The sequence below is a fragment of the Oncorhynchus clarkii genome, chromosome 17, assembly GCF_045791955.1.
Source record: "Oncorhynchus clarkii lewisi isolate Uvic-CL-2024 chromosome 17, UVic_Ocla_1.0, whole genome shotgun sequence".
NCBI lineage: Eukaryota > Metazoa > Chordata > Actinopteri > Salmoniformes > Salmonidae > Oncorhynchus > Oncorhynchus clarkii.
In genome coordinates this window covers 71,652,700-71,724,788 of record NC_092163.1, presented here as the reverse complement: position 1 = coordinate 71,724,788, position 72,089 = coordinate 71,652,700, and the positions used below count along the sequence as shown (strand labels likewise).

Sequence of the window (72,089 nt, the reverse complement as noted above, 5' to 3'; positions counted from 1 at the left end):
AGGTGTAGAGTGGAGAACTGCAGGTGTAGAGTGGAGAACTGGAGGCGTAGAGTGAAGAACTGCAGGTGTAGAGTGGAGAACTGCAGGTGTAAAGTGGAGAACTGCAGATGTGGAGTGGAGAACTGCAGGTGTAGATTGGAGAACTGCAGGTGTAGAGTGGAGAACTGAAGGCGTAGAGTGGAGAACTGCAGGCGTAGAGGAGTGGAGTCCTGCAGGTGTAGAGTGGAGAACTGCAGGTGTAGAGGAGTGGAGCCCTGCAGGCGTAGAGGAGTGGAGCCCTGCAGGTGTAGAGTGGAGAATTGCAGGTGTAGAGGAGTGGAGCCCTGCAGGTGTAGAGTGGAGAACTGCAGGCGTAGAGGAGTGGAGCCCTGCAGGTGTAGAGTGGAGAACTGCAGGCGTAGAGGAGTGGAGCCTTGCAAGTGTAGAGTGGAGAACTGCAGGCGTAGAGGAGTGGAGCCCTGCAGGTGTAGAGTGGAGAACTGCAGGTGTAGAGGAGTGGAGCCCTGCAGGTGTAGAGTGGAGAACTGCAGGTGTAGAGTGGAGAACTGCAGGTGTAGAGTGGTGAACTGCAGGTGTAGAGGAGTGGAGAGCTGTAGGTGTAGAGGAGTGGAGAACTGCAGGCGTAGAGGAGTTGAGCCTTGCAGGTGTAGAGGAGTGGAGAACTGCAGGCGTAGAGGAGTGGAGAGCTGCAGGTGTAGAGGAGTGGAGAGCTGCAGGTGTTGAGGAGTGGAGAACTGCAGGCGTAGAGGAGTGGAGAGCTGCAGGTGTAGAGGAGTGGAGAGCTGCAGGTGTTGAGGAGTGGAGAACAGCAGGCGTAGAGGAGTGGAGAGCTGCAGGTGTAGAGGAGTGGAGAACTGCAGGCGTAGAGGAGTGGAGAGCTGCAGGTGTAGAGGAGTGGAGAGCTGCAGGTGTAGAGTGGAGAGCTGCAGGCGTAGAGGAGTGGAGCCCTGCAGGTGTAGAGTGGAGAACTGCAGGTGTAGAGTGGAGAACTGCAGGTGTAGAGTGGTGAACTGCAGGTGTAGAGGAGTGGAGAGCTGCAGGTGTAGAGGAGTGGAGAACTGCAGGCGTAGAGGAGTGGAGCCTTGCAGGTGTAGAGGAGTGGAGAACTGCAGGCGTAGAGGAGTGGAGAGCTGCAGGTGTAGAGGAGTGGAGAGCTGCAGGTGTTGAGGAGTGGAGCCCTGCAGGTGTAGAGTGGAGAACTGCAGGCGTAGAGGATAGGAGCCCTGCAGGTGTAGAGTGGAGAACTGCAGGCGTAGAGGAGTGGAGCCCTGCAGGTGTAGAGTGGAGAACTGCAGGTGTAGAGTGGAGAACTGCAGGTGTAGAGTGGAGAACTGCAGATGTAGAGTGGAGAACTGCAGGTGTAGAGTGGAGAACTGCAGGTGTAGAGTGGAGAACTGAAGGCGTAGAGTGGAGAACTGCAGGCGTAGAGGAGTGGAGTCCTGCAGGTCTAGAGTGGAGAACTGCAGGTGTAGAGGAGTGGAGCCCTGCAGTCGTAGAGGAGTGAAGCCCTGCAGGTGTAGAGTGGAGAATTGCAGGCGTAGAGGAGTGGAGCCCTGCAGGTGTAGAGTGGAGAACTGCAGGCGTAGAGGAGTGAAGCCTTGCAAGTGTAGAGTGGAGAACTGCAGGCGTAGAGGAGTGGAGCCCTGCAGGTGTAGAGTGGAGAACTGCAGGCGTAGAGGAGTGAAGCCTTGCAAGTGTAGAGTGGAGAACTGCAGGCGCAGAAGAGTGGAGCCCTGCAGGTGTAGAGTGGAGAACTGCAGGCGTAGAGGAGTGGAGCATTGCGAGTGTAGAGTGGAGAACTGCAGGCGTAGAGGAGTGGAGCCCTGCAGGTGTAGAGTGGAGAACTGCAGGTGTAGAGTGGAGAACTGCAGGTGTAGAGTGGTGAACTGCAGGTGTAGAGGAGTGGAGAGCTGCAGGTGTAGAGGAGTGGAGAACTGCAGGCGTAGAGGAGTGGAGCCTTGCAAGTGTAGAGTGGAGAACTGCAGGCGTAGAGGAGTGGAGCCTGCAGGTGTAGAGTGGAGAACTGCAGGCGTAGAGGAGTGGAGCCCTTTAGGTGTAGATTGGAGAACTGCAGGTGTAGAGTGGAGAACTGCAGGTGTAGAGGAGTGGAGAACTGCAGGCGTAGAGAAGTGGAGCCCTGCTGGTGTAGAGTGGAGAACTGCAGGTGTAGAGTGGAGAACTGCAGGTGTAGAGTGGAGAACTGCAGGTGTAGAGTGGAGAACTGCAGGTGTAGAGTGAAGAACTGCAGGCGTAGAGGAGTGGAGCCCTGCAGGTGTAGAGTGGAGAACTGCAGGTGTAGAGTGGAGAACTGCAGGCGTAGAGGATAGGAGCCCTGCAGGTGTAGAGTGGAGAACTGCAGGCGTAGAGGAGTGGAGCCCTGCAGGTGTAGAGTGGAGAACTGCAGGTGTAGAGTGGAGAACTGCAGGTGTAGAGTGGAGAACTGCAGATGTAGAGTGGAGAACTGCAGGTGTAGAGTGGAGAACTGCAGGTGTAGAGTGGAGAACTGAAGGCGTAGAGTGGAGAACTGCAGGCGTAGAGGAGTGGAGTCCTGCAGGTCTAGAGTGGAGAACTGCAGGTGTAGAGGAGTGGAGCCCTGCAGTCGTAGAGGAGTGAAGCCCTGCAGGTGTAGAGTGGAGAATTGCAGGCGTAGAGGAGTGGAGCCCTGCAGGTGTAGAGTGGAGAACTGCAGGCGTAGAGGAGTGAAGCCTTGCAAGTGTAGAGTGGAGAACTGCAGGCGTAGAGGAGTGGAGCCCTGCAGGTGTAGAGTGGAGAACTGCAGGCGTAGAGGAGTGAAGCCTTGCAAGTGTAGAGTGGAGAACTGCAGGCGCAGAAGAGTGGAGCCCTGCAGGTGTAGAGTGGAGAACTGCAGGCGTAGAGGAGTGGAGCCTTGCGAGTGTAGAGTGGAGAACTGCAGGCGTAGAGGAGTGGAGCCCTGCAGGTGTAGAGTGGAGAACTGCAGGTGTAGAGTGGAGAACTGCAGGTGTAGAGTGGTGAACTGCAGGTGTAGAGGAGTGGAGAGCTGCAGGTGTAGAGGAGTGGAGAACTGCAGGCGTAGAGGAGTGGAGCCTTGCAAGTGTAGAGTGGAGAACTGCAGGCGTAGAGGAGTGGAGCCTGCAGGTGTAGAGTGGAGAACTGCAGGCGTAGAGGAGTGGAGCCCTTTAGGTGTAGATTGGAGAACTGCAGGTGTAGAGTGGAGAACTGCAGGTGTAGAGGAGTGGAGAACTGCAGGCGTAGAGAAGTGGAGCCCTGCTGGTGTAGAGTGGAGAACTGCAGGTGTAGAGTGGAGAACTGCAGGTGTAGAGTGGAGAACTGCAGGTGTACAGTGGAGAACTGCAGGTGTAGAGTGAAGAACTGCAGGCGTAGAGGAGTGGAGCCCTGCAGGTGTAGAGTGGAGAACTGCAGGTGTAGAGTGGAGAACTGCAGGTGTAGAGTGGAGAACTGCAGGTGTAGAGTGGAGAACTGTAGGCGTAGAGTGGAGAAATGCAGGTGTAGAGTGGAGAACTGCAGGTGTAGAGTGGAGAACTGCAGGTGTAGAGTGGAGAACTGCAGGTGTAGAGTGGAGAACTGCAGGTGTAGAGTGGAGAACTGCAGGCGTAGAGTGGAGAGCTGCAGGTGTAGAGGAGTGGAGAGCTGCAGGTGTAGAGTGGAGAACTGCAGGTGTAGAGGAGTGGAGCCCTGCAGGCGTAGAGTGGAGAATTGCAGGTGTAGAGGAGTGGAGCCCTGCAGGCGTAGAGGAGTGGAGAGCTGCAGGTGTAGAGGAGTGGAGCCCTGCAGGTGTAGAGTGGAGAACTGCAGGCGTAGAGGAGTGAAGCCTTGCAAGTGTAGAGTGGAGAACTGCAGGCGTAGAGGAGTGGAGCCCTGCAGGTGTAGAGTGGAGAACTGCAGGCGTAGAGGAGTGAAGCCTTGCAAGTGTAGAGTGGAGAACTGCAGGCGCAGAAGAGTGGAGCCCTGCAGGTGTAGAGTGGAGAACTGCAGGCGTAGAGGAGTGGAGCCTTGCGAGTGTAGAGTGGAGAACTGCAGGCGTAGAGGAGTGGAGCCCTGCAGGTGTAGAGTGGAGAACTGCAGGTGTAGAGTGGAGAACTGCAGGTGTAGAGTGGTGAACTGCAGGTGTAGAGGAGTGGAGAGCTGCAGGTGTAGAGGAGTGGAGAACTGCAGGCGTAGAGGAGTGGAGCCTTGCAAGTGTAGAGTGGAGAACTGCAGGCGTAGAGGAGTGGAGCCTGCAGGTGTAGAGTGGAGAACTGCAGGCGTAGAGGAGTGGAGCCCTTTAGGTGTAGATTGGAGAACTGCAGGTGTAAAGTGGAGAACTGCAGGTGTAGAGGAGTGGAGAACTGCAGGCGTAGAGAAGTGGAGCCCTGCTGGTGTAGAGTGGAGAACTGCAGGTGTAGAGTGGAGAACTGCAGGTGTAGAGTGGAGAACTGCAGGTGTACAGTGGAGAACTGCAGGTGTAGAGTGAAGAACTGCAGGCGTAGAGGAGTGGAGCCCTGCAGGTGTAGAGTGGAGAACTGCAGGTGTAGAGTGGAGAACTGCAGGTGTAGAGTGGAGAACTGCAGGTGTAGAGTGGAGAACTGTAGGCGTAGAGTGGAGAAATGCAGATGTAGAGTGGAGAACTGCAGGTGTAGAGTGGAGAACTGCAGGTGTAGAGTGGAGAACTGCAGGTGTAGAGTGGAGAACTGCAGGTGTAGAGTGGAGAACTGCAGGCGTAGAGTGGAGAGCTGCAGGTGTAGAGGAGTGGAGTCCTGCAGGTGTAGAGTGGAGAACTGCAGGTGTAGAGGAGTGGAGCCCTGCAGGCGTAGAGTGGAGAATTGCAGGTGTAGAGGAGTGGAGCCCTGCAGGCGTAGAGGAGTGGAGAGCTGCAGGTGTAGAGGAGTGGAGAACTGCAGATGTAGAGTGGAGAACTGCAGGTGTAGAGTGGAGAACTGCAGGTGTAGAGGAGTGGAGCCCTGCAGGCGTAGAGGAGTGGAGAGCTGCAGGTGTAGAGGAGTGGAGAACTGCAGGCGTAGAGGAGTGGAGAACTGCAGGCGTAGAGGAGTGGAGCCCTGCAGGTGTAGAGTGGAGAACTGCAGGTGTAGAGGAGTCGAGCCCTGCAGGGGTAGAGTGGAGAACTGCAGGTGTAGAGTGGAGAACTGCAGGTGTAGAGTGGAGAACTGCAGAAATGCAGTTGCAAGGCTCCACACCTCTATGCCTGCGGGCTCCACTCCTCTACGCCTGAGGGCTCCACTCCTCTACACCTGCAGGGCTCCACTCCTCTACGCCTGCAGTTCTCCACTCCTCTACACCTGCAGGGCTCCACTCCTCTACACCTGCAGGGCTCCACTCCTCTACATCTGCGGACTCCACTCCTCTATGCCTGCTGGCTCCACTCCTCTACGCCTGCAGGTCTCCACTCTACAACTGCGGGCTCCACTCCTCTACACTTGCAAGGCTCCACTCCTCCACGCCTGCAGGGCTCCACTCCTCTACACGTGCATGCTCCACTCCACTACACCTGTAGGACTCCACTCCTCTAAACCTGCGTGCTCCACTCCACTACACCTGCGGGCTCCACTCCTCTACACTTGCAGGGCTCCAATCCTCTACACCTGCAGGGCTCCACTCCTCTACACCTGCGGACTCCACTCCTCTATGCCTGCTGGCTCCACTCCTCTACGCCTGCAGGTCTCCACTCTACACCTGCGGGCTCCACTCCTCTACACTTGCAAGGCTCCACTCCTCCACGCCTGCAGGGCTCCACTCCTCTACACGTGCATGCTCCACTCCACTACACCTGTAGGACTCCACTCCTCTAAACCTGCGTGCTCCACTCCACTACACCTGCGGGCTCCACTCCTCTACACTTGCAGGGCTCCACTCCTCTACACCTGCAGGGCTCCACTCCTCTACACCTGCGGACTCCACTCCTCTATGCCTGCGGGCTCCACTCCTCTACCCCTGCAGGGCTCCACTCTACACCTGCGGGCTCCACTCCTCTACACTTGCAAGGCTCCACTCCTCTACACCTGCAGGGCTCCACTCCTCTACACGTGCGTGCTCCACTCCTCTACACTTGCAGGGCTCCACTCCTCTACACCTGCAGGGCTCCACTCCTCTACACCTGCGGGCTCCACTCCTATACACCTGCAGGGCTCCACTCCTCTACTCCTGCAGGGCTCCACTTTACACCAGCGGGCTCCACTCCTCTACACTTGCAAGGCTCCACACCTCTACGCCTGCGGGCTCCACTCCTCTACACCTGCAGGGCTCCACTCCTCTACACCTGCAGGGCTCCACTCCTCTACACCTGCAGGGCTCCACTCCTCTACACCTGCGGACTCCACTCCTCTATGCCTGCGGGCTCCACTCCTCTACGCCTGCAGGTCTCCACTCTACAACTGCGGGCTCCACTCCTCTACACTTGCAAGGCTCCACTCCTCCACGCCTGCAGGGCTCCACTCCTCTACACGTGCATGCTCCACTCCACTACACCTGTAGGACTCCACTCCTCTAAACCTGCGTGCTCCACTCCATTACACCTGCGGGCTCCACTCCTCTACACTTGCAGGGCTCCACTCCTCCACGCCTGCAGGGCTCCACTCCTCTACACGTGTGTGCTCCACTCCACTACAGCTGTAGGACTCCACTCCTCTAAACCTGCGTGCTCCACTCCACTACGCCTGCGGGCTCCACTTCTCTACGCCTGCAGTTCTCCACTCGCACGCACGCACGCACGCACACACACACACACACACACACACACACACACACACACACACACACACACACACACACACACACACACACAGTGCTGAGGCATCACGCTTTTCCACAGGGATGTGTTTTTGCATGACCATGCGATATCCTGACTTTGTCATTGAGGCAGGCAGGCTGTTGAAGAAGTGGCTGCCAGTTAAACACTGCATAAATAAACAAAAGAGATGGAGTGAGTGAGAATAATCAATGCATTTCCAGCATAGTGATTTGGTACTGAGAGAGAGAAAAAGAGTGAAAGGATGAGAGAGAAGGAAAGAGTGAGTGAGCGAGAGAGAGAGCTTTAGGGAGAGAGCTAGAAAAAGAGAATGAGAGAGAGAGCTAGAGAGAGAGAGCTAGAGAGAGAGAGATAAAAAGTGCAAGCTAGAGAGAGTGTGAGAGAGACAGAGAGAGAGAGAGAGCTAGAGAGAGAGAGAGAGAGAGAAGGAAAGGAAAGGAAAAAAGATGGGATGAGAGTAAACTAGAAATAGAGGGCAGAGTGAAAGTGAGAGTGTACAAGTAGAGGGAAAAAGAAGGAGAGAGAAAAGAGAGAAGGTAATAAAGGAAGGGGACAGTGTGGAGATGAGGCAGCATACAGCAGCTAGCTACTGCAATGTCACAGTGTCACTCTTCCTGGTCTCTAGATACTGCATTATCTCTCTCTCCCTGGACTGTGGATACTGCAGTCTCTCTCCCTCTCCCTGGTCTGTAGATACTGCAGTCTCTCTCTCTCTCTCTCTCTCTCTCTCTCTCTCTCTCTCTCTCTCTCTCTCTCTCTCTCTCCCTGGTCTGTAGATACTGCAGTCTCTCTCTCTCTCTCCCTGGTCTGTAGATACTGCAGTCTCTCTCTCTACCTGGACTCAAGCTACTGCAGTCTCTCTCTCTCCCTGGACTCAAGCTACTGCAGTCTCTCTCTCTCCCTGGACTCTAGCTACTGCAGTCTCTCTTTCTCCCTGGACTCTAGCTACTGCAGTCTCTCTCTCTCCCTGGACTCTAGCTACTGCAGTCTCTCTTTCTCCCTGGACTCTAGCTACTGCAGTCTCTCTTTCTCCCTGGACTCTAGCTACTGCAGTCTCTCTCTCTCCCTGGACTCTAGCTACTGCAGTCTCTCTCTCTCCCTGGACTCTAGCTACTGCAGTCTCTCTCTCTCCCTGGACTCTAGCTACTGCAGTCTCTCTTTCTCCCTGGACTCCTCTATCATTGTCCCACTGTTGCTGATCTGATCGCACTCAGAGTGACACTGTCTGTCATCTTAACTGTGAACATGTTGACTTGGCACTTTGTAACTCAAACAATGAGTTTAGTGGATATACTGACACTGTGTGTGTCTGCCTGCACACCGCATGCCTATATGCAGATCATGCTTGTAGCATATACCACGGAAGACTGTTAAAGAAATATAGCTGAATTGTGAAGGTGAAATCAATCAGCTTTCATCCATCAAATCAAATCAAATGTATTTATATAGCCCTTCGTACATCAGCTGATATCTCAAAGTGCTGTACAGAAACCCAGCCTAAAACCCCAAACAGCAAGCAATGCAGGTGTTGAAGCACGTTGGCTAGGAAAAACTCCCTAGAAAGGCCAAAACCTAGGAAGAAACCTAGAGAGGAACCGGGCTATGAGGGGTGGCCAGTCCTCTTCTGGCTGTGCTGGGTGGAGATTATAACAGAACATGGCCAAGATGTTCGAATGTTCATAAATGACCAGCATGGTCAAATAATAATAATCACAGTAGTTGTCGAGGGTGCAGCAAGTCAGCACCTCAGGAGTAAATGTCAGGTGGATTTTCATAGCCGATCATTACAAGTATCTCTACCACTCCTGCTGTCTCTAGAGAGTTGAAAACAGCAGGTCTGGGACAGGTAGCACGTCCGGTGAACAGGTCAGGATTCCATAGCCGCAGGCAGAACAGTTGAAACTGGAGCAGCTGCACGGCCAGGTGGACTGGGGACAGCAAGGAGTCATCATGCCAGTTAGTCCTGAGGCATGGTCCTAGGGCTCAGGTCCTCCGAGAGAGAGAAAGAAAGAGAGAATTAGGGAGAGCATATTTAAATTCACACAGGACACCGGATAAGACAGGAGAAGTACTCCAGATATAACAAACTGACCCTAGCCCCCCGACACATAAACTACTGCAGCATAAATACTGGAAGCTGAGACAGGAGGGGTCAGGAAACACTGTGGCCCCATCCGATGATACCCCCGGACAGGGTCAAACAGGAAGGATATAACCCCACCCACTTTGCCAAAGCACAGCCCCCACACCACTAGAGGGATATCTTCAACCACCAATTTACCATCCTGAGACAAGGCCGAGTATAGCCCACAAAGATCTCCGCCACGGCACAACCCAAGGGGGGGCGCCAACCCAGACAGGAAGATCACATCAGTGACTCAACCCACTCAAGTGACGCAACATTCATGAATGTTGATAAGGTTAGACACATGTCCAGAGTTGCAGAAAACTCCACTCAGGTTATACAGTATCTTTCCAAATCCACACTGTTTTTTTGGGGTTCAGCATACAGCCAGGTATACATGTCATTGATGAGCGTGTGTCTCATCATCCAGAACACACTATCTATAAATTATACTTAAACCTTAATATGCTCATCCATTAGGGCTGGCAGGATTTCAAAGTGCACATCAGGTAGCATGTTTCTCTGGTTATTCCAATCTACGTGGGTAATCCTGTGCCCCTATTTATTCCAATCAAGAAATCCTATAGCTCAGAACACACCTATCTCAGGAGAGACCTTACACACGAGAGAAATGCTGGGACAGAGCCAGGAGGATATGACGGCTGTGGTACGTCCTGCCCCTTTCAGAGATGAATATCTTTAGGTCAATGTGGAAGGGCATCCATTTTCTATCTCATCCTAGTTGAATGAAGCCTATGACTGAGGTGAACTCTCAGCTTCCAAGGTCAGATTGAGGTCAAACTGAAGCCTCTGAGAGAATTCGAAAGTCTTTCCACCCATGCTAAAAATTGCCCAGGATTATTATGAGATGATAATAAGCTGCCTGTTATCCATACAGATTCGTAACAATGGAGCATTTGTTTGGTGTTTGAACACTGTGGTCGTATGGTCACGCAGTGGGATGAAAGTGCAGTTTGAGTGAAAAGACAACGTGATGCGGAATGAGATATGTTGGGTTGGGAGTGGGAGTAAATATGCTGGTATCACATTCTCACAGTCTAGAGTGGCAGCGGTACAAATCCAGCTGTGTCATTGATTTTGGTAGTTTTTTGTTTTTCTAATCTAGACCTACTTTTGTTAACAGAACCCTGCTTCTAATCCTGAACCTAACCTCATCTTCAGTGGCTAGAATACCTCACCTCAACCCAGTAACTATCCCATAACACCTCACCTCAACCCAGCAACTAACCCCTAACACCTCACCTCAACCTAGTAATTAACCCCTAACAGCTCACTTCAACCCAGTAACTAACCCCTAACACCTCACCTCATCCCAGTAACTAACCCCTAACACCTCACCTCAACCCAGTAATTAACCCCTAACATCTCACCTCAACCCAGTAACTAACCCCTAACACCTCACCTCAACCCAGTAACTAACCCCTAACACCTCACCTCATCCCAGTAACTAACCCCTAACACCTCACCTCAACCCAGAAATTAACCCCTAACATCTCACCTCAACCCAGGAACTAACCCCTAACATCTCACCTCAACCCAGTAACTAACCCCTAACAGCTCACCTCAACCCAGTAATTAACCCCTAACAGCTCACTTCAACCCAGTAACTAACCCCTAACACCTCACCTCAACCCAGTAACTAACCCCTAACACCTCACCTCATCCCAGTAACTAACCCCTAACACCTCACCTCAACCCAGTAACTACCTCTTAACACCTCACCTCATCCCAGTAACTAACCCCTAACACCTCACCTCAACCCAGTAACTACCTCTTAACACCTCACCTCATCCCAGTAACTAACCCCTATCACCTCACCTCAACCCAGTAACTAACCCCTAACACCTCACCTCATCCAGTAACTAACCCCTAACACCTCACCTCAACCCAGTAACTACCTCTTAACACCTTACCTCATCCCAGTAACTAACTCCTAACACCTCACCTCAACCCAGTAATTATTTTTTATTTTTTTTATTTCACCTTTATTTAACCAGGTAGGCTAGTTGAGAACAAGTTCTCATTTGCAACTGCGACCTGGCCAAGATAAGGCATAGCAGTGTGAACAGACAACACAGAGTTACACATGGAGTAAACAATTAACAAGTCAATAACACAGTAGAAAAAAGGGGAGTCTATATATACATTGTGTGCAAAAGGCATGAGAAGGTAGGCGAATAATTACAATTATGCAGATTAACACTGGAGTGATAAATTATCAGATGGTTATGTACAGGTAGAGATATTGGTGTGCAAAAGAGCAGAAAAATAAATAAAGAAAAACAGTATGGGGATGAGGTAGGTGAAAATGGGTGGGCTATTTACCAATAGACTATGTACAGCTGCAGCGATCGGTTAGCTGCTCAGATAGCAGATGTTTGAAGTTGGTGAGGGAGATAAAAGTCTCCAACTTCAGCGATTTTTGCAATTCGTTCCAGTCACAGGCAGCAGAGAACTGGAACGAAAGGCGGCCAAATGAGGTGTTGGCTTTAGGGATGATCAGTGAGATACACCTGCTGGAGCGCGTGCTACGGATGGGTGTTGCCATCGTAACCAGTGAACTGAGATAAGGCGGAGCTTTACCTAGCATGGACTTGTAGATGACCTGGAGCCAGTGGGTCTGGCGACGAATATGTAGCGAGGGCCAGCCGACTAGAGCATACAAGTCGCAGTGGTGGATGGTATACGGTGCTTTAGTGACAAAACGGATGGCACTGTGATAAACTGCATCCAGTTTGCTGAGTAGAGTGTTGGAAGCAATTTTGTAGATGACATCGCCGAAGTCGAGGATCGGTAGGATAGTCAGTTTTACTAGGGTAAGTTTGGCGGCGTGAGTGAAGGAGGCTTTGTTGCGGAATAGAAAGCCGACTCTTGATTTGATTTTCGATTGGAGATGTTTGATATGGGTCTGGAAGGAGAGTTTAGAGTCTAGCCAGACACCTAGGTACTTATAGATGTCCACATATTCAAGGTCGGAACCATCCAGGGTGGTGATGCTGGTCAGGCGTGCGGGTGCAGGCAGCGAACGGTTGAAAAGCATGCATTTGGTTTTACTAGCGTTTAAGAGCAGTTGGAGGCCACGGAAGGAGTGCTGTATGGCATTGAAGCTCGTTTGGAGGTTTGATAGCACAGTGTCCAAGGACGGGCCGGAAGTATATAGAATGGTGTCGTCTGCGTAGAGGTGGATCAGGGAATCGCCCGCAGCATGAGAAACATCATTGATATATACAGAGAAAAGAGTCGGCCCGAGAATTGAACCCTGTGGCACCCCCATAGAGACTGCCAGAGGACCGGACAGCATGCCCTCCGATTTGACACACTGAACTCTGTCTGCAAAGTAATTGGTGAACCAGGCAAGGCAGTCATCCGAAAAACCGAGGCTACTGAGTCTGCCGATAAGAATACGGTGATTGACAGAGTCGAAAGCCTTGGCAAGGTCTATGAAGACGGCTGCACAGTACTGTCTTTTATCGATGGTGGTTATGATATCGTTTAGTACCTTGAGCGTGGCTGAGGTACACCCGTGACCGGCTCGGAAACCAGATTGCACAGCGGAGAAGGTACGGTGGGATTCGAGATGGTCAGTGACCTGTTTGTTGACTTGGCTTTCGAAGACCTTAGATAGGCAGGGCAGGATGGATATAGGTCTGTAACAGTTTGGGTCCAGGGTGTCGCCCCCTTTGAAGAGGGGGATGACTGCGGCAGCTTTCCAATCCTTGGGGATCTCAGACGATATGAAAGAGAGGTTGAACAGGCTGGTAATAGGGGTTGCGACAATGGCGGCGGATAGTTTCAGGAATAGAGGGTCCAGATTGTCAAGCCCAGCTGATTTGTACGGGTCCAGGTTTTGCAGCTCTTTCAGAACATCTGCTATCTGGATTTGGGTAAATGAGAACCTGGAGAGGCTTGGGCGAGTAGCTGCGGGGGGGGGGAGCTGTTGGCCGAGGTTGCAGTAGCCAGGCGGAAGGCATGGCCAGCCGTTGAGAAATGCTTGTTGAAGTTTTCGATAATCATGGATTTATCGGTGGTGACCGTGTTACCTAGCCTCAGTGCAGTGGGCAGCTGGGAGGAGGTGCTCTTGTTCTCCATGGACTTCACAGTGTCCCAGAACTTTTTGGAGTTGGATCTACAGGATGCAAACTTCTGCCTGAAGAAGTTGGGTTTAGCTTTCCTGACTGACTGTGTGTATTGGTTCCTGACTTCCCTGAACAGTTGCATATCGTGGGGACTATTCAATGTTAGTGCAGTCCGCCACAGGATGTTTTTGTGCTGGTCGAGGGCAGTCAGGTCTGGAGTGAACCAGGGGCTATATCTGTTCTTAGTTCTGCATTTTTTGAACGGAGCATGCTTATCTAAAATGGTGAGGAAGTTACTTTTAAAGAAAGACCAGGCATCCTCAACTGACGGGATGAGGTCAATGTCCTTCCAGGATACCCGGGCCAGGTCGATTAGAAAGGCCTGCTCACAGAAGTGTTTTAGGGAGCGTTTGACAGTGATGAGGGGTGGTCGTTTGACTGCGGCTCCGTAGCGGATGCAGGCAATGAGGCAGTGATCGCTGAGATCCTGGTTGAAGACAGCGGAGGTGTATTTGGAGGGCCAGTTGGTCAGGATGACGTCTATAAGAGTGCCCTTGTTTACAGAGTTAGGGTTGTACCTGGTGGGTTCCTTGATGATTTGAGTGAGATTGAGGGCATCTAGCTTAGATTGTAGGACTGCCGGGGTGTTAAGCATATCCCAGTTTAGGTCACCTAACAGAACAAACTCTGAAGCTAGATGGGGGGCGATCAATTCACAAATGGTGTCCAGGGCACAGCTGGGAGCTGAGGGGGGTCGGTAGCAGGCGGCAACAGTGAGAGACTTATTTCTGGAGAGAGTCATTTTCAAAATTAGTAGTTCGAACTGTTTGGGTATGGACCTGGAAAGTATGACATTACTTTGCAGGCTATCTCTGCAGTAGACTGCAACTCCTCCCCCTTTGGCAGTTCTATCTTGACGGAAGATGTTATAGTTGGGTATGGAAATCTCAGAATTTTTGGTGGCCTTCCTGAGCCAGGATTCAGACACGGCAAGGACATCAGGGTTAGCAGAGTGTGCTAGAGCAGTGAGTAAGACAAACTTAGGGAGGAGGCTTCTGATGTTGACATGCATGAAACCAAGGCTTTTTCGATCACAGAAGTCAACAAATGAGGGTGCCTGGGGACATGCAGGGCCTGGGTTTACCTCCACATCACCCGCGGAACAGAGAAGGAGTAGTATGAGGGTGCGGCTGAAGGCTATCAAAACTGGTCGCCTAGGGCGTTGGGGACAGAGAATAAGAGGAGCAGGTTTCTGGGCATGGTAGAATATATTCAGGGCATAATGCGCAAACAGGGGTATGGTGGGGTGCGGGTACAGCGGAGGTAAGCCCAGGCACTGGGTGATGATGAGAGAGGTTGTATCTCTGGACATGCTGGTTGTAATGGGTGAGGTCACCGCATGTGTGGGGGGTGGGACAAAGGAGGTATCAGGGGTATAAAGAGTGGAACTAGGGGCTCCATTGTAAACTAAAACAATGATAACTAACCTGCACAACAGTATACAAGGCATATTGACATTTGAGAGAGACATACAGCGAGGCATACAGTAATCACAGGTGTTGAATTGGGAGAGCTAGCTAAAACAGTAGGTGAGACAACAACAGCTAATCAGCTAGCACAACAACAGCAGGTAGAATGGCGATTGACTAGGCAGAGAGGGTCGGATTAACTACACACAGAGCCTGAGTGCGGCTGGGGCCGACAGATTTAACATAAACAAGCAGAATGGATTACCGTGATTAATGGACAGTCCAGCATGCATCAGCTATGTAGCCAAGTGATCAGTGTCCAGGGGGCAGCGGTGGATGGGGCAGGGAAGCTGGACTGGCGAGTGTTATCCAGGTTAGAAAACTAACAATGACTAAATAGCTTGTAGCCAGTTAGCTGGTTAGCTTCTGGAGGTTCTTGAGTGTGTTCTAAAAATGTAAAAATAATAGCGGTTCCGTATCACATTGGGTGAGGCAGGTTACCGGAAGGTATAAACAAATAAAAAATCGAAAAGGGATAGAAAGTAAATATGGGTTCAGTGAGTGTTTGGGACGCGGCGATTCAGACGGTTAGCAGGCCTGTGCTAACAAGCTAACAGTTAGTAGGCCGGTGCTAAACACGGTAGCAGTTAGCGGACCGGGCTAAACAAGCTAGCAGTTAGCAGGCCGAATTTGCAAGCAAGGAGATAGCAAGGGCTAGAGAGTTAGCCTTTGGGGACGTCGCGATGGGGGGAGTCTGTTTATTCCTCTTCATGCGGTGACATCGATGGACCGTCGTGGGTCCGGATATTGTAGCCCAGGAGCTCAAAATGTTCCGTTTGCGGTGGGAATCCGGGGATGAAAAATAAAAATAAAAAAATAAATAGGTCCGTTATGCTCTGGTTAGAGTCGCGTTGTTCGAACTGGCGAGAGCTTTCCGAGCTAAAGGTTAGCTGATGACCGGTTAGCTGAAGACCGCTAGCAATGTTTTGCTGAAGCTGAAGCTGAGGGGTTCCAGATCCGAAGTAAATATAAATACTTTAGGAAAAATAGCTACGTTGGGTGAGGCGGGTTGCAGGAGAGTATTTAGAAGAAGTTGAGGTTCAGCAAAATGTTTTAAAAGATATGCGAAGAAAAAAACGAAAACAAACGATATATACAAGGGACACAACACGACAACACGACAACACGTCCTACTGCTACGCCATCTTGGAATCTCTTAACCCCTAACATCTCACCTCAACCCAGTAACTACCTCTTAACACCTTACCTCATCCCAGTAACTAACCCCTAACACCTCACCTCAACCCAGTAACTACCTCTTAACACCTTACCTCATCCCAGTAACTAACCCCTAACACCTCACCTCATCCCAGTAACTAACCCCTAACACCTCACCTCATCCCAGTAACTAACCCCTAACACCTCACCTCATCCCAGTAACTAACTCCTAATCACTACCTGCCTACTTTAAGTATGATGTGACCATTTTGTTTTTGTTTTGGAGGGAGATGCTCCTTGTTTTGTTTCAACCACAATATGTACAGTATGTAACAGTAACTACTTGACTTATTCTCTTCAGTCATTATGCCATCATTGACTTGAATGGGGACCCCCATTCAATTCATTCTATTTCTATGGACTTGACTTATTCCCTTCAGCTCCTAGTGGAGCAAAGGGCCTCAATGGTGCATCTCCAGTGAACTGGGCCGTTTTCTAGATCTCCTTCCAGGTGGTTCCTGACTTCTTCACCTCATCATTTGTCCTTCTCCATGTCTTATTTGGGTCGTTAACGTTCCTTGTGCCCTGTGAGTTCCCCTCAAGTGCCTGGTTCCGGTGTTTTGAGGCTTCCTTAGCGTGATCCCGGTCTATTTCCACTTTCTCCGGCCCAGTTGTGTAGCTATTGGTGCCTTGAGTTGTACGTTTCCAAAGGTTGTTATTGTGGATCGTGTCTGTCTATCTGATCTGTTGTATGTTTCAGAGGCATCTATTGATGAAGGTCTGTATGCTGTTTATTGTGGTGGTGGAAACTCTGAACCTGAACTACTATGATGTTTTTTTATTTTCTCCGCCAATCTACATTCACCCAAAGGACATACTATGTTGGTCAATGTGTATCATGTCAGTATGTATCAGTGCTGATTTGGAATGTGACATTCTGCCTTGCTGTCACATGTCCTTTAGTTTGGGTAGTGTGTGCGTTTAAAGGTGGTGGTTAGAAATACTGAACCGTAACGATTTCAGTTGAAGGGAAAATGACCACTGCTACTTCCTGACAATGTTTGAGGTTACTGTGTATATGTGAGGAAATGTGTCTCAAGCATAATTTAAAATGTAGAGACTAGATTAAGGGGAGGGGTGTGTGGTGAAGACATGCTATAGGAACGTCTCTCTCTACTATTACCACTGACTCCAGCCAATTCGTGCAAACGATTTGTTTCATTGTGTCAGTTGTTTGTCAATGTTTATCAACGCCACGTGAAATATAGATTAATTGGGGAATTTACTTTTAATCCCAACACAAATATACACTCATCAATACACATTCAGCAAAACTTGATGCACCTCCCCATTCGTTTTGAATGTTTGGTTACGGAAATGTTATACATTAAATATTATATACATTCATACCATTCGTTATTCTCCAATTGGAAACATTGTTTGGAGAGCTTTCTTCTTTGTCTTTGTTTGGAGAGCATGTGTCCAGTTTCTCTGTCATGTTTAATCGTGTGTGAACACCCACTCTTTAGCGTGCATAGCAGTGGAGGCTCCTCAGAGGAGGAAGAGGAGGACCATCCTCAGTGAATTTCATAGAAATGTATATTTAAAAAAAATTTAAGTTATCCTTTTTAGATAAAACTATAGTGAATATTATCACAAGAACACCAAATAATTGCACTATTTTGCAAAGAAGGTCTGCAGTAGCCTCAACAGCCTCAACAGCTTTCTGTAAGGTAGCACCATGGTATAGCTGGAGGACTTCCGTCCTCCTCTGGGTACATTGACTTCAATACAAAACCTAAGAGGCTCATGATACTCACCCCCTTCCATAGACTTACACATTAATTATGACAACTTCTAGAGTACGTCCTCCAACCTATCAGAGAAACTTTTCCAAGTCAAGGTAAGCTTTTGATTTGACAAATGTATTGCCACCGGGGCCCGCCGGTGTAACTGCTTACTGATTGTACACGTTATTACATGATTGTAGTGGGTTTACTAACGAGTTAGTTCTATTAGCTATGCTGACTATGATGTTACTTTAGCTAATATGATGACAACGATGTAGGCTGTGTGTAGCGGTATGGCTTGGAAAAGTTTTTTCGTCTGGGCACATACAGCTGATGTGTTGTACATTGAAGTCCACAAGGGAAGGGAAGAGGTGAATGTAGGAGAGCTCATAACGTAGATGCCAGGAGGAACACAACGTGGCTGCTATGAAACTTTGAACTGTGTTTACGCGTGATCAGGGGTGTATTCATTCCGCCTATCCTGTTGAAAAACGTTTCTTAAACAGAAGCAAACGGAACAAAATGTGGATAAACATACCTCAATTTTTCCAATAGAAACTCTCGTTTCCAACTGTTGGACTAATGATTACACACTAGATCAGCTAGATGCAGGCAAGAGTGTGCAAGGCGGTACTGAATGTCACTATCTGTCCATGTGTCACTGTCTGCCTCATCAAATTTGTTTCTCGACCTGTGTGCACCTACGTTGTAAACTTTTATTCCTAGGCTAGTTTGTAGTAACCTCATGAGGGGTATAGGGAAAATGTTAGTATCGTGTAGTAGCCTAAACCCATCGCTGTTACAATTAACTGGGTGAATGGAATATGAATGACAGTCATCCAATATGCTGTTATAAAAATAAGACCATGCTCATGGATGGAAAGAAACTTGTCCTCCCTCATCTGAAACAGCCACTGGTGCATAGATAGGTTACAGCCTTCTTCTAAAATTGATTAAATTGTTTTTTCCCTCATCAATCTAGACACAATACCCCATAATGACGAAGCAACAATAGGTTTGTAGAACTTCTTGCAAATGTAATATACAAAAAAACGGAAATATCACAAATACGTAAGTATTCAGACCCTTTACTCAGTACTTTGTTGAAGCATATTTGGCAGCGATTACAGCCTTGAGTCTTCTTGGATATGACGGTACAAGCTTGGCACACCTGTATATTGGGAGTTTCTCCCATGACTTTCTGCAGATTCTCGCAAGCTCTGTCAGGAGATTATTATATTTTTTGGCAGTAAACCACTTCCATATATACTTCCATAAATTTTTAAAACTGGTACCAGGCCACCTTTAGACGAGGCTTGTGAGGCTTGTGGACGATCTAGAGCACTGTTCGAACACTACAGACAGAAGTTGGCAGATCGGCAGTACCGACTTCAGACGAGTCCCATGATACTTCTGGGGGTCATAGGCAAAACCGTTTGGACGCTACAGATGTTTTTGTGAGAAGACCGATTGTCGGATGTCTCATGGTCTGACAAACACCACTGTAGTTCGGCCACCTTCCACTGCAGATGCGGAAGGCCACCATTGGTGGATGTGATATTACTGAGAACTAGCTTAAACAGACAGATTTTGATTGGGACACAAAAAAAATGTTGATTCAATTTTCGTGGGAGTGTGGACATTCGTTTTTTTAAGACACTCCAGAACCGGACTTGTCCAGACAAGATTGTTGATGAATACGTTTTTAATCTTTATATCGGTAAAATACTAAAGATGTACTAAAAATGCCTTTTTGGCACACTTTTCATAGAATAAAAACATGTCAACAATTCTAACTGGGCAAGTCTGGAGAATATACTGTATTTAAGGATAACCACACAAAATGTGGAGAATGTAGATGCTTCTAATGTAGAGAAAAATTATTTGGCTCATGGGAAGAGTCTGACTTTCAGGAAATGGCAAAGACAAGTATTCTGAATTTAGACTACCAAGCGCCAATCATCTGTTAAGACACAATCACCATCTCTTCAAAGTAAACTACTACATATATTCCAGTTTGCAACTCTCAATGAAATTGGCTTTTAAATTATGTGTAATTTAATTAAGTGAGCTTTAAAACAATTGATGTATGTCAATTTTTAAGTGGTTAAAATTGATAAAAATGTTAATGAAGTAAAGTTACAAAAACGACCTGGTACCTTGTTCTATAGTGGAATAAAATGCATATCCATGTGAAGCTGTTGCCACATCCTGTTAGGGGGGGTTTAGATCCCATCCTTTTAGGAGGGGTTTAGATTCCATCCTGTTAGGAGGGGTTTAGATCCCATCCTGTTAGGAGGGGTTTAGATCCCATCCTGTTAGGAGGGGTTTAGATCCCATCCTGTTAGGAGGGGTTTAGATCCCATCCTGTAAGGAGGGGTTTAGATCCCATCCGTGGCCAGGCTGTCCTAATTCAGAATGAACCGTGATAAATCTATCTCCCTAGCACATAGCGTAGTGTGGACAGACGGTAGGGTAGTTACAGTTTGGGAGGTCAATAGGCAGGACATATGTGTTCTGTGATATAATAACAACAACACGATTACAATTCATTTGGCCAATTCCCTGAAATGGAAAAAAATCCTCATGTGGTTCATCAGGCGTTGCTTTCACATTCTAGACAGACAGCACTGCATCTGGCGTTAGTACAGTAATACTACTAATAGTAAAGTAGCATTGCTAAGACTAATATTTTTGCACTTCTTATACTAAGTACTTAGGATACTACAGCTAATACCAGGAATACTTCTTAAGGTACTGTCTATCTCTATCTGTCTTCCTGTCTTCCTGCTAGTCTGTGTGTCCGTCAGTCCCCCCGCCTACCTGCCTGCTTGCCTGCCCGCTCGCCCGTCCGTCTGTCTGTCTCTCCATCTGTCCGTCTGATGATCTTTTGCCATATGTGTGTTGGTGCAGGGGGGTCTCCTTTTTCCCACTGCTAGTAAAGTCCTGTAAGTGACCTACCTGTTTTTCTGTCTGTCTGCCCGCCAGGTGCCATTGGGTCTCTATCATATTTCACACACACACACTCACTCACTCACACACACACACACATACACACACACACACACACACACACACACACACACACACACACACACACACACACACACACACACACACACACACACACACACACACACACACACACACACACACACACACTTAGGGGCCATTTTTCAGCTCTACCCTCACCTTCATGGCCTCATTCCCCTTATTGACACTATCTCTACACTGGATAGATAAGTAGGGGTAAAGATAGGGACATGGTTGAAGCGATTATCCTGCACACAGTGTATTTGCAAATACTAACATGTACTGTATTAAAGTGCAATGATGCAGTCACATCCCTGTCTGATGGAAACCTTGTAACTGCATTTTTGCCAATTTTCATTTTGTCACGTATTGAAAGCAGTAACTATCCCCAATGTGCTCTGAACATTTCATGACTCTAGAACCAAGACAATGTATTCAAAATAGCTTCTGAAGTTTTAAAATTCTATGTTAGTTTATGCTCAAATATGGTGCTGGATGGCATCACAAGGTGCTGAAAAGCTGCATGTTCTGGACAACAGAGGAACAGACAAACACTCCTGTCCTGTTCTTATTGTTGTGATAGGCATTCTATCACCCCTCTGACTGACCACATCAGGCAGGTATGGTGTAATTTCAATGGTATGCCTCACATGTGCAGTGTTTGCAGTGTTTTGCAGTGTTTGCAGTGATACACTGTCACACAGTTTGTGTTGCTAACTCCCTGTGTTCAAAGAAATTATCAAATCCAATGTTATTTCTCACATGCACAGAATAAACTGGTGTAGACTTTACTGTGAAATTCTTGCTTAAATATAGTTACACAAGAGGAGTAAAATACAATACTCAAGAATGGAGCTATATACATGGAGAATCAGATCAATGTGCAGGTGTTTGAGGTATTTGAGGTAGATATGTACATGAAGGCAGGGTAAAGTGACTAGGCACCAGGATAGATAATAATAAAGTATTTGAGGTAGATATGTACATGAAGGCAGGGTAAAGTGCATAGGCATCAGGATAGATAATAATAAGGTATTTGAGGAGATATTTTATCTTTATTTAACCAGGCAAGTCAGTTAAAAACAAATTCTTATTTTCAATGACAGCCTTGGAACACTGGGTTAACTGCCTGTTCAGGGGCAGAAGGACAGATTTTTACCGTATCAGCTCGGGGAGTCGATCTTGCAACCTTTTAGTTACTAGTACAAATGCAAGTGCATTTGAAGAAACTTTCAAAGTTCTTGACATTTTTCGGATTGACTGACATTCGTGTCTTAAAGTAATGATGGACTGTCATTTGCTTATTTGAGCTGTTATTGCCATAATATGGACTTGGTATTTTACCAAATAAGGCTATCTTCTGCATACCCCTCTTACCTTGTCACAACACAACTGATTGGCTCATTTTTTTGTTGCTTATTGTGTACATAATGTTGCTGCTACCGTCTCTTATGACCGAAAATAAGACCGCACTGAATGAGCTGAATTCCGCCATAAGCAAACTGGAAAACGTTCAGCCAGAGGCGGCGCTCCTAGTAGCCGGGGACTTCAATGCAGGGAAACTTAAATCCAACTTACCAAATTTCTATCAGCATGTTAAATGTGCAACCAGAGGGAAAAAACTCTGGACCACCTTTACTCCAAACACAAAGATGCATACAAAGCTCTCCCTCACCCTCCATTTGGCAAATCTGACCAAAGTTCTATCCTCCTGATTCCTGCTTACAAGCAAAAATTAAAGCAGGAAGCACCAGTTACTCGATCAATGAATAAATGGCCAAATGAAGCAGATGCTAAGCTACAGGACTGTTTTGCTAGCACAGACTGGAATATGTTCCAGGATTCCTCCAATGGCATTGATAAGTGCATCGATGTTGTCGTCCCTACAGTGACCATGCATACCCCAACCAGAAGCCATGGATTACAGGCAACATCTGCACTGAGCTAAAGCTGCCACTTTCAAGGAGCTGGACTATTTTTATTTTACCTTTATTTAACCAGGCAAGTCAGTTAATTAAGAACAAATTCATATTTTCAATGACAGCCTAGGAACAGTGGGTTAACTGCCTTGTTCAGCTCGGGGATTCGATCTTGCAACCTTCCGGTTACTAGTCCATCTCTCTAACAACTAGGCTACCTGCCGCCCCAGAAGCTTATAAGAAATCCCGCTATGCCCTCCGACTAACCATCAAACACTCAAAGCATCAATACAGGACTAAGATCAAATCGTACTACAATGGCTCTGACACTCTTCGGATGTGGCAGGGCTTGCAAATCTTTACAGGGAAGCACAGCTGTAAGATGCCCAGTGACACGAGCCTACCAGACGAGCTAAACTGCTTCTATGCTAGCTTCGAAACAAATAACACTGAAACATGCATGAGAGCACCAGCTGTTCCGGAAGTCTGTGTGATCACGCTGTTCCGGAAGTCTGTGTGATCACGCTCTCCACAGACGATGTGAGTAAGAGCTTTAAACAGGTCAGCATTCACAAGACCGCAGGTCCAGACAGATTACCAGGACGTGTACTCCGAGCACGCGCTGACCAACTGGCAAGTGTCTTCACTGACATTTTCAACCTCTCCTTGTCGGAGTCTGTAACACCGACATGTTTCAAGCAGACCACCACAGTCCCTGTGACCAAGAACACATAAGTAACCTGCCTAAATGACTACCGAAACGTACCACTCAAGTTTGTAGCCATGAAGTGCTTTTAAAGGCTGGTCATGGCTCACATCAACACCATTATCCCAGAAACACTAGACCCACTCCAATCTGCATACCGCCCCAACAGATCCACAGATGATGCAATCTCTATTGCACTTCACACTGCCCTTTCCCACCTGAACAAAAGGAACACCTGTGTGAGAATGCTATTCATTGACTACAGCTCAGTGTTCAACACCATAGTGCCCTCAAAGCTCATCAATAAGCTAAGGACCCTGGGACTAAACACCTCCCTCATGCACGACTCCTGGACTTCCTGACAGGCTGCCCCCAGGTGGTAAGGGTAGGTAACAACACATCTGCCACGCTGCACGACTCCAACACCATCATTAAGTTTGCCGATGACACTACAGTGGTACTGTAGGCCTGATCACAGACAACGACGAGACAGCCTATAGGGAGTAGGTCAGAGACCTGGCCGTGTGCTGCCAGGACAACAACCTCTCCCTCATTGTGATCAAGACAAAGAAGATGATTGTGGACTAACCTGCCTAAATGACTACAGGAAAAAGAGGACCGAGCACACCCCATTCTTATCGACGGGGCTGTAGGTTGAGAGCTTCAAGTTCCTTGGTGTCCACATCACCAACAAACTAACATGGTCCAAGCACACCAAGACAGTCGTGAAGCGGGCAAGAAAAATCCTACTCCCCCCTAGGAGACCGAAAAGATTTGGCATGGGTCCTCAGATCCTCAAAAGGTTCTACAGCTGCACCAACGAAAGCATCCTGACCGATTGCATCACTGCCTAGTATGGCAAATACTTGGCCTCCGACCGCAAGGTGCTACAAAGGGTAGTGCGTACGGCCCAGTACATCACTGGGGCCAAGCTTCCTGCCCAGTACATCACTGGGGCCAAGCTTCCTGCCATCCAGGACCTCTTCTCCAGGCGGTGTCAGAGGAAGGCCCTAAAAATTGTCAAAGACTCCAGCCACCCTAGTCATAGACTGTTCTCTCTGCTACCACACGGCAAGTGATACCGGAGCGCCAAGTCCAGGTCCAAGAGGCTACTTAACAGCTTCTATCCCCAGCCATAAGACTCCTGAACATCTAATCAAATGGCTACCCAGACTACTTGCATTGCCCCCGTTACAGTATCAATCAATAATGACAAACCTCTTGGCATTGACAACTTAGATGGAAATCTACTGAGGATGGTAGCTGACTCTATAGCCACTCCTATCTGTCATATATTTAATCTGAGTCGAGAGGAAATTCTTTGTCTTCAGGCCTGGATGGAAGCCAAAGTCATTCCGCTACCCAAGAGTGGTAAAGTGTCCTTTAATGGTTCTAACACCAGACATATCAGCTTTCTGCCAGCTCTTAGAAAAATGTTGGAAAAAATTGTCTTTGACTAAATTCAGTGCTACCTCTCTGTAAACAAATTCTCAACAGACTTTCAGCATACTTATAGAGAAGGGCACTCAACACTGACTCAAATGATAGATGATTGGTGGATTTTTTTTTTGCAAATTAGATGATTGTGGGAGCTGTACGTTTAGATTTCAGTGCAGCCTGTGATATTATTGACCATAACATGTTGTTAAGAAAATGTTTATGAACATTTGAACATCTTGACCATGTTCTGTTATAATCTCCACCCGGCACAGCCAGAAGAGGACTGGCCACCCTCATAGCCTGGTTCCTCTCTAGGTTTCTTCCTATGTTTTGGCCTTTCTAGGGAGTTTTTCCTAGCCAAAGTGCTTCAACACCTGCATTGCTTGCTGTTTGGGGTTTTAGGCTGGGTTTCTGTACAGCACATTGAGATATCAGCTGATGTATGAAGGGCTATATAAATACATTTGATTTGATTTGATATTTGTTATGAGTTTTCAATCCATATCGTGGATTCAGAGCTATCTGTCTGATTTAATTCAGAGTGTTTTCTTTAATGGAAGTTTCTTTAATGTCAAACATGTTAAGTGTGGTGTACCACAGGACAGCTCTCTAGGCCCTCTACTCTTTTCTATTTTTACCAATGACCTGCCACTTGCATTCAACAAAGCATGTGTGTCCACGTATGCTGATGATTCAACCATATTCGCATCAGCAACCACAGCTAATGATGTCTTTGAACGTTATTAATGTTTTCTTGGGGTTTTAATGAAACTTTTTTTTATGTTCTGAGAACATGACTTTACATAGAGCCAAACATAAGAAAACCGTTAGAAAACATCATGCTGAAGTACTGAAATTCCCACAGAAGAACATTGTTTCTAAAAGTTCTCTGAAATATTTAAGAACATTCCTCATATCAAAGCAGTTGGAGAACATTCCTAGAACATTACCAAAAATGTAATTAAATGTAACCGTGTTAGAACTTGTAGGAAACATTCCTTTAAAGTAATGAAATACCAAGATTTTTTTTAAATGTGTTGAGAATTTTCCAAAGCCAAGCAACTCTCCTGCACCATTCTCAGAAAGTTGTGGTAAGGTTGTATGCAAAATTACCATAGGACAACCACACTCTCACCAAGATCTAAGAAACATATGGTTCTCAGAACGTTCTGTGCTAGCTGGGCCCCCTCTGTTAATTCTCCTCCTCCATAGGCCACTTTAATGGTGGAATAGAATGAAACGTTATTGGAGATGACTCATTTAAAGCACGATTTTTCCTCATGTTATTTAAGACAGACCTGCATACATAATGAATGGATCGTTCCAGAAGTTAGTCACACATTCTGTAAGTACCCCTCCTTCACAGACTCAGCACAAGTTGGCTGCTGTGTGGTGGCTGAGGGCTATTCTGGGCTCTACATTGATTCAATGCCTGGTTGGGACATTCTAAATAGCCATTAGAGTTGTGTAATTTCAACCTTCCCTGATCATACATTTTACATTTTACATTTGTACAGTCGTATATTTTAAAATTATATTTGAAAATAATATCATTAATTTGTCAAATCACGCACCCAAGTTCCATTCATCAATATGGAGAGAAAAAAATATAGTATCAAGAAAGCTTACATTCTTAAATAAATTATACAACACCTCCACTCAATCACACCTTTTTTCTCCATGGATGTAGGGATTTATTGAGATAGGACAGTGAAGAGGAGACAGGAAAGGTAAGAGAGATTGTGAGTCATAAGGGCATCGGTCAGAATCAAACCCACGCTGTGTAACGGTTCTCCTCTTGTGAAGTAAAGGCGGACCAAAGCGCAGCGTGGTGGTTGTTCATTGTATTTATTGACGAAACTATATATGAACAAACTAACGAAAACAAAACAAGAAACGTGAGAACTCAAAACAGCCCTGTCTGGTGCAAAACACAAAAACAGGAACAATCACCCACAAACAAACAGTGAAACCCAGGCTAATATGATTCTCAATCAGAGACAACTAATGACACCTGCCTCTGATTGAGAACCATACTAGGCCGAAAACATAGAACTGACCCAAAACATAGAAAAACAAACATAGACTGCCCACCCAACTCACGCCCTGACCATACTAAATAAATACAAAAACAAAGGAAATAGAGGTCAGAACGTGACAGTAAAAGGTGCGGACTCCGGCCGCAAAACCTTGACCTATAGGGGAGGGTCTGGGTGGGCGTCTGTCCGCGGTGGCGGCTCTGGCGCGGGACGCGGACCCCACTTCGCCATTGTCTTAGTCCGCCGTATTGTCCGCCTCCGTGGCTTACTCCCCATGCCCACCCCTCTCAATGACCCCACTGGACAGAGGGGCTGCTTGGGACAGAGGGGCAGCTCGGGACAGAGGTGAAGCAGCAGCTCGGGACAGAGGGGCAGCTGCTCGGGACAGAGGGGCAGCTGCTGGAGAGGAGGAAGGCTCTGGACGGATGGGCCGGAGAGACAGCCTGGTACGGGGAGCTGCCACCGGAGGGCTGGGGTGTGGAGGTGGTGACGGATAGACCGGGCCGTGCAGGCACTGGAGCTCTTGAGCACCGAGCCTGCCCAACCTTACCCGGTTGAATGGTCCCGGTCGCCCTGCCAGTGCGGCGAGGTGGAATAGCCCGCACTAAGGCGAACCGGGGACACCGTGCGCAAGGCTTGCCATGTACATGCGTAGAGCCGGCTTCATGGCACTTGGCTCGAGCCCACTCTAGCCCGGCCGATACGCGGAGCTGGAATGTACCGCACCGGGCTGTGCACCCGCACTGGGGACACCGTGCGCTCCACAGCATAACACGGTGCCTGCCCGGTCTCTCTAGCCCCCCGGTAACCACAGGAAGTCTGTGGCAATAACCACTGAACCACACAGGCCACCTCCAGTCAATACCTAAATTTAAGCCTCTAATGAACCTTTTGCGCTGAACAAACTAACGAGTGATTCTGGTGCAAAACACCAGGAACAATCCCCCCAAACAGTGAAACCCAGGCTACCTAAGTATGATTCTGTTGGACCTGACAGGTTGACTTTCCCTAAATAAATACAAAAACAAAGGGGAGGGAACCACCACATGGCTGACTGAGATTCATCCTCCCCATTTGTTGGACCTGACAGGTTGACTTTCCCAGGGGAGGGAACCACCACATGGCTGACTGAGATTCATCCTCCCCATTTGTCACCTCCTCACAGGGCAGATTGTGTGTGTGTGTGTAATGTGCTACACAACATAGCCTCAGCCACCCAATGTGTTGTGATCTGCAGTCCACATGCATGCAAGATTAATTGTCTGAGCCAATGAGAAGAAGTTACAATGTAAGGTAATCCTCTAAAGTTTACCTGGACATGGGAGGACGTTTTGGACGGCAAGGGTTGCTACACATGGGAGGAGATCCTGGCTGGAAGGGATTGCCTCCCATGGGAACAGGTGGAGGCAGCTAGGAGAGCAGAGGCAGCCGGAGAGAGGAGCCAGCGATACGAGGGAACACTGCTGGCAAGGAAGCGCGAGAGGCAGCCCCAAAAATGTATTGGGGGGGCACCCGGGGAGTGTGGCTAAGGCAGGTAGGAGACCTGCGCCAACTCCCCGTGCTTACCGTGGAGAGAGAGGGCGTCGTACTGGTCAGGCGTCATACTGTCATGTTCTGATCTTAGTTCCTTTGTTTTTGTACCCCAAGGGTATTACGTGAGACACACTCAACATGTTAACGCTAATTATCTAGCTAGCTACTTTTGTCAACACACATTGAGTATGTTTCAATGTAGCTAAACACTAGCTAACTTATTAGCGTTAGTAAGCAGTCTTATTGCAAGCTGGATAACACCACAACTAGCTAAGTAGCAGGCCTTAACTTTAGAAATCATGATGATGATATCTTGTATAGGGTAATTTAAATTGGCATAGCTACATTCTTCATCTCTACTACAGATTCCTACACGGTCTCAGACTCCAGGATGGGCAAACATTATTACAAGAAAGAAAGAGATGAAGATAGAGAGTTGTCGATTTCCATTGTTAGGGAAGAAAAAGACAATCCTCCTTTTTTCCCCGAAATTAGCTATCTAGGCTACTACTCACCACCATTGGAAGAGCTATTTTTGTGTTATTGACTAGGCCTATATCTTTGTTAAATCTAAATGATTAATCTAACAATTATTCATCTAACAATAAAAATCTTTGTAATTTTTTAAGAAATGTAAGGTATTTTTACATGTTGCAATAAAGTTCACTGAAGAAGCTCATCTTTTGTTTATAGGTATTTTCACTTGGTAATGAGTAGTAAGTAATTATACAGAAATTACTCATAGGTAACTATGAAGTTACAGTTAACGTTCAATAGCTAGCTACCTTCTGTGTTTCAACTAGCGACAACCTTGTACTTATGCAGATATTACAAATATGTACTATGTGGTGCATTAGTGTATTTTCTCACATGTATGGCACTTTCAGAAGCTGACAATTAGATTGTCAAGATAAGTAACACACATTGTAGTTACACAATAATTACAAGTAAGTACCCCTCAAGATACACTTCATTTTAACTAGCTACATCCTGTGTAACACCTAGTATTTACATTGTAGTTGCAGATCTGACATGTACTCTGTGGTGTACTAGTGTGTTTATCCTCCCACTCAAGGATGACACCCGTATGGTAGACCCCAGTCAGTGAGGTTGACCTACATCTTATATGATTTTGTAAACTCAACCATGTTAACCCAGATGGTACACTTTTGGGAGGAAAGTGCTAGCAACAAGTGGAAATTTTGAAGAGTGTCTCGGGAAACACCCAGCACATCTGTCCACAAGAGATTACATCCTCTTGATAGCTATTACTGAATCGAATGCAGCTGAGAAGAAACTAAACACTAAATTGTTGAATTTAGTGTAAACTTGCCCATTTGTAACAAACATGTTAACAAGCATTTGCTGTTACACCTCTGTAATTTCAGACTGTAATTACCACCAATTACATGTTGTAAATACAGTGTAACTATGAGTTATTACAATTAACTAAAATGCTTGTTTCAGTGTAATTACACATGCAATTATACTATAATAAGGACCCCTTAAACTGAAGCATTACCAAAGTTTGAATACAGTGTACTAGCTACAGAGATGGGTCCGCACGGTTCGTCCAGGGGTAAAATGTTTGTAATTTAGTACATTTATCTTAAGATAGCTAGGTGTGACAACCACATATCACAGTCACAGTAAGTACATTTCCCCCCAACAAGCTATCAGCAAAGTCAGATCTAGTAAGGGAAAAAAAGTCAAGTGTAGGTATTAATTCCCAAACATTCTGGGGGGGGAGGGGGGTCAGATGTAGAGGTGGGGTGTCAGATGTATTCAGAAGATGGGCAGGGACTCTGCAGTACTCTATGGGGTGGGAGGGCCAAGAGACAAGAGATGGCAGAATGGAGTGCTCGGGTTGGGGAGTAGGGTTTGAGCATAGAAGGAAGGTAGGGAGAGGCAGATCCTCTTGCTGCAACCTTGGGCAAGTACCATGGTCTTGTATTTGATGCAAGCTTCGACTGGAAGCCAATGGAGCAGGATGACATGGGAGAGCTTTGAAGTTTGAACACCAGGCAGGCTGCAGCGTTCTGGATAAGTTGCATGGGTTTGATGGCAAAATCAGGGAGCCCAGCCAACAGTGAGTTGCAGTAGTAGCGAGCCTGGATTAGGACCTGCGCTGCTTCCTGTGTGAGGTACGGTCTTACTCTACAGATGTTGTTGAGCGTGAACCTACAGGAGCGAGTCACAGCTTTGATGTTTGCAGAGAATGGCAGAGTGTTGTTCAGGGAGGGTCACGCCAAGGTTCTTTGCACTCTGAGAGGGGGACACTGTGGAGTTGTCAACCGTGATGGAGAGGACTTGGAGGAAGAGCAGCTTAGTGAGTTGTGTATAGAGAGAAGAGGAGAGGGCCTAGAACCAAGCCCTGGGGGACACCAGTAGTGAGAGTACGTGGTGCAGACACAGATCCACTCCACTGGTAGGAACGGCCTGCCAAGTAGGATGCAATCTGACAGTGTGCAGAGCCTGAGACACCCAGCCCTGAAAGGTTGGAGTAAACTTGGAGTCATGCGATGATATGGTGTGTGGTCCTCCTACTACAACTCAGGAAACCATGCAGTTTGTTAGGCTACTGATTAAATAAGTTACAGGGTGGGGAAAGTGCTCTTGATGCTCCTTTCCAATAAATATTGAGGGTCTTATTCTGGTGACATGATGTCCGTTTTACAAATAAAAATATTCTAATCTCGTCAAGTAGACTAGCCTAGCTGCACAGCCTACCCTGACTGTATCTGCCAGCTGTTGGCTAGAGCGCAGGTGCCAAGACCAGAGTAGGAAACAGTTTTTGACAAAACTATCGGTAGAGTTGAAAATGCGATTGGAACACTTTGAGCGTTAGATTTTTATTTGGTACATGAACATTTTTGCGAAAAATAAAAAAAAATGTGTGCACTGCTCCATCAAGCACTGATTTCTATCCAGAACATGTCCGTTTGGTGGAAAACACACCACTTGCATATTTTCTTCATGCAGATTCTAGAATATTCACATGAAAATCTGTCACCAATTGGATGGAAACCTAGATACTGGCATACACAGACACTGCACACACATACAGTACATGCACACACTGGTAGACACACACTGCATAAGCATACACACACGGTTATCCCTGACACTAGGGCAAAGCATGAGTGTGACCACCAGCCCCAGTCGTGTGATCTCCTATCATGGGGAGAGATGCCAGTGAGCACAGGCTGTTTCACCACACCTCAATCTGCTCCCCTCCCACCTGTCTCTCCTTGCTCTCCTTTCTCTGTCTCTCCCTGCTCCCCTCCCACCTGTCTCTCCCTGCCCTACTCTCCTTTCTCGGTCTCTCCCTGCCCTACTCTCATTGTCTCTCAATCTCTCCTGGTTCTGTTCTCCTATCTCTGTCTCTCCCTGCCTTTCCCCGTCTCTCTCTGCCCTCTACTTTTAGCCATGGTGCAGAGCTGCACTGCACTGTAACTAATGACTCCAGCAGAGAGATGTATGTCTGCAGTTCCAATGCACAGTGTTTCGAGTAGTGCAGCACTAAAACGTTTTGTTTCATATAAAATGTGAATTTGGATATTTTGTCACAGGTAGCCTTCATAAATGTCATGGCATATTAGAATACTTTGGTGACAGTAATCATTCTATAGAGGACATAGAAACCCACCATATACGGAATACAAATTGGAAATTGAGATAGAATATGAATAGACTATGACGGCACCCCAGATGTAGAGCTGTGATTAATTGCCAGCTGGTTGCAGCAAACACCAGTTTCTCTCTAAATTGACGTGGCAGAATTCACAAGCCTGACAAATGCTCTCTATCTTGCTCCTCTTTTTCCCATGAAAGAGAAAGAGTCCTCCTGGAAACGGATGAATGCAAATATCAACTAGAGTCTGTCTTAGCCTCCTCCCTAATTACCATGAGATGGTGGACTGGGACACGAGTGTCAGAGAAAGTCCACGGTGAAGGATTCCTTAAAGAATATACACCTCCTCCTTCTCCTCCCTCTCTCACACTCTGCTCCTGCTTGTGTCTCTCTCTCCAACACACCCCTATCTCTCTCTCCCCCATATATCTTGCTCTTTCCTACCCCCTCCCTGACTTTCCCCATCTCTCTCCAACAAAAAGGCTATTAATAGTACATTCCCTGCTCTCTCTCTCTCTCTTTCTCTCTCTCTCTCTCTCTCTCTCTCTCTCTCTCTCTCTCTCTCTCTCTCTCTCTCTCTCTCTCTCTCTCTCCTTAAAGATGCAGTCCGAGATCTTATGCACTTACAAATTTGTAACATATTGTACGACGTAACATATCATACAAAATGGATGACGTACCACACAATTGTGCATAATTTTTGGGGACCGATTTTGGTTCGTGAGCAGTACTTTGAAAACCACTGGCTGAAATTATACAAAGCTTTGGATCATCACTTTAAAGGATGAAGCAACCAAAGATGCCAGGAGGCATTGTAAATGTCCTCCACACAGCTGAGGGCTACAAAGACTCTGCGCTGAATGTACTAAGAATAACAACAAAACGCTCTTTGATCATTTCACAGCACTTTGTATAGACACAGACAGCTAGCAATGGTTCTGCTAAAATTATCCTTCAAATTGATGAGCAAACTAATTCCTTGTTAGATGTTGAATACAATATTCAATTATTCCCTCTCTCAACCATGAAATATATTGATGGCATAAATATAATAAAATACTTATTGAGTTATCGTCTTCATTTTTAATTCATTTCATGTCTATGCATAACTTTCTATCATTTATGTCCAGGTTTTGGGGTGTATTCATTTGATTTCATTTAGATTTTGTCATTGTTTTATCAAAGACTGCAGATAAAATTGTGCTAATTCTGGTGCAATGCATCAAATACCAGAATTCATGTTCAAATTTCAGATGGCCACTGACAAATAAACAAAATATATCAATAACAACATACAGTGCCTTCAGAAAATATTTCACACCTCTTGACTTTTTCCACATTTTGTCGTGTTGCAGCCTGAATTTAAAATGGATTAAATTTAGATTTTGTGTCACTGGCATACACACAATATCCCACAATGGCCTAAATAAAGAGCTTAATAAGTCACATAATAAGTTGTATGGACTCACTCTGTGTGCAATAATAGTTTACCATGATTTTTGAATGACTACCTCATCTCTGTACCCCTCACATACAATTATATTTAAGGTCCCTCAGTTAAGCATTGAATTTCAAACACAGATTCAATCACAAAGACTAGATAGGTTTTCCAATGCCTCGCAAAGAAGGGCACCTATTGGCAGATGTATAAAGTAAAATAGACATTTTATATCCCTTTGAGCACAGTGAAGTTATTAATTACACTTCAAACATCCAGGCCCTACAAAGATCCAGGAGTCCTTCCTAACTCAGTTGCCGGAGAGGAAGGAAACCGCTCAGGGATTTTACCATGAGGCCAATGGTGACTTGTTTAATGGCTGTGATAGGAGAAAACTAAGGATGGATCAACAACATTGTAATTATGCCACAAAGCTAACCTAAATGACAAACTGAAAAGAAGTTAGCCTGTACAGAACATGCATCCTGTTTACAACAAGGCACTAAAGTAAAACTGCTAAAAATGTGGCAAAGAAATTAACTTTATGTCCTAAATACAAAGTGTTGTGTTTGGGGAGAAACAACACATCACTGAGTACCACTCTTCATATTTTCAAGCATGGTGGTGGCTGCATCATGTTATGGGTATGCTTGTTATCGGCAAGGACTATGGAGGTTTTTTTGGGATAAAAATAAATGGAATAGAGCTAAGCACAGGCAAAATCCTAGAGGAAAACTTGGTTCAGTCTTCTTTCCAACAGACACTGTGAGACAAGTTCACCTTTCAGCAGGACAACAACCTAAAACATAAGGCCAAATATACACTGGAGTTACTTACCAAGACGACATTGAATGTTCCCGAGTGGCCTAGATATAGTTTTGACTTAGATCGGTTTGAAAATCTATGGCAAGACTTACTTAAAAATGACTATCTTGCAATGATCAACAACCAACTTGAAAGAGCTGAACATTAAAAAAAATGACAATGTGCAAATATTGTACAATCCAGGTGTGCAAAGCTCTTAGAGACTTACCCAGAAATATTCACAGCTGTATTTGGTGCCAAAGTTGATTCTAACATGTATTGACTCAGGGGTGTATATTATATATTTCTGTATTACATTTTTTTTTCACTTTGTCATTATGGGGTATTATATGTAGATGAGGGATGACATGTATATATTTTTTGTATATTTACAATTAAGGCTGTAAAACAACACAATGTGGAATAAGTCAAGGGGTATGATTACTTTCTGAATGTATCTAATTTACCACCATGTATGTATAAGGGGGAAAAGGCCTTTCACACAGTAAAAACACACAAAACACAGTTTGGTTGAATTATTATTTTCTTCGTTATTTATATGACTTTGTTATCATGGTTATGGTCATTTTGAAGGATTATATGCATTTTAGTTTGACACGTTTTTCTTGTCCACAGATTGTCTTTTTGCTCCTGTAGTGTGCAGATCACACTCATTTAAATCCAGACTTCACTTAGCATTATAGTACATTGTCCGATTTTTGGGGGCTCCATAATCCATTGTTGTTATGTACAGTATTTTCCTCACATTTCTTTTCATAGAAAAAAAATCTGGTCCATTGTACTAAAGTTGATAGTTGCAGTCAGGGTAGGCCAGTGTTGAAGGTGAAGGCGCTATACTGTACCAGACATACTGTAGCTGTGTTTCTACGGTGTCATTCACTTTCAGACCACAGAAACACACTCTCTTGTTCTGACATACACATGCATAAACAGTCGATTGAATAGCTACTACTTGTGTAGCTACTTGAACGTTTACTTTGTTGGTGATGTAAACCATACAGTGCAGTACAAAGCTTTCACTGTGACCCAAATGAAATCAATTACAGATAAAAAGGAAAATCAAACTGCTTTTTCACTCAGAGTGTTTATACTGTATTTTCAGGACAGGTCAGGTGTGGTTTTACACTCATATTCAATGACAATGTTGGCGAGACGAACAGCTTGCGGGATGGATTCACTTTCAGCCCAGTTACTTATGACCTCCAATTCAGCATTTTTTTTATAACACACAGTGCAGTTTTCCTTTATTTTTATTGATTGAATTAATTGGGGCCTGTGCTTCGCTGTAAAAGTGGAGGGGCACTCACCATCGCTTACAATACTCAAATTCAAACCAACCCAGAATCTGCAGAGAAACAAAAACACAATTCTGAAACTGCTCTACTTTTCTGTATTTCTGTGTTTTCCCATATTCATGGTTTGTTTGAACCTTGTGTTTATATTTCCAATCAACAGTTCATCTCTGCATAGACTTTTGAGAGCATTTTCTGTTGGGAATCCTTCTGACTGTGCTTTAGCTGGTGAAACCCTCTGTACACTTTGAGTTGTGACGGTCTCATAATGATTACTATAAAGCAAAAGATACATTTGCGATTTTTGCGACACTCCATTTTGGGAATATATAAACATTTCACATAGTAATTCTGCACATTGATAAAAATGGGTATACTCCATATATGGTTGTGCTCAGAGCATCTAGTAAATAAACTGTTGATACTCAACTACAATGTTTCTATTTTGATATGTTGCTAAATTTGAGTGTGTGTTGAATCAGAGTGTGCCCAATTCAAACAAAATAGGTAAGCATGCTATCTCATGATGTGTTTTGGGAAGATCTGTCCATTGAAAAAAGCAAATAGAAAAATGATTTAAAAAAATACAAAGCATTTGCATGCATAGACTATGACTTGTTTTGGTCATACTGTGAGCAGTTTTGTCTTACTATGCACACATGCATGAATGGCTGTCACTTTAATGCAGCTGTACAACCAAGCTAAGATTCTGACATTCAGAGGTGGGCTCTACATGCACACACTTACACACACACAGACGCACGCACGCACGCACACACACACACACACACACACACACACACACACACACACACACACACACACACACACACACACACACACACACACACACACACACCACATAATGGTGTACCTATCCACATCATGCACTGTTGATGTATATGATGTGTGTTTTGGACAGCGTGGTGCATTGGTATTAGATGAGAAGTGTTACTGCTAGAATAAGGGTGAACATAATAACATCATGTTAGAGTAATGGAAGCATCAATAAGCAGAGTTCCAGACCCAGATTATTTTTCAATTCAAGTTCCTTTCCAACACATTTCATCTCTCCAAAATAAGTAGCGATTGCAGTTGCACAAGTTACTGCCAATTGAAGACACAAGAGAGGAAAGGAACATGGTGAGGACAGAGGGAGGGACCGGGAGCTAAGAACCTCACCTCTGTCCATCTAGCGTGAATAAACATTGCGGCAATGGTGGCAGACATTGAGGCCTAAAACGTAAATGAGAAGACAGACCAGACACATTAGAGTCAAAGCTAACATCCTTGTGGCTATGCTAACCAATATTGACCAAAAGGTAAATTAGACGCAATCCATTTCACCATTTTGTTAGCACTGGCTAAACATCCTCAGCTTTGCTAGTACTCTCCTGTGTCCTGAAGTTCACTATGAAAAGATGTAGAAAGACGGGAGACTCAGCAATGTCGTGAGAGACCTAGAACTCTGTAGTTCAGAGTTGCTACACGGCTACATACTTCAGCCGTTGGCAATATAAACCATCTCTCCTTCGAGTATGATAATATTTAGATAATGCTCATATTTTCTTATTGAGGGATGCAACTACCATAGATATATTACTGTACCTCCACTTCTCCTGTGAACTCGCTAGTGTATTAGGCATGCATGTCTTTGGCACTCTGTCCAACAGACAGTCCCTGAAATTGGGCTACACCATCAGTGCTGAAAATAAACAAGTGTCATTGTTCATATCATAAAACAAACATAGCAACGATCTGCATATCATCAAGGATTATCGGATTAACGCTATCATCTCCATCATGGTCATCCTCATCTCTAAATCGTCAGCTGAATGTAAATTCCCCTTCTTATACGTCCCAGATTGCTTTGTTATCACAGATTAAATTATGTAAGTAGATAATGAGATTAATATAGGTATCGTATTAAATAGTTTTCATAGGCATCTTTGATCTTCAATTCATGCTTCTAGGAATGTACTGAGGTCATGCAACACTAGGAAAGCAGCATTCAGTAAGCCTACTTGTTTTAAAGGCAGTTTAGGGAGGAAACATTGTTTTATACATGTCCCTTTAGTCGTCCCAATGGTTCATCATGAAGACACAATGGACCCAGTTGAACAAGGCAGCCGTGAGTCGAGTCTGTCTGTAACTGAGATTAACGCTGCAACTACACTGTATGGGTGCTGTAATTAATTAACTAATGCATTTTACCTCAAATTACAGCACAGCTGCAATGTCGGTGGTATGTAAACACCTCTATGTTTTCAGCTCAGCGGTGTGGCAACAAGACTATGACAATGAACTCTACATGGAATGTTACATTTAGGTCAAATGTCAGGAATACAATATCCTCCAAGCTATAGGGCTGGTTTGGGGCATGGTATCCTTTCAGACACCATTGTAACCTACGTATGTTAGATAATAATAACCTCTCGACATCCCTTCATATGTATGATAGAAGGTTATAGAGGGCAAGACAATAAACAGTGTCTTTGGAGCAATGCTAGTTGTGTGAGTGAGAATACTCATTCAGATAAGAACTCCATGCAACAATCAACTGGCTACAGTTACTACCTACAGTACCTATCTAGCTACAGTAACAGGTTACAGTCACAACTATTTACCTATCTATATGAGTTAAGTGGTAAATAAGTAGAAATGAAAGAGGAAGAGACATTCACTTTGTCCTCAGAGCTGCAGTAAGACAGGTTCAGGTGAGTGGAGGAGGGAGGCTTGCATTGCCATGAACAGTAAACACATAAACGATGTAAGACTAGAGCAGTGAAAAGTCAAGGCCTTTTGTCAGTCATTCATCAGATACTGATGTTCCTGAAGAAAAGATGTGAAACCATTATAAAGCTTATGGAGCTGATGGATGTCCTACATCCCGTATACATTGTGAATGACTACTACAGTACCACACTCCTCGTGTGTCTCAGGCTCAGGCCATGACAGGCCTCAGCCACCAGGCAAAAACGGGTTGAATCAACGTTGTTTCCACATCACTTCAACCCAAATATTCAATGTAATGACGTCTTCAATGTAATGTAATTTCGTATTTTTTTCACCCAAATTTGAACCTAAATCCAATGACATGGTGACATGTTTTGTTGATTTCATTTTGAATACACGTTAGCTGACAACTCAACCAAATGTAAATCAAAAATAGACTGTGAACTGATGTCTATGCCCAGTGGGCAGCAACGGAGCATGTCCGCCTTATGTTCACACGTTCTGTAATCTCCAAGTAGTTCACCACAGGACGGGTTTGTTTAGTTTGCTCCAGGAAGCAGCATTTTGTAGCACGCAAACAGGAAGCAAAGTGTACCTTTGACGATGGAGGGAGACCAGGGTAGCGGCAGGTGCAGGGGGGCTGAAGCATGATTGGTGGTGGGGTTATTCTGGAAGCGATAAATCACCTTTTTTAGCTACATTTCTCCTCTTTTTTGTACTACCGTTGTGAGCAGGTCATTTTACTATTGGAATAGTCACACTGACAAAGCCAACTCCATGCAGACATCAACACGCAGAATTGTGATTATACGATTTAAAGTCTGACAGAAGGTCAGTATGAGGGCAAGGTGTGAGGCGCTAACAGTGGGAGTTAGCAGTGGGAGTTAGGGGAGGAGTGAGCACATAGTTTCTGGTGTTTTTCATCATAAAGAAATGATGAGTACAGTTATACGTCCTGAATCTATTGCCTTGAGATTCCAGCAGCACATGTGAAATGGGAGGCTACACACCTGCCCCATCCTTTGACCTCTCAACCTCACTGAGAGGACAATGCCAGATGGCTACACATCTGTGAGCATTTTGGTGATGTTGACATAGTTTGTGTTGGCCAGCGTAGTGCAGTTGGCCTGAGTCTTGAGGTTCTCTTCTGGGAGGTCCTCAATACTGTTGTTCACCCCTTCCTGGATCTCCATGTAGTCTGATTTACTGATGGTGGAGCCGCTCCGGCTCTTCTTCAGCTCTTCATTCGAGTCCTCTTTGGCGACTGGGCCTAGGCACTGAGCCTGCTCCTCGCCCTCCGTCTCACGGTGATAGAAGTAGTTGAAGTTGGAAACGATGACAGGCACGGGCAAGGCAATTGTCAGCACACCTGCAATGGCGCAGAGGGAGCCCACAATCTTGCCACCAATGGTGGTCGGGACCATGTCGCCATAACCTACTGTCGTCATGGAGACAACAGCCCACCAGAAGGCGTCAGGGATGCTTTCAAACTGTGACTCGGGCTCATCAGCTTCCGCAAAGTAGACGGCACTGGAGAACAGTATGACTCCAATAAAGAGGAAGAAGATCAGCAGACCCAGCTCCCTCATACTAGCCTTCAGGGTCTGGCCCAGGATCTGAAGTCCCTTGGAGTGTCGTGACAGCTTGAAGATTCGGAAGACTCGCACTAGACGGATGACCCTGAGAATAGCCAGGGACATGGCTTGCTGACCGGCCTGGCCATCCTCTGGTTTCTCAGCCAGCTCTGTGGCCAGTGTGATGAAGTAGGGGATAATGGCAACAACGTCAATGATGTTCATGACGTTACCAAAGAAGCCTGATTTGCTGGGGCAGGCAAAGAGGCGCACCAGGAACTCAAATGAGAACCAGATGATGCAGAGCGTCTCCAGGATGAAGAATGGATCAGTGAAGTAGGTGGACGTGAAGTAGATTGTGGTGTTGGTGTTGGTGTCAAAGACACTGTGCGGTTCGTCGTCGTCGTTGCGGAAGATGGGCAGGGTTTCCAGACAGAAGCTTACGATAGAGATGAGGATGACCATGACGGAGATGATAGCGATAATCCTAGCGGGTCCTGAGCTCTCTGGGTACTCAAACAGCAGCCACACTTGTCTCTGAAACTCATTGTCAGGAAGGGGCCTCTCTTCCTCCTTGACGAAACCCTCATCCTCTCTGAACAGCTCAATGGCTTCATCCCCCAACTCATAGAAACGTATCTCCTCTGAGAAAATATCAAGGGTCACATTGGCCGGCCGCCGTAGCCTCCCTCCTGACTGGTAAAAATAGAGAATGGCATCAAAGCTGGTTCGGCTGCGGTCGAAGAAGTACTCGTTTCTCAGTGGGTCGAAGTAGCGCATCCTCTTTTTGGGGTCCCCCAGCAGAGTATCGGGGAACTGGGAGAGGGTTTTAAGCTGTGTCTCAAAACGCAGCCCAGAGATGTTGATGACCACTCTCTCGCAGCACTCATGGTCAGCGTCAGGGTCGTACTCAGCCGGGTTCCCCGGGTGTGCTGCCGCCTCATCAGAGGGGTCACCAGTGGCTACAGTCATTCTGCGGGGGGAGCAGGCGCCTGCACTTTTCAGTGGGGCTGGGCCCTGCAGCCTGGAAACTGTAGGGAGGGGGATGGAGGAGAGGGAGGGGGTTCAATGCCGTAAAGACCGGTTGGCTCACCTCATGGATGGATCTGTCTGGAAGGGACAGAGACCAGAGATAATTTAAATAATATAACATAAGCAATTCATTTGATAGCATTTGTGTTATTCTGTCTGTCTGTCCTCTCAAGCCATATATTATACTGTAATGAAACAATGGCATAAAAGTTACAAAAATGTACTTCTGTAGGCTACAACCAAAGTATTCAGCTTTCTAAAACATACATAAACTACTCTAAATGTGGAGAAACGTAGTGTATGCCCAGAGCTCAATAGATATAGTTTATGAATCGGGGCATGAGCTCCTTATAATCTGCTGCAATGGATAATATCCATTCACCTGCAGTGAAATCATGCATGAACGTACCTTTGCAATATAGGAACCAAATCTATACAGATTGCCCCTTCTCTAGTTTATAATATAAAACCAATAACTGAATAGTGAAAAAAAGTATGCACTCTTTTTTTCTGTTCCAAGAAGCCCTTGATGTCACTTTTTCATCATTCACTTTTAAGGTAGTTTTGTTGGAGCATTTTACACTGGTCTCAAATGGTGACTGTCTCTGAAATATTCAAAAACATCTATAAATTATTAACCGGCTGTAGGAAAAACGTTTCAAGAGAAAAATATTCTGTCTCTGCCCTCTACACCATCTCTTGCATCTTCCATAAAAGAGGCATAGTTGTGTTAAGCGCTATTCAGTTGATAAATACTCAGAAGCTAATAATAATACGGGCTATTTTGTTCAATGGTCATCTACTGTCTCCCCTTCACTGCAGAGGTCGAGTAGACTTTTCTGAATGAAAGCCGTGTAGGTTATAGCAGACGTTTTCAACACCATAGGCTACATACCAGCATTCACCTTGTTGAAAACGGGGTGTTAGTTGCTGTTCCCATTGGTCACTTGGTATTAGGGAGTAAATAGCCAGTGGCCAACAATCCCTCCGGTGCTAATCCCTCCGGTGATTTAGATCCTGAGAAGAAGAAACGAATCTATTTCCTATTCGGGACCGTTAATAATACGATCATCATGTTGTCTGCAGCATCACCACTCACGCGCACCGGCGTTGGAGAGGTACAGAATGCGGGTGTGTCCTCGCCTCCCCCTCCCCGTCTTCGTTCCTCGCTCAGGTTGTCGTAGGATGGCGATTGACACAAAAAAAGGAGGGGATAGGGTTCCGACGTGGAGGAATGGTACTTCTGGTAAAAGCCAAAGGTGCTAAGATCGGCAGAATTCTATGCATCCAGTGTCCTTAGCCGCTATGACGTTGCCCGCATCAGACAGCCGCAAAGGTAACTGTCCTCATATGGTGCTCAGTGGCAACATCTGCAAAAATAAAAGCAAGCAGGGGAGGTGGCGGGGAGGCGTATTACAACGTGTGATATTACCAAAAAAAAGTAAATTAGTAGGCCCACAAGATGCAGACGAACACAGAGATGGGTAGTGGGTTAGACTAACGGGTTAACATTGTGCTGATGGATAACGTTTAAGTTACCAAGTCAGGAAATAAATAATATGCTGTAATCATGATTCGTCACAATAACCCTAGTCAACTACATGTGTCGTAAAAGGTAAAAAGGTAATCCTGACAAATAAATTAAAAGTCATGCGTGGGCTAATTGACAAATGCTCAATAAAAAAATCACATTATTTTCTCCATAATTTATTACAGTATATATAATACAACAGTTTGTAAAACGCAGAATGCTGACAGAAATGCTCATGCAAGGGGATATGTCTGTGGTTGTCTGCAGTTTAATGAATAGAGAGGATTCAAGCCATGCAGCCTCCTCATACATTGTAAAGAGAACAGAATCTTCCGACATTGACTTGAAATTACATGCATGAAGAATCACCCTGGACTGAGAGACAGATTATGCAATTCCTCAGTGTCAGATCCCGAATCATTGGCATCTGCATCACTTTCTCTGTTCTCTGCTTTGTTGGGGGTAGGCATGCTTTAATTACCCTAGGTCTCAGTCCTTCTAATGATCAGTACAGCCATTAGCCTGGTGTAGCCGTATCTACAAAGCTTAGTCAAACCTGCAGTCGGGCACTGCTATGCATACAAAGAGACAGGGGATGGAGAATGGGCGAGAAAACGCGCTCTCTCCACCCGCGCTGTGTAGCCTACCACTACTCACCTTATCTGCAGCGAAGGATATTTAAAGGGAACGCATCTTTTTTATTTAACTAGGCAAGTCAGTTAAGAACAAATTCTTATTTACAATGATGGCCTACCGGGGAACAGTGGGTTAACTGACTTGTTTAAGGGCAGAATGACAGATTTTACCTTATCAGCTCGGGGATTTGATCCAGTAACCTAACCTTTCAGTTACTGGCGCAACGCTCTAACCACTAGGCTACCTGCCGCCCAGTCTAGGCCTTTATTAATAGCTAATAATTGTATATTCATGTAAAATGTAAGCTATCATTCACTATGAACGACCCAGTTAACAGTGTTATTAACTATGTAGCTGTGTAACTTACAACTTTAATTATGCAGTCACACTGTAGGCTGCTATTTTGTTATCTGACATAGGCCTAATGTCATAATGTCATGCATAACTTCAAAGTGCTTCAGCTATTAAAGTGATCCCCCGAAATTCTTATGTCAAATCAAATAAAATGTATTTATAAAGCCCTTCTTACATCAGCTGATAACTCAAAGTGCTGTACAGAAACCCAGCCTAAAACCCTAAACAGCAAGCAATGCAGGTGTTGAAGCACGTTGACTAGGAAAAACTCCCTAGAAAGGCCAAAACCTAGGAAGAAACCTAGAGAGGAACCAGGCTTTGAGGGGTGGCCAGTCCTCTTCTGGCTGCGCCTGGTGGAGATTATAATAGAACATGGCCAAGATGTTCAAATGTTCATAAATGACCAGCACGGTCAAATAATAGGTCTGGGACAGGTAGCACGTACAGTGAACAGGTCAGGATTCCATAGCCACAGGCAGAACAGTTGAAACTGGAGCAGCAGCACGGCCAGGTGGACTGGGGACAGCAAGGAGTCATCATGCCAGGTAGTCCTGAGGCATGGTCCTAGGGCTCAGGTTCTCCGAGAGAGAGAAAGAAAGAGAAAAAGAGAGAATTAGAGAGAGCATACTTAAATTCACACAGGACACCAGATAAGACAGGAGAAGTACTCCAGATATAACAAACTGACCCTAGCCCCCCAACACATAAACTGCTGCAGCATAAATACTGGAGGCTGAGATGATGATGATAACCCCGGACAAGGCCAAACAGGAAGGATATAACCCCACCCACTTTGCCAAAGCACAGCCCCCACACCACTAGAGGGATATCTTCAACCACCAATTTACCATCCTGAGACAAGGCCGAGTATAGCCCACAAAGATCTCCGCCACGGCACAACCCAAGAGGGGGCACCAACCCAATTATGTCATATGAAACTGTGACACTTTCCAAACATGAGGGAGATAACTAGAGGAGTGGTTTCATAATTGTTGGACAATTTCTAAATGTCAATGACACAGCAGCTTAGAGTTTTGTTTGGTTCTGCATCCTCATATTGTCATCAACAGGGGCATCCAAAAAATATTTCTTACATTTTAAAAGACATACAGTTTTACTAATTTAAGGAAAGACTGCTACTGTACATGTAATATGAGCTACGATTCAGTTAAATAATACAAAATAAAAAAAGATTCTCATCTGGGGTGATTCTCCAGTCATCAGAAGGCAGTTAACATGTATGGCCACAGCTTAAACAGGCAGAAAACAACACAGACACCCTTCCTCTCACCAGTCACAACATTGCATCACTCACAGACCCAGTCACTGTGAAGGACTCCCACTAACATACTTTGACTCACTGTGCAAGGATTTAATCAGGGACTTGTAGATACCTTTAATATGATTTCTTATGAAATAATGAGTTACATGGCAGATGTTTGGAAATGGTTTTGTCACTCTACATGTCTTTAGTTTTCCTTTAGAGAGAGTGCAGGGAGTTTGTCTTTAGTTTTCTTTTAGAGAGAGTGCAGGTAGTTTGTCTTTATTTTTCCTTTAGAAAGAGTGCAGGGAGTTTGTCTTTAGTTTTCCTTTAGAGAGAGTGCAGGGAGTTTGTCTTTAGTTTTCCTTTAGAGAGAGTGCAGGGAGTTTGTCTTTAGTTTTCCTTTAGAGAGAGTGCAGAGAGTTTCACAGCCTGGTAAACTCTCTGACTCTGGTACTGTCCCATTTGGATGATGAAAGTTATAGTCTGCTTTCTTACACCATTCACAGCTCACAAATACACTTTACATGATGTCAAGTGAAAAGTGAATGAAAGCTGCCTACATGACTTGAAACATTGTGATCTTCTGTAGGTGGTATAAGTCGTTTGTAGGTGGCATTGAGCATTATTATTGTGTGACTTTGAGAGTTAATAAACGTCAAGAGCGATACCAAAATACAATTGAATTATGTTTGTTCATATTTTACAAAACAATTAATGATGCAGAAGGGGGAGGGGATCAATAGTGAATGCCATTCTGGCCAAAAGGAGCAATGAGAGAAAGTGCAAGGAGAGCAGTAATGACCTGAATGACCTGCTGTGTCAAAGGTTGGGAATCCCCTGCAAGAGGAGGAGGAGGAGGTGGAGGTATAGGGGAAGGAGCAAGCTGGTGATTTGTGTGAGACTTGGCTTCATCAAGGTTACTACTGGCAGCAGCCCCTATAGTAGGAGAGGGACTGTCAAGGCTGCCCCTGCAGCCCTGTAATGTCTGCCACACATGCGTACACCTTTTCCACTGTCCCTTAATGGATTTCCCAGGTTCCCCCTGACAGCACAGACATTATTTATGAGCTAGGGGCCTGTTACAAAGCCTGTTAATGCAGTCTCATGAAGCTCAGTTCACGTTGCATTAGCTGTCTACCCACTGGGCACACACTGGTTGAATCAACATTGTTTCCACGTAATTTCAACCAACAAGGACTAGACGTTGAATTGACTTCTGTGCCCAGTGGGTAATTAAATTAAATGTGAAGGCCCTAGTGCTCTAAGTCAGGGGTGTCAAACATATGGGCCGAGGGGGTCCAATCTGGCCCGGGGTGGTTTGAGTAAAAAATAAAACAATAATAATAATAATATATGCATTTTTTTTTTTACAATATTTTGTTTTGGGGTGGGGACGATCTCAATATACTTTAAAACTACAAAAACTAAATTGAAACAGTGTAGAAATAGTAATGCACCTACATTCATATCGTTTCTATCAGGAATCGAGGTAAGACCCAGACTGCAGACTGTCTAAGTAACATTGTTTATTGTAGCAACAGGGGCAGGCAAAGACAGGTCAAGGCAGGCAGGGGTCGAATATCCAGGGTAAGGCAAAGGTACAGGACGGCCGGCAGGCTCAGGGTCATGCAGAGATGTCAGGCGGGTGGGCAGGTACAGGGTCAGGACAGGCAAAGGTCAAAACCGGGAGGACTAGCAAAGAGAGGCTGGGAAACGATAGGAGCTGACAGGAAAAACGCCGGTCAGTTTGAATGAACAAGACAAACTGGCAACAAACATACAGAGAACACAGGTATAAATACACAGGGGAATAATTGGGAAGATGAGCAGCACCTGGAGGGGGGTGGAGACAAGCACAAGGACAGGTGAAACAGATCAGGGCGTGACAGTTTCTTGTTAAGTTTAGGCATTAACTCAGCATTTTTAAGGCTAGGTTTAAGTTTAGGCATTAACACCAAATTCTTAAGGTTAGACATTAACTCCGAATGGTTAAGATAAGGGTAAAGGTTTGGGATAGGCTTAAAACAAAAATATAAAACAACTTTCTGTCACTGGAATTGAAAATACAAGCTTTTGAACCAGATGCAGATGCTCACTCCCATCCGACAACTCCATCCACAATGCCCTAGCAAAACTGAAACCTACTTGAAGGTAACAGTGCTCACGCCCTCAGACATGGATGGACATCGAACACTGAATTGTATCATGGGTGACCTGCCTGGTTTCTTGACTGTGTCCAACTCGCAGGGAGCATAATGGGTAGGGGACAAGTTTTGCTAATTTTTGACAGCAAGGAAATATAACACCTTTTCATTGCGGCCCTCCAGGCCACGTTGAAAACCTAATGCAACCCCCGGGCAAAATGAGTTTGGTGTGCGTTTCAATCAGGTGGTGGTGGGGGAGAAGGCTAAGGGGTGACGACAATGAATGGCATCTGAGGGGTATGGATTGAGTGTCACTCCACACCCGTCCACTTCTCCTGATCAGTCAATACCACCAGGCCATATGAAGGAGAGCTGAGAAAAGCACCTTGATGAGTGGTGAAACTAAGGCTTTGTATCTTATGGGCTCCTTTTCTTAGATAATGTCTGGTAGCTCAACCCATTTTTCAGACCTTTGTTCCATTGACATATAGTGCTGTGGTACGGCAGTACAGTATACGGTGCAGTTAGTGGCTTTGGTTCAGTATCAACTCGTTTGTTCTTGATGCATCTGTTCCCTGTCATTTACATACAGCTTGTGTTAGCATAATTAGACTTATTGAATATGCAGTATAAGTTTGTCTCTCTCACCCTGAGTAGCGTTGCAATTCTCTGGAGGGCAGTCTATTTGTGTGGAGGGTAGCAGAGAGCAGGGAGCTGTGTGTTCCAGGCAGAGGACTATTGACACTGCAATGCACCATCGCACGCTTGATAGCCTCTTGTTATAAGACGGCGCCTCATCACTGCCCACTCTGAGCAGCTTAACAGCACACACACACAATCTATACACGCTATACATGCTTACACACAATCTATACACGCTTACACACACACACACACACGTCAGATCACCATTTTGGCCTGTATAAATAATCAATGAACATTATTGTCCATAATTCAAAGTGAGAATCACAGTAACTTGTTAATGAAGTACTAAATACATACCTTAAAATGCTTACATTTACAATGACACAAGGACAATGGTGATTCAAAGAGGGATTCAAGGACACCTTCATTCAAAGAAATACCAACTTCTTTGACATAAATAGCTTTTCAGGTAGAGCATTCAGTAAGGACCCAGTTGTCAGAAGGTGAGTGTAGCTGGTGCATGAAGTCAGGCGCAGGAGAGCAAAATGAGTGAGCAACGTACTTTACTCAAAATAAAGGCACAAGGTGAACAAATACACTTGACCAATAACCAACGGTAAATATTACGCACGGGTGAACACAACACCCGTCGAAAAACCATCATGACCGAACTGAACATAGAAATAATCACGCACAACAAACATGGGGGAAACAGAGGGTTAAATACATGAACATGTAATTGGATAATGAAAACCAGGTGTGTAGAAAATAAAGACAAAACCAATGGAAAATGAAAGATGGATCAGCGATGGCTAGAAGACCGGTGACCGAACAAGGGGTGGGGACCGACCTCAGCGGAAGTCGTGACACCAGTGGAGAGTGGAGAGGGGCAGATTATATCTATTATATATTATGCATTTCCCTGCATTTGTTAAATGTTGCATGAAAATGCATTTTCTTGCAGCTGGATAAGATTATGTAATTTCCTCCTGTGAACGATAACTACATTAGAGTTAAAATACATTCATTAGTGTTACAATACCTTCATTAGAGTTACAATACCCTCATTAGAGTTAAAATACATTCATTAGTGTTACAATACCCTCATGAGTGTTAAAATACATTCATTAGTGTTACAATACCCTCATTAGTGGTACACTACCCTCATTAGTGTTACACTACTCTCATTAGTGTTACAATACCCTAATTAGTGTTACAATACCCTCATTAGTGTTACAATACCCGCATTAGCGTTACACTACCTTCATTAGAGTTACAGTACCCTCATTAGAGTTGCAATACCCTCATTAGTGTCCGTCCATCTTGTAAATCTTCATTCGTTCTAATGGACAGGGACTGAAATGACCTTCCGGTATACCCTCAACAGATAAGATCAACATCCTTTTCCTTAGGACAGCTGGCGATTGTGCACCCCAAAGCAGAACGTTTTTACAATACATTTTCAATGAGACTGAATTCATCTTCCTCCCCTTGGGATATCAGTCATTTCAACATCATTGTGTTGGACAGAGAGAGACTATTACTGGGCAGTATCTTGCGGTCCCATGAGGAGTACAGCTAGGGGACGTGCTATACATACCATACAGGATACTGAAGGAAAGCAAGGTAGCCTGAGCCTATGCATACTGTAGAGTGCTACTAGACATGCGGCGCTGGTAATGTAGACATCCTAGGTGAACTGACTCCTCAAAAAGACCCAAGGTTAAGAACTGTAATACTCAGACATTTTAGAAATACCCTCTGGTCTGTCCTTCTCTGTGTCCTTGTGTGGTGTCCCTGTGTGGTATGTACCTCGTCTCTTCATAGACTGTCCATACTTTCTATACACACTAATATAGAAATATTTATATTCTGGACTCTGACATGGCTTGTTTCTTTTTTTCTCTTTTTTTTTGGGGGGGGGGGGTGCATTATGTGTGCATTGTTTTGTGTTGCTAGGTATTACTGCAATGTTGGAGCTAGAAACACAAGCACTCCGCTGTACCTGTGATAATATCTGCAAATATGTATACGTGACCAATAAACTTTGATTTGGTGTAGGGTGCGAGGACAGGAGGGTGAGATCCAGAGCGGGCCAGTCATACTGCAGCCTGGACCACGTACAACCACAGCAGTGAGCGCAGCATGAAGAGAGAGAGCACGGAGCAGACGCTGGAGCAGAGCCAGGACACCAGGAGAAAGAAGCACAAGGGCATTCATATCACTGCAGCAGCAGCCTCCCTCGCGACCTGACTAGTTCACCTCAGATAGACAGAGGGGCACACATACACCACTATAGACCAATATGCTCCCAGTACGGACAGGTTGTATTAAAAATGATGTATTTTATCCAGCAGAATTTGGAAAGATCAAAGGTTACAGTCCATTCCAATGTGACATTTGACTGAAAGGCCAAATCCAAAACATTAGCATTTCTGACAACCACGCAAACAGTGAACAAATTATGACACCAACCAGTATCCTAACCTTTTGTTGCAGGGAACCATTTTCTATGAGCTCATGTGAGTTTATTTTGGCTCTGCTGCACTGCATGACTCAGGCCCTTCAGACTGTCTGCTTCCTCCAGTCAGTGAGAAGCAAGGTTGAGTCAGTGCTACTGATAAAATGTAGGATCTTAATTTGACCCGTATTGTCTCAGCAAAATAATCCTGGATTTTAACATTTAGTCCATACTGTTGCTTGATCGATGGTTAGGTCTATTAGCTGGTCGAAGTGAGGCTCCTTGAAAAGTGGAATACTGTTAATATATGGCAAGCCTGTGCGTTAGTGTGAGTTTTCAGTGAATTTATGTCAATCACGAAGCTCCTCTGCATTTCCTGCTGTGCAGAAAGAATTCTCAGCAACAAAAGAGTGATCAAATTAAGATCCTACATTTGTACAGGGGATTCCCTGTGTGCCATGAGGGAACTTAAATGTGTGTTGCTGGGGTCTGGGCCAGAAACAACTGGCTATCCCTTACCTCTTAGCCCCTAACCCTTGACCCCTTGGGATTATTTGGATGTAAATAGTTATTCTCTGTGTGGTTGTTTCTGCAGTACTGCAGGTTTTTGTCCCAATTTAGTGCCATCACACCTGATTCACTAAATAACCAATTGATCTTTCACACCTTGAGTAACTGAAACAGCTGTTTCACACCAGATTAAATTATGACTGTTAAATTATAACGGTTTTAGTAACATGATTATATACTGTACAGCCAGTGTGTTTAATAACACTATTGTTGTTACATCCAAACCTGAAATGCCTCTGCCATTGGACAGTGTTGTGCTTAGTCTTATATTGTTGCTATGGTGACTGCCCCTAGGGTTTCATCAAGCAGAAGTAGGAGGCTCTGTGATCACTCCTGGAGAGTCTCTCTCTCCTCTGGGATGTTAGAGGTAAAGTCAAAGCACAGTGACACAGGACTTTGCATGTCCTTCAAGAGGTCGATGCATTCTACAGTGTCCTCTAAAGTACTAAAACATTCAGTTCAATGAAAAAGGCTTTGTAATACCTTAAAGCTTTGCTAGACTTTATTGATAGGTAGAAATTACAACACATTCAGAAAGGTCAAGATGACAACACAGTTCTGCAACTGTGTAATTTATACTTGTTAATGAAAGTTATACAAGTATTTTTCCCCTCTAAATAATCAATTAATGTATTAATACATTTTCTGTGAATATCTCTGGTATCCTTGGTCTCATTCGAGCTTCTTAGACTGATCGGATAGCGGATCATCTTTACACATACGGCCAAAGAGCAGGACAGTAGAAATGAAACACTTTAGAGTAAAACCCTTTCTTTAATAACTGGCTTGGTATTTATATCCCTTGGGAGAAAAGGATATGTGTACAATACCATGATATGGTTTGTGGGCCTTCCTTAGTCTTGACTCAAAGTGTTGAACGAACGCAGAGTCATGATCCAGAAGAGTGAAATATCCCCCAGTCTGCCATTAGACGTCCTCTGAGGAGTAGATGGATGGTTTTCCATTTGTATCGAGTAATAATAGTAATATGTCTGAAGCATACTATCTTTCTGTCCGCAGCCCTATAGCTTTTTATAAATGTTTTAGGGCTAAGACAGGAAGTGTTACAGATATACACAATCATCAGTACAGTTGGTGAAGTTAGTAGTACTATAAATGAACTCTCTCTCTCCCCAGAATGCATTGCATGTCAGATCCATCCCCTGTATCATTATAGCTTGCTGCTACAGATTCACTCCTTTCATGTGGCGGATGTCTGCCTGAGAGTAGAGGGGGATGCCTGGGGTCTCCTTGCCTCCTCTGGATGAGCATCTCACACACACACACACACACACACACACACACACACACACACACACACACACACACACAATGGTGTACCTATCCACATCATGCATTGTTGATGTATATGATGTGTGTTTTGGACAGCGTGGTGCATTGGTACACACACACACGTCTGCTTACAACGAGAGCACCTACCGAGCCACAGAGAAGACCAGCCCACTGTGAGAGGCTGACAACACAGAGGGGCTTGGCTTCCTTAAGGGCAGCTAATCCATGATATGTGTGTGTGTGTTCTTCCTCCAACACAGTGGAAACAGAGAGAGTGCCTCTCCTGAGAAGGGTCTCTCAGCACGCTGATGCCGAGGCTGATGCCGAGGGTTCCAGAGTGCAGTCAAGCCAGGCGTACTGTACCAGCTGAGACGATCTACATTTTACAGCTGGGCATCGCTCAAACGTACATATATACTGTCTGTACTAATGTTCACATTCAGACATACATACTATCACACACTTTTCCAGTCACACACACACACACGTAATGTACAGTATGTACAGTAATTATGTGCAGTTGACTAAATAGAAATGGAATCACATGCCTCACCTAATGTATTAAACATACCATAGAAAATAATGACTTTTTTTTCCTGAGGTGCACTGAACTGAAGCTTGAGGTGTTCCACATAAGCATTCAAATTGAGCTCCACTGACAAGTGATTTATAGCTCAGGGTAACTCACAGACATGTTTTCATTTTCCCAAACATAGAAATACTGAAGTGGGGAGAAATGAAGAGTGGACCCTATTTCCAGAGAGAACAAAGACACTCAGCACTTCTGATAAGCCACCTGCAGCTGTGACGTCATGGTATTATGTTGTGTTGGGAAAAGAGGATGACAGGGGAAAGAGGAGAGAAGAGAGTGGAGGAAGAAGGGAAAGAGAGGAGGATGCAATCGTATGTGTGTGCTTGTGTGTGTGTGTGATAAATACATTTCCCCAATGACATTCATTCTTCAGATAAACAATCCTAACTTGTTACACTGCAATATTTTTACTAAACAGGCAAAAGCTTACCGTGTTGATGACACATTTATGTGCTTACATTTGTCCTGGGAAAACGACAACACACCATGAATACATTGTGATGCTGAAAAACATGATCTCAGTCCTCTACTCCACTGGGGACGGCTATAGACCAACCACAGGCCTGATGAAGACTGGGGACGGCCATGGACCAACCACAGGCCTGATGGAGACTGGGGACGGCCATGAACCAACCACAGGCCTGATGGGGACTGGGGACGGCCATGGACCAACCACAGGCCTGATGGAGACTGGGGACGGCCATGGACCAACCGCAGGACTGATGGAGACTGGGGACGGCCATGGACCAACCACAGGCCTGATGGGGACTGGGGATGGCCATGGACCAACCACGGGCCTGATGGGGACTGGGGACGGCCATGGACCAACCCCGGGCCTGATGGGGACTGAGGACGGCCATGGACCAACCCCAGGCCTGATGGGGACTGGGGACGGCCATGGACCAACCATGGTCCTGATGGGGACTAGGGACGGCCATGGACCAACCACAGGCCTTATGGGGACTGGGGATGGCCATGGACCAACCACGGGCCTGATGGGGACTGGGGACGGCCATGGACCAACCACGGGCCTGATGGGGACTGGGGACGGCCATGGACCAACCCCGGGCCTGATGGGGACTGGGGACGGCCATGGACCAACCACAGGCCTGATGGGTGGAGTGTTATGATGGGCCACTTACACAGTATGTCTTCTTGTACTGGCATCTCTGGGATTGTATTCCAGATCTAAGACACTAGAACGAGACCGAGAGAGAGCGAGAGATCAGCACAGAGTACAACACATAATCTTTTCTCTGATAGACAGTCCATGGGAGGTGTGGTGAGGTCTTAGCTGAAGGCTCTGTGTCCATGGCACCTTGCCTCTGGGGTCTCTCTCTAGGCCAGTACAGTATGTGTGGGAGATGATGGGGCCATAGAGATCCGCTATATCTTGATGTATTTCAGTTGGTGCTGCGTTGAGCTGCTGGAGCTTGAGTCCATTGGTATGTGTCAGGGTAATTCTCCTCTAGGCCTGTGGAAGTAAGATGTACTTAATGTACTACATTTTTTTTTTTTTTTTGTGAAGCTCAGGCAGTTTTTATGACTATGTAATATGTACAAGACAAGAAGCTCTCATGCTTTTACATATTTCAATGACATGCAGACATAATCCATCACGTAACAAAAGGAAGAATAAGAGAGAGATGTACACTACCTTTCAGGTGCATGTGTTCTACTGCAGCAGTGTTGGTTGGGCTACGCTTGTTGCCAGGTTGAGATGAGGTTATCTGATCTAGCCAAGTGAAAATATCCATCCGACTAGGGGGAAATTACATGTGATTTAGGATTGTCATAAATAATTTCATATTCTGTCATTATTAGTTCGTTCATATTTGATTACATTATGCATGTTTGATATCATAACGTGCGCTTTATGCAATAAAAAAGTCCAGACATATCATAATGTTGAACATAACAAGCTTGTATCCTCCCTGTCCTACATCTGTCCTCTCACTAGAGCGCAGCACTGAACTTTGTTTTGGGCATAGACTTTTCAGAGTAGTGGTGGGTACATTTCTAAGGACATAAAAAGAGATCTGTGAAGCTAATTCTGCCTTAGCCCATTTAACTACCAATTAATTAGACTACTACGATTTTCTCCCACATTCAGCACTATCACTTTCAAATGACAAATGGTTTCTCAACTAGGATAATGTATTTTTCAGAGATAGTTAGGCCCTAACATGCGCATTTACATTTGAACTAAATCTAAATTATGCGTAACTGCTTTAATGTAGGTGAATTGGGTCTGATTAGTCTTGATGGAAGGGAACCGTGCAGCGTGGCAATGATTAATCCTAACAGAGACGGAAAAGCAGAGCAGCGCTGGGACACCACCCTGCGGGAGGCAGCACTAGTGCTGTGGAAGTGACCAGCCATACAGCTCCCAGCCCTGCGCGGGTGATAAACAAATCAATATTTCGCTGACATTACAGCGTGCAAGCACTGTCCTTCCCACATTTTAACTTCCAATAGACTCCTAAAGACCTCAATAATAGTACTTTAAATGAATTAATAATCAGAACAATCAGGATACTCATCTTCATTGTTGTTTTAAATTATTATTTGTCAGACATGGATAACAATCTACTAAAAAATAAAATAACATTAATAATTATACGAATATTAATAAATGCTATTCTTATTAATTGTATTTACGTGTTTATGTATATATATATTTATTATTTACATTTGCTATGTTTTCGTTTATTATTTATTGGCCATACATTATATGCATGTTGTTGTCTGTCGCATGGGTGGTCTATGTCCAATGCCGTCTCCTATTTTTGGCATAGCCTTTGTGTTTGTTTTGAGAGGGACAGTTCACAGCCGTATGAGGAGAACAAGGGACAATAGTTTAGCTTGACGTCAGCCCCAGTTGGCATGCCAACTCAGAGAGATATTGAGCATAAGCCTCTAGTAATGACAAGGAATTGTGATGAGCGATTGCATTTTCTTCAGATAATAAAATATAGGTATATAATAAATAGCTAAGATTTAGAATGGGCTGTTGAAAAATTTATATATTACTGCGTTTTGATGTTATGTTGATCCCATTTTTGCATAAACACAACCCAAAACATGTTAAGTGATGTATTTATTAATTTATTGTGGCTATCATTGATTTGATGTCTTGGATATAGGCTACATAAAATACGGGCTCCATTCTGTAACGTTTAAAAACAATACCAGTCAAAAGTTTGAACACACCTACTCATTCAAGGGTTTTTCTTTATTTTACTATTTTCTACATTGTGGAATAATAGTAAAGACATCACAACTATGAAATAACACATATGGAGTCATGTATTATGCCAAAAAGTGTTAAACAAATCAAAATATATTTTATATTTGACTCTCTAGAGAGTCAACTCTCTAGAGACAGCAGGAGCGGTAGAGATACTCTGAATGATCTGCTATGAAAAGCCAACTGATATTTACTCCTGAAGTGCTGACCTGTTGCACCCTCGACAACCAGTGTGATTATTATTATTTGACCCTGCTGGTCATCTATAAACATTTGAACATCTTGGCCATGTTCTGTTATAATCTTCACCTGGCACAGCCAGAAGAGGACTGGCCACCCCTCATAGTCTGGTTCTTCTCTATGTTTCTTCCTAGGTTCTGTCTTTTCTAGGGAGTTTTTCCTAGCCACCATGCTTCTACACCTGCATTGTTTGCTGTTTGGGGTTTTAGGCTGGGTTTCTGTACAGCACTTTGTGACATCAGCTGATGTAAGAAGGGCTTTATAAATACATTTGATTTAGTAAAAATAAAGAAAAACCCTTGAATGAGTAGGTGTGTTCAAACTTTTGACTGGTACTGTATATATATAATATATATATATATACTGTGTCAATATATATACAGTGCCTTGCGAAAGTATTCGGCCCCCTTGAACTTTGCGACCTTTTGCCACATTTCAGGCTTCAAACATAAAGATATAAAACTGTATTTTTTTGTGAAGAATCAACAACAAGTGGGACACAATCATGAAGTGGAACGACATTTATTGGATATTTCAAACTTTTTTAACAAATCAAAAACTGAAAAATTGGGCGTGCAAAATTATTCAGCCCCCTTAAGTTAATACTTTGTAGCGCCACCTTTTGCTGCGATTACAGCTGTAAGTCGCTTGGGGTATGTCTCTATCAGTTTTGCACATCGAGAGACTGAATTTTTTTCCCATTCCTCCTTGCAAAACAGCTCGAGCTCAGTGAGGTTGGATGGAGAGCATTTGTGAACAGCAGTTTTCAGTTCTTTCCACAGATTCTCGATTGGATTCAGGTCTGGACTTTGACTTGGCCATTCTAACACCTGGATATGTTTATTTTTTAACCATTCCATTGTAGATTTTGCTTTATGTTTTGGATCATTGTCTTGTTGGAAGACAAATCTCCGTCCCAGTCGCAGGTCTTTTGCAGACTCCATCAGGTTTTCTTCCAGAATGGTCCTGTATTTGGCTCCATCCATCTTCCCATCAATTTTAACCATCTTCCCTGTCCCTGCTGAAGAAAAGCAGGCCCAAAACATGGGGATGGTGTGTTCAGCTGTGTTGCTTTTACGCCAAACATAACGTATTGCATTGTTGTCAAAAAGTTCAATTTTGGTTTCATCTGACCAGAGCACCTTCTTCCACATGTTTGGTGTGTCTCCCAGGTGGCTTGTGGCAAACTTTAAACAACACTTTTTATGGATATCTTTAAGAAATGGCTTTCTTCTTGCCACTCTTCCATAAAGGCCAGATTTGTGCAATATACGACTGATTGTTGTCCTATGGACAGAGTCTCCCACCTCAGCTGTAGATCTCTGCAGTTCATCCAGAGTGATCATGGGCCTCTTGGCTGCATCTCTGATCAGTCTTCTCCTTGTATGAGCTGAAAGTTTAGAGGGACGGCCAGGTCTTGGTAGATTTGCAGTGGTCTGATACTCCTTCCATTTCAATATTATTGCTTGCACAGTGCTCCTTGGGATGTTTAAAGCTTGGGAAATCTTTTTGTATCCAAATCCGGCTTTAAACTTCTTCACAACAGTATCTCGGACCTGCCTGGTGTGTTCCTTGTTCTTCATGATGCTCTCTGCGCTTTTAACGGACCTCTGAGACTATCACAGTGCAGGTGCATTTATACGGAGACTTGATTACACACAGGTGGATTGTATTTATCATCATTAGTCATTTAGGTCAACATTGGATCATTCAGAGATCCTCACTGAACTTCTGGAGAGAGTTTGCTGCACTGAAAGTAAAGGGGCTGAATAATTTTGCACGCCCAATTTTTCAGTTTTTGATTTGTTAAAAAAGTTTGAAATATCCAATAAATGTCGTTCCACTTCATGATTGTGTCCCACTTGTTGTTGATTCTTCACAAAAAAATACAGTTTTATATCTTTATGTTTGAAGCCTGAAATGTGGCAAAAGGTCGCAAAGTTCAAGGGGGCCGAATACTTTCGCAAGGCACTGTATATACACACACTTTATATATATGCACATACATACAAACATGCATATATATATACACTTTGTGTCACACACACAGTATATATATATATATATATATATATATATATATATATATATATATATATATATATATATATATACACACACTTAGTATATATAGACATACGTATATATATACACATACATATATACACTTTGTGTGTGTGTGTCACACACATAGTATATATATATATATACACACTTAGTATATATAGACATACGTATATATATATACATACATATACACACTTTGTGTGTGTGTGTCACACATATATAAAAACTCAGCAAAAAAAGAAACATCCCTTTTTCAGGACCCTGTCTTTCAAAGAAAATTCCTAAAAATCAAAATATCTGCACAGATCTTTAGTGTAAAGGGTTTAAACACAGTTTCCCATGTTTGTTCATTGAACCATAAACAATTAATGAACATGCACCTGTGGAACGGTCATTAAGACAAGACAGGAATGTCAGTGTTCTACCATGGCCATCGAAGAGCCAGGATCTCAATCCCATTGAGCATGTTTGGGACCTGTTGATACTGACTGTTACCTGTTCAGGGACACATTATTAAATGTATGTTAGTCACATGTCTGTGGAACTTGTTCAGTTGTTTAATCTTGTTATGTTCATACAAATATCTACACATGTTAAGTTTGCTGAAAATAAACACAGTTGACAGTGAGTGGACATTTCTTTTTTTGCTGATTTTTTAAATGGTTGTTTCATTAGGTCTACATGTTTATCATATTAAGACTCACGGAGGGCTCTGCTCTCTCTTTCAAGGCGGGCTGCTGATCCATCTGGAGGGTTTCTGTGAAAACGCAGAGTGATACCATGGTAACATGAACAGGGTTACCCAGGAAACTGTAGTCGTCATGGAGACTGCATCACAAGGTTCAGTGGCATCCAGGAGGCGGGACTTTGCTGTTCTTCATTCTTCCATCCACGCCCATTATATGTAATGTGTCCATGTCTTCATCATTGTGCTCACACTATCCTCCATGATGGAAATTGTCTTGAAGTCATGTTTGTAGGAAAATAAATTCCATGTAGTCCTGACGATGTCTTTGGATGGAATTATGGCCAGATCCATTAATTACCAATAATTACTACCACTATCAATTGTGGGCTATACAATTATTCTAGCCCATTTAATGGGATACATTAAAATTACATGACATTCCCGAGTCTTGGTACTTTCATTTTCTTGTTTTATTTGGTATTGGCTGTAATGCTAAAAGCCTGCTCTTGTAGGCTATGATACTTGTATGTCCATATTTCCATTACGCATAAGTTGCCCATTCAAGCATAGCCTATGTTTGTCATCATCCGATGTAAGCAACATCCTACAGACATTGTAGATTATATTGTATTGCTATTCATGACAAGACTGAACACTGACAAGCCAACGAACGTTTCCCCTCAAAAAACACAACGACAACACTGTTTCGATTCGGGAATAAATATGCAACACTTACAACCTACCAAACTACCGAACATCAACACCTGTTTGGACTCAAGGACGAATTGTAAGATCACAGTACGTTTTGCAACCTGTGTGGCACACTAGCACACTCCACCTGACAGATATGTACCGACACATCGCGATTAGTTTAGCTATCATAGAAAAAAATAGTAGTCGTAACTCTATATCTCCATCATATAAAATGAAAGCATTTACACGTCCGTGAATATCTTTTTGATGTTCACGCAGTTTTGGTTATTCTCATTGGTGAAGTTGGGCTGTTTATACCCACTGTTGATGCCCTCCTCTATAACCATATATTCTGACTTGCTCAGAGATGACGTGCTACGAGTCCTTTTCAGCTCCTCTGTGGCTGAGGGTAGGTGCTCGCAGCTGCTGACGTGCAAGTACTGTGCGTGCTCTTCTCCATCAGTCTCCCTATGGTAAAAGTAATTGAAGTTGGAGACAATAACTGGCACAGGGAGAGCAATAGTCAACACTCCGGCAATAGCACACAATGACCCAACAATTTTGCCCCCAATTGTCACCGGGTGCATGTCTCCGTATCCGACAGTAGTCATGGTGACCACAGCCCACCAGAACGCATCTGGGATGCTTGTGAAACTGGAGGATGGGTCATCGGCTTCGGCAAAATAAACAGCACTGGAGAAAAGGATAACTCCAATGAAAAGAAAAAATATCAGCAGTCCAAGCTCCCTCATGCTGGCCTTTAGCGTCTGCCCTAAGATCTGTAGGCCCTTAGAATGCCTGGAGAGCTTGAAGATGCGAAAGACTCTCACGAGCCTTATCACTCTGAGAATGGCTAGGGACATGGCTTGCTGACCGTTACCCTGCTTCTCAGCCAGTTCTGTCCCCAAAGTGATGAAGTAGGGAAATATGGCGACAATGTCGATTATGTTCATTATATTTTTTGAGAACGTGGATTTGCTGGGGCACGCGAAGAACCTGACCAGCAACTCAAAAGAGAACCAGATTATGCAAAGTGTTTCTATTACAAAGAAAGGGTCGGTGAATGGATTTGCGTGGTAGGAGGCCGTCCCATTGACTGTAAGTGCTAACGGGATAGGTTCCCGGTCATCCCGAAACTCAGGCAATGTCTCTAAACAGAATATAACAATTGATATTAAAATGACAAGCACTGAGATGATAGCTATTCCCCTAGCTGGGCCAGAGCTTTCAGGGTATTCAAACAAAAGCCAAACCTGCTTTTGGAATTCATTATTGGGTAAAATACGTTCCTCTTCTTTTATGAATCCTTCGTCCTCTCTGAATTTTTCCATAGCCTCTTCCCCGAGTTGATAGAAATTGATCTCCTCAGAGAAGATGTCAATAGGCACGTTAACAGGTCTCCGTATGCGCCCTCCTGACTGGTAATAATAGAGAATGGCATCAAAGCTGGGTCGGTTTCTGTCGAAGAAGTACTCGTTCCTCAGTGGGTCAAAGTAACGCATTCTCTTTCTGGGGTCCCCGAGCAACGTTTTCGGAAACTGGTTGAAAGTTTTCAGTTGAGTTTCGAAGCGTAAACCTGAAATGTTGATAATCACCCTCTCGCAGCAATCGCGTCCACGCTCTCGCTCATATCGATCCACGGACAGGTGGCTCGAAAGCGCCGCTGACTCCTCCAACATGTTCTCGACTGTCATGACGCCCTTCTCCGTCTCGAAGTAACAGTGGTTCTCAACGTTGTTGCCTCTGTGTCTCACCGAGCGGGGTGAGTCGATTAGTTTAAAGTGGTCATCCATACAGGTGGTATGGAGAGGGCAGAGTGCGCCGCGCCTCCTCTAGCCAAACCCCCCATAGACGCAAAGCCGACGCTCAGGCGACGCGACTTCCCTCCCTTCTCATCATCTCTGCTCGTTGCCACTGTGAAGTGTTTCCGCCCCACGAAGCACACACTGGGGTTAATAAACACAGGTCTATTCCCGCCCACGGCGCGCATGTCTGACACACTTCCACCCAGTTGGAACTTAAACACATAGACACCAGCAGGCGCACGCCATCTCCATTTGTTTCCATTTTAGTCATTTATCAGAGTTACAGGAGGAATTAGATTGAAGTGCCTTGCTAAAGGACACATCGACAGATTATTCACCTATTCACTTAGGATTCGAAACAACAACCTTTCGGTTACTGGCCCAACGCTCTTAACCGATTGGGTACCTGCACACCTTGTAAATGAAACAGAAACAACCAATATGATGAAGGGATAACTGCAAATTCCCAAAATATATCGGGTTCCTATAGTTATCCCATTTGATATTTTCCTTGATTGAAAACATTATTACAAAACGGATTCACTATCACAAAACCCACTGTCTACTCCCTACCATCAAAATGTAGGCTCGTACAAAGAGGAAAAACATACGTTTTCCTGTGCATTTCTACTGTTTAATATGACGACAATTTCAATTAAATGACAGAACTCTCTATTGCAGGGGGTTAGAAGTAATTTCTACATTAGATGTACCTGTTTTTGAAAATAGCCTACCAATCAGCCATAAAAATGTTGCTCTCCATGGTCCTGAAATATGCGTACAAATATTACGCGCATGGATACACACTTTATCTCATTGGCATTTTAGCTCATAATGATTAATGAAGAATAATCAGATCGATCTCGTACTCATACCACATACGCATTATACCACAATCACTGCTTTTTTAGGCCCACATTTAGTCCTAATGAAAATAAGTTAAACATGATTGCATGTTACATACATGTATTTTAATTGGGCCTGCTTCACCAAATGAATTTTGCCTTCTGTTTCTGTATAAAATGTGTCAGTAATATGTAGGCCTATTGTCCAGACTACCGTATGCAATAATAATATTGCTTCAAATGAAGCCATTTCTAAGATGTAGCCTAAAGATGCTGCCAATATTAGGTGTATTGTCAATGTTCCCATTTTATCAGAACACAGTAGGCATACAAATGTTAGATCTTAATTTGATCACCCTGTTGTTGCAGGCCATTCCCAAGTGTAGGCTATTTGAGGTTTAAAAGAGCTTATAATGTTTGTAATTTATACTTTAAAAAATTTCCCTAACTGAAAATGTTAACCTCACCATTACCAATAATAGGGGAGGTGAGCATGTCTTGGTGGGTATGATCTTTGACCCTCTGTAACTTTCTCACTCATCATTATTCACGATTCAATCAGGATTATCCATAATCATGTTAGCATCCACATTAACATGGAAGTGTTGAAACACGAGACATATTGTATTCTTATTTACAATAAAAGTGATTCCAAAATGACACAATACATTATTTACCATCAATTTCTATTGGGCACAAAATAATCTGAAACACAAGCAAATGCTTGGCTCTTCGATGGCCAAAAACTGCAAATGCATTCAAGAAGTTTGTAGTGTCACAAGCTTGATGTAGTCATTGTTTGGAATATGGGACCACATAGGATACTACACTTTTGACAATTTTTTTATGAGAATCTTTAGGGGTGTCAATCATTTTAACCTTTTTGAGGAAAAAAGTATTACTTAACAAATCTCTTTCTCTGAGCAATTGTATTAGTATAAAATTACATAATGTCCCAATTCTTTTGGAGCATACAATATTTTAATTATTTATTTTATAAGGTCATTTTTTCAAATTTTTATAAAATGTGTCAATAATAACCCCACAGTATATCCCAAGAGCAGCACTAGTATTCTGCATGATATTAAAATGGCCTCAAATAAAATGTAATGTAAGTGTCTGAACTGAAGTGTCAACCTCTGCAGCAGCATGGGATTGATGAGGAAAATGCTAAATCAATATTCAATCTCAATACCTGCATTTCTTAGTAATGATGACAGGGCTCATCAGAGGCATGGTTTTATGATCAGCTGCAACACATTGATCTGTCCAGAAAAACAAATCCTTCACGAGAGATGGTAGGATGGAGTTCCATCAAATCTGCAATTCAGAGAAACCCTCATGGCTGAAAACTTGCATTACTCTCGCACCTCCACATAGAAAACATCAACATTAGGCCTACTAATAATTGATTCATAAATGTGATTATATAATGGTTGAAACATAGCATAATCTACATTTTAATGAAAGGTTGCATTCCCAGAGTGCAGAAACAAAGAGATTTTCTGGAGTGGGTGTTTCAGGCTTTGAGAGTTGTCTCCATTTGGTGCCAGCTAAGGATCAAAGAAAAGCTACTATATCGCAGCATTTTCCAATTGGAGGGTCAAAACCCCTGGAGGGGATAATCAGTCTCCCTTGAATTTCCCAGTTGTATAAAAATGGTTTTGTCTATCTGGTCTAAATTGAAACACTGCATTAGGACTTTGTGCATGTGTAACTGTAATACTAAACCATGACATCATTTATTTTAAACCAGCTTAAGGTTTTAACAGAGAAAGACTTAGTAGAAGGACTAAATCCAAATAACTAGAGCAGTTATCCTGCTGATCACCACTTCCCTTCATCCTAGGATCCTGTTTATTGCCCCTTTGGCCTCAATGGCAACAACACATCATAAGCCTCTGTAAGATGAAAAGTGTTGAGTTGGTGACATGTTACATTTTGGCTCAGACAGTTATACCAAATTATTCTTAAAGGAAAAATGTGGCTCATCACCTGGATTCTGTTTAATACATTGGATAAAAGTAGAGACTCGGAGCCACAAAATGGTATATCATGCACTGCATTTGAGGAAACAATGGGAAAGAAATTATGCTTTGAAAGTTGATCAACTCATAATCTCACTTTTGAGAAAAACGTATTTCAACGTTTTGGTACTACTATTGGAGAGCCCTTCTTGGTCTATACCTATTCAGCAATGTTCACAGCCTCTTAAGCCTTAGCCCCATCATCTCTTTAAGGGTTAATCCATGCGTTCTGCACTAACTTGCCAGCTACTTTCAAACATCTAAGAGAGACAGAGAGAGAGAGAGAACAGCTCACTGAACATTACTCGCCCTAGCAGAGCTGGTTAGGCTGTTATGTTATCCAGAGCATTGGTGACGGCAACTGTGCTGTCGGATTGTCTGTTCGTAAATTCAGAGAGTTTCGCGTTCAGAGCACTCATTGGATGCTCTGGCCAATAAGTAGGGTTGTTCTGAAAGCTCTGACCTCACAACGACAGTCAAGCACCCAAGCTAACTGGCTAACCTCGGCTTGCTACTTCCAGACCCATAATGAGAGAACACCCACCCTGATCATTTTACTCCCCCTAGCAGAGCTGGTTAGGCAGTTTTCATGTTATCCAGAGCATTGGTGGCTAACTGTGCTGCTGGCAACACTTGAATACGTTTTGTTGCCGACATTTACTGACACCAGTGTTAAACATTCAAAAATGAATCAGTTATTCTGCGCTTTGGCACACTAAGACATTAGTATTTTGTTAGGAAATGTAGCTAGATAGCTAGCAAGGTAAACAATGAATCCCAAGACATGACATAACATTAGTAGCGAGCCAGCCAGCTAATGTTAGCCAGCTAGCTAGCAGTACACTAACTTGAAATGAAAATACTTTGTCAAAATTTGAGTGGAGTCTTCTGTTAAGACATGTAACTTAGCTAGGTAATTTAGCAATGGAGCATAATCACAACTCATGACGTTACTATCCTGCATGAATCTGCAGGTAGCTAACCAAACAGGTTCTATAGCTATAACTAATCAATCAAACGTATCTAATATAAAGAATTATATCATACACAACTTTAGCTAGCGACCCAGCCAGCTAACGTCTCCTGTCTGATGCCATGCATGGTTGCCCTTAGTTTGATGATGTAATCCAGACTGGTGTTTTCTCCATCTCCTTAGCTGTCATACTGGAATTCCACTGATTTCAAAACTCAGTCCTCCAGAAAGTAGAGAACATACACCTAACGTTAACTAGCAAGCCACACAGCTAACTTTAGCTAGCTAACAGTACACTTTAACTTGACATTAGGTTTATGCAGTTTTACTACAAGATACATAAAAAAAAGCAGCGTTTGACACGATGACCCAGACATACTGACCAGCTCAAATAGACAGATGCGTGCTATATGGCAGAACGATACAAACTCAACTCTCGGCATGTCCAGCCCACTCATTATCTCAGCCAACCATGGCTGGCAGGAAGGTTGTTCACTTTTTCTGTGCATAAACCAACTAGGCTCATAATTTAACAATTGTATTAATATTTACAGATGGCATATACGTTTGATATTAAGGCACATTTCTGCATTTTGATAAAAAACATATTTTTTATGTTCAAACAGCTCTCCTGTGAAGTCCTAACTTGCGACATACGCCTAGTTTCCTGGTCACAAATAGTGAATAGCACTTTTCAAATCGTTCAAAGAAGTAATAGCCTCTTTGTGTTGAATGTTGGATCAACAAAGTGAGAGATACAGAAAATATACCCTTTTAATTTTATCAGGGACTTTCTCTTCTGAATAGATTACCATGGTAACTGTGATACAGTCTCTCTCTCCCCCCGCTCTCCCCCCTACTCTCTCTTCAAATTGAAATTCACATCTTCAGCTCAGAGTAAATTGAATTTAAATCTGCAATTTCCAAGGGGCATTTGTGTAAGCACTAACCCGTGTGTATTTATCCCTATAGGCATTGAGGGAGTCACTGTCCTGAACCATGTCTGACCTGCCTGTGATCTAATCTCCCTGTAAACATTGCCGCAATGTCACTGTCCTGAACCATGTCTGACCTGCCTGTGATCTAATCTCCCTGTAAACATTGCGGGAGTCACTGACCTGAACTTGTGGGGAAGATGATCTGTTTCACCTGTCCTTGTGCTTGTCTCCCCCCCCCCCCCCCCTTCAGGTGTCACTCATCTTCCCCACTTATCCCCTGGGTATTTTTACCTGTGTTTTCTGTCTCTCCATGCCAGTTCGTCTTGTTTGTTCAAGTCAACCAGCTTTTTGTCTCAGCTCCTGCTTTTCCCCAGTCTCTCTTTTTCTCACCCTCCTGGGTTTGACCCTTGCCTGTCCTGACTCTGAGCCTGCCTACCAACCTGTGCCCCTAATCTGGATTACCGACCTCTGCCTGACCTGACCCTGGGCCTGCCTGCCGTCCTGTACCCACTGGCAGTAGTAACCCTGGGTAAAATCACCAGAGAAGCTTTTCCAGAAGAAAAAGTTGTCTTACAACCTATGTGTTGTGATAATTACATTGTTTGCTCTATAACCTGTTAGTTCATATGCCTTGACACTTTGATATATAGGCCTAAGTCCGAGACAGTAAGAAAACACAAAAGCAGAATAATTTCAAACACACCTGTTTCATCACAAAACCGGAGAGCATCATATGTCTGGTGAAGTCCACAAAACACATTGCATGTAACAAACAGTTACATGACCTACAGCATGGTCAAGCTGTTAATGTTTCTGACATTAGGACTACTAAACAACTATTGATTTAGAACCACGAAGAGTTACTGCAAGTAGCAAATAAAACAGGAGCTGCCTCCACTATTCCAGCACCATTTCAACTTCACCATTTCAACATAATTGAATCACCTATGCTTAGTCTAGTAGTGACAACTAAAATATACCAAAAACGATTTAGTCCAATCAACGTAAGCTAAATATGTGGTTGTCCATGGTTCTGATATCTGTGTTTGTGTTCGTGAGTGCAAGTATAAAAACATGTTGACTCACCCTACACCCTTCTCATATTTCATTGTGCCTTAATGGTAAATGACTGTCATCCTTACACACTTTTAGTTGTTGTTGTCCTAGGCTACCTGGCTAAATGCATGCTCGCTAGCCTAACTTCCTTTCATGGGAAGGGGACAATTTTAGTTAGCTAAATAGCCACCGGAGGACAAAGACACAAAGAGATGCAAAAATTCAAGATTTTTTTCTGTCAATGCCATTTGGCTTCTGATGTGATGTGATTGGGCTGAAGGCAAACTCGCTTCCTTTGACACTTTTTTTTTATGTGCCAGGACCATTCACAGCTGAGCTCACTGAGTTTAGCTCAATGCTGATTGGCTATTACTTTATACTTTCTTTATCAAGGGAGGACAAATGCTCTTTGGCTTCTCTTGTGTTCAATGCTACAGGCGACAATAATGGCATACTCTTTTTGACCAGACATCATCAGATAGATACGTTACACATACTGAGAAAGAGGTCCGCTGTTTAGTTCACTTGGATTCTTTCTGCGGTGAGATACATTCAGCCTCCTGTGAATTGAAGGACATTTATGAAACACAGAGAGACAAAACATAATAAATAATGTATGTTTTTTTCTTGGTCAATTTTTTGGGGGAAGCCTGGCTTCCCTTGATATCTATGAATACACGTCACTACATACCCGGGATCTGATCTCACACTTTGACAAACATCATGTTTTCATTTTCCTTTCCTGTTTTTGGAAGTGGTTCCATGTTGGCCGGAGAGATTAGAAGGGCAAATTAAAGGGGAAGAAGATTAATTTATTCAGAAGCTCTGAGAGCGTTTGATAGGCCTTCTTTATATTTAGACAGTATAAATTACACCTGCCTAATGTCATTTTGGTGATGGTGTTTGCATAATATGTATCTTCACGCATGCATTCCATGTGTTTTGTGTGAGCGTGCACAAGAGAGAGAGAAAGCAGAGAGAGAGAGAGAGAGAGAGAGAGAGAGAGAGAGAGAGAGAGAGAAACTGCTCACACTCCAACCTCTTTTAAAGGCTGGAATTCCCCAACGAGTACAACCAATATGAGAGTCAGTCAGGCTGCAAATCAAGTTGGTTATTTGAACTGTTCCTTCATGAGAGAAACCCTCATTGCTGAAAAATCACATTACTCCTGCACCTGCGCATAGAAAACAGCAGCATCAGACCTACGGGTGAAACATAGCATAATCTACATTTTAATGAAAGGTTGCATTCTCAGAGTGCAGTAGATAGTGATTTTCTGGAGTGGGTGTTTCAGGCTTTGAGAGTTGTCTCCATTTGGTGCCAACTAAGGATCAAAGAAAAGCTACTATATCGCAGCATTTTCCAATTGGAGGGTCAAAACCCCTGGAGGGGATAATCAGTCTCCCTTGAATTTCCCAGTTGTATCAACATTGTTTTGTCTATCTGGTCTAAATTCGAAAGGCATTAGTGGGTCAAATGTTTTAATTTGCCTTTCCTGTTTTTAGAAGTTTATCCATGTTGGCTAGAGAGTCAGGCTGCAAATCAAGTTGGTTCTTTAAATTGTCCCAGTCACAAACACCACCACAAGTGCTCAATTCTCCCATCTAGAACATGCCAGGGTTGTGAATGGATTTGGACAACATTTTCAGTCATACCAATGCTTAATAAATGTCACATATGTACAATAATAGTTAATGGACTTCCATATAAAGCCACTTGGATGCATTTACCCCATTCTAACACAACCTAGGAGACCTGTTCTGCATTCAACTCTCAGGAGTCAAAAGCACTTTAAAATGTGCTACAAATTCATTTTGGTAATGAATTTGTATCTTTGGTAACGCTGAAATATAAAAATACATTCCAAATTGCTTTGTGTGATTGCCTCACGGTCGGGCAAGGCAAAGCACACTAGGAATTATGATAATCTACTCGGAAACAAAACACTCTTATCTGCACTGGGGAATAAAGAGAATTCTCCACTTCAGATAATCATACTTCTACTGCAGAACACCAGGCCAGACGACGTCTCTGCAATACAGGTCATGTTCTTAGGTGCCTCTTTGATTAATGAGAAACATATTTGGTCTCCGTCTGCTGCAGCTCGTGAGCACACAGTGGAATTAACAGAGCCAGAGAGAGCCAAGGGAACATTGATTAGTAATCAATTGGCTCTGCATGGATGCAGCCACTTTCACACTGTCCATCTACTGTATACAGTATTGTTGGGTCAAGGTCATGATAAACGTAGCATAACAATGCTAATTTTACCAGAATACCATTTGGCAGTGAGAGAGAGCCACTAGGGGTAGTTTAGTCATATTAGATCCATGCAGCAGTTGCTCAACCACTATTGGCTAACCTTAACTAACTTGAGAAAACTAATACTATACTCATATGATATTGTCTTAAAGGAACATGTTGAGAATAGATACAGAAGAGTAAGTAAATGTACATAAACAACCTATACATGATATTTCAACAAGTGAATACAGTGTGTTGGAGGTTGTACAGTGAAGTGTTAAGTCGAACAATAGGAAACCTCTATGTTTATTTTAAATTGTTTGGAGGTCTGTCATTCTCAGTGAAATGTTCTTCTTCATTAATTAGTCCTTGCCACCATGGAAATGTGAAGAGCAACTGCTGCCACGGCAACGTGCAAATCAAGCAAGACACATAACAAATAGCAGGGGGATATAGTGAAGCTTCTTATCAACCTATACACTCCAATATCAGGGGTAAACACACACACACACACACACACACACACACACACACACACACACACACACACACACACACACACACACACACACACACACACACACACACACACACACACACACACACACACACACACACACACACAGCTCAGAGTTTGTGCATTTAAAATGTTGCAGACAACCTTCTCTGCTTCCACAATAAGCCTCCTCTGTGAAGGTCACACATAGGTCATACATACAGGGATAGACATTTCCAACCAGACAGTTATTGTGTAATACATCATTGCTAATGGCTGCTATTGTGATCATTTGACTCAGAAGGTCATGAATAGCAGCTGAAAGCCCATTTTAATAAGATCATTTCTGACCCATAAGGACCAGAAAGTTTTATCTTTAGTGAGATATACTGTAACCCGACCTCCAGAGGAGTTAGAGGATACACACTAAGATTTACAACCCCAGAGAGGACATATCACATCTTACAACGCTATTACAAATGATACCCAAGCAAGGGTAACCTGCAGTAGAGGAGACGTACAGGGCAGGTGTTCCCTGCCCTGCCTTGACATCCTGACAAGGTAATGGATTGGATGGGCTGAGCAGAAAGCCCCCCCTTAACTAAATAACCGCTTTGGATTGGATGGGCTAAGCAGGTGTTCCCTCAACCCCCATATGACATCCTGTCAAGGTAATGGATTGGATGGGCTGAGCTTTAGCAGGATTCTTTCTCTTCACAGCTGGCTACGTGATTATTGCAGCTGAATGGGTGTAACTTTTGTTGACAATTTCGATACCTTTTGGAAACAAAATACATTTTATAAGGAGGATGGGATCCATCCAAATCATTTGTCATCCTGGATCCTTTCACAGCACTTTAAGGCTGCGTTGAGACAATGATTTATCAGTGACCCAATCCCAGCTCAACTAATCCCTACCATTGTGACACAGAGTTGTCATAATGCTTCAGCAATTGTTCATTACAACAGGGAAGTCAGTAGACACAATGTAAGTAACCTAATGCATGTCCCGTTAACTGCACTGAATGCCTCTACTGGTCCTACAGCTATTGTATGCAGTAATCATGTGCCTATGAACCAGATGTATACTGTTAGCACTAAGCCGGTGTGCCCTAGGAGGAAGTCCACTGTGAGCAGCTCACCCTACACTAACATAGGGAACCTGACATCAACATCTACTGCTGCTAAGCTTCCCAGTAAAGCAAAGAAAGCAAGTAAGCATCCCAGAAGAAAATTGCTCAAAATAGCCCACGTTAATATACGTATGTAGCTTAAGAAACAAGGTTCATGAAATCAATAATTTGCTAGTAACAGATGACATAAATATTCTGAAACTCACATAGATAATACTTTTGACAATACAATGGTAGCAATACAAGGTTATAACATTTATAGAAAAGACAGAAATGCCAATGGTGGAGGTGTTGCTGTATATATTCAGAACCACATTCCTGTAAATATTAGAGAGGATCTCATGTTAAATACTGATGAAGTAATGTGGCTACAGGTTCATCTGCCTCACCTAAAGCCCTTTCTGGTGTCAATCTGCTTCAGACCACCAAGTGCAAACAGTCAGTGTCTGGATAACATTTGTGAAATTCTTGATAATGTATGTGATATCAACAGAGAAGTATATTTTCTGGGTGATTTAAATATTGACTGGCTTTCATCAAGCTGCCCACTTAATAAAAAGCATCAAACTGTAACCAGTGCCTGCAACCTGATTCAGGTTATCAGTCAACCTACCAGGGAAGTTACAAACAGCACAGGAATTAAAACATCAACATGTATTGATCAGATCTTTACGAATGCTGCAGACATTTGCTTGAAAGCAGTATCCAAATCCATAGGAAGTAGTGATCACAATATGGTAGCCATATCTAGGAAAACCAAAGTTCTAAAGGCAGGGCCTAATATAGTGTATAAAAGGTCACACAATAAGTTTTGTAGTGGTTGCACTTGACATATTTATGAAATTGCTTATTCCAGTTGCTAATAAACATGCAGCCACTAAGACAACGACTGTTAAAACTGTTAAATCCCTGAGGATTGATGAGGAATTGAAAAATGTTGTGGTTGAGAGGGATGAGGCAAAAGGAATGACAAATAAGTCTGGCTGCACAACCGATTGGCAAACGTACTGCAAACTGAGAAATCATGAGACTTAACTGAATAAAAATACAAATAAACTACACTATGAAAGCAAGATAAATGAAATAAAGAATGATAGTAAAAAGCTTTGGGGCACCTTAAATTAAATTCTGTGAAAAAAGGCTAACTCAGCTCCAACATTCTTTGAAGCAGATGGTTAATTCATCACAAAACCAACTGATATTGCCACCTACTTTAATAATGTTTTAATTGGCAAGATTAGCAAATTTAGGCATAACATGGCAGCAACAACTGCTGACACTACACATCCAAGTAAAACTGACCAAATTATGAAAGACAAGCATTGTCATTTTACATTCTCTAAAGTTAGTGTGGAAGAGGTAAGAAAATGATTGTTGTCTATCAACAATTGCAAGCCACCTGGGTCTGGCAAATTACTGAGGAAAAAAGCGGACGATATTGTTCATCTTCTTGTTAATATTCTTGTTCAACCAACTGTTCATATAGTTGTTCATATTGCTGT

General features: G+C 44.0%; 3 protein-coding genes across 4 annotated transcripts in view; all 3 read right to left on the bottom strand.

The window, feature by feature from the left end:
- Window positions 1-39,097: 39,097 nt before the first annotated feature.
- Window positions 39,098-41,727, bottom strand: LOC139371362 (potassium voltage-gated channel subfamily A member 2). 2 transcript variants are annotated; one of them, XM_071111713.1, is made up of 2 exons: window positions 41,538-41,727; window positions 39,098-40,720 (listed from the first exon to the last, which is right to left on the bottom strand). In XM_071111713.1, the coding sequence occupies exon 2, from the start codon at window positions 40,580-40,582 to the stop codon at window positions 39,098-39,100; it is 1,485 nt and encodes a 494-aa protein (XP_070967814.1). In that variant the 5' UTR covers window positions 40,583-40,720; window positions 41,538-41,727. The 2 variants fall into 2 exon arrangements, with proteins under 2 accessions (XP_070967814.1, XP_070967815.1); XM_071111714.1 differs by having other exon boundaries at window positions 41,548-41,653.
- Window positions 41,728-59,096: 17,369 nt separating this feature from the next.
- Window positions 59,097-60,863, bottom strand: LOC139371361 (potassium voltage-gated channel, shaker-related subfamily, member 3a). The gene has a single exon (XM_071111712.1). It carries the CDS (start codon window positions 60,861-60,863, stop codon window positions 59,313-59,315), a length of 1,551 nt encoding a protein of 516 aa, XP_070967813.1. The 3' UTR covers window positions 59,097-59,312.
- Window positions 60,864-72,000: 11,137 nt separating this feature from the next.
- Window positions 72,001-72,089, bottom strand: part of LOC139369495 (asparagine-rich protein-like) — a 1,566-nt gene continuing 1,477 nt past the window's right edge. Inside the window, exon 1 of the mRNA XM_071108741.1 lies at window positions 72,001-72,089. This exon is cut by the window's right edge and continues 1,477 nt beyond it. Within this exon, the coding sequence (XP_070964842.1) occupies window positions 72,001-72,089 (89 nt within the window).

Coding starts and splice junctions, on each gene's coding strand:
- LOC139371361 (XM_071111712.1), bottom strand. CDS start 60,863: ATGGATGACCACTTTAAACTAATCGACTCACCCCGCTCGGTGAGACAC.
- LOC139371362 (XM_071111713.1), bottom strand. CDS start 40,582: ATGACTGTAGCCACTGGTGACCCCTCTGATGAGGCGGCAGCACACCCG.